The sequence below is a fragment of the Rhinoraja longicauda genome, chromosome 15, assembly GCF_053455715.1.
Source record: "Rhinoraja longicauda isolate Sanriku21f chromosome 15, sRhiLon1.1, whole genome shotgun sequence".
Classification (NCBI taxonomy): Eukaryota; Metazoa; Chordata; class Chondrichthyes; order Rajiformes; family Arhynchobatidae; genus Rhinoraja; species Rhinoraja longicauda.
In genome coordinates, this window is record NC_135967.1 from 20,977,546 (window position 1) to 21,049,634 (window position 72,089).

The 72,089-nt window shown below is 42.3% G+C and overlaps 1 protein-coding gene across 1 annotated transcript; it reads right to left on the reverse strand.

The window, feature by feature from the left end:
- Nucleotides 1–9,377: 9,377 nt before the first annotated feature.
- On the reverse strand, nt 9,378–38,882 carry LOC144600364 (protocadherin-20-like). Its single transcript, XM_078411939.1, has 2 exons — nt 38,837–38,882; nt 9,378–12,271 (listed from the first exon to the last, which is right to left on the reverse strand). Exons 1-2 carry the CDS (start codon nt 38,843–38,845, stop codon nt 9,689–9,691), a joined length of 2,592 nt encoding a protein of 863 aa, XP_078268065.1. The 5' UTR covers nt 38,846–38,882; the 3' UTR covers nt 9,378–9,688.
- Nucleotides 38,883–72,089: the final 33,207 nt, after the last annotated feature.

Here is a 72,089-nt window from a genome sequence, read left to right on the forward strand (position 1 = left end):
TATAATATACTAAAATAACTAATAAATGCAAAATGGCTCCTTACACCTATTATTAGGCATTTCTGTGAAAACATGTTTTGCCCCTCTGCTACTAAGTGAAAACATACTAATGTTGGTTGCATTAATTACCTCTTACCCAATGGACTTCCAATTCCCAGTCATTTCTTTGACTCATTGGTTTCTGCCAACAGCTCAAAAAAAGCCAACACTCTATCCCTTCCCATGTCAATTGGCCCAAGTGCCAACTACCTGAAAATTCCAATCCCTTGATCATCAGTCTCTATGGCTTCCTGATCATCCTGGTCCTGGTTCACCTTCTGAATTTCTTCCCATCAGATTGGTACCTAATAAAAATTATCCCAAGGCCTGATCATGGCCCTTTGCTCATCCTAACCTCCCAAATGAAGCCTTGGCTCTATAAAATCATTTGTACCTTGTATGCTCTGCAGAGTGCAAAATAAAACTTGCAATAGATCTTCAGTAGTATCTGAGGCTATGGACAAAACCATAATTAATATTCCGTGCAATGTCTCTCTGATGGTGAATAACAATTGATTGGCCTATGCCTTTAAAGCACAATTACTCTGAAGTGCAACTATTTATAATTTAATCAGCTCCTTTAAGGCAACAGGCTTTAATTAGTCAGGTTAATTAGAAACTATTTTTCTTGGTCAGATCCTCGGGTTAAATTAAAGTTATTCATCTTATTAATGCAAATAGGTGGTCAAGTCCTAAAGGAACCTACATCAGTTAGAACTGTCACTCTTAAACCACTTCCAATATTCAGTGAAAAGAAATACAGTTGCTTCTACAGGTTTGTGGAGACCTTGGCAAAAGGCAATGCTGAAATTGTAAGTTTGAAAGTACAGGGGAAAATGCAAGTAATTCTTCAACTCACAGCTGGATAGTAAGATGTTTAATGTAGAGGCATTTATTTCACATTTTCAGTACCACTAGCACTTATTGTTGCAACATGATGGCTTAGAATTCATTGACAGTATTGAGGATAGGATATGCACTGGCCAATGTAATTGACAATTCCCCACATGCTGTTTTTGGATAGGCATCAGCTATGGACAATCTAAGAAAAACCATCAAAAGGATTGCAATATATTTTGATGTGCATGTACCTTTTAAGAACAAAGTGCACCATGCAGTCTCATTTTTGTTATATTTTTATATTGTTGTTAGTTGAGTTTTGACTATCTGATAAAGGATGTGTTTTGCGCAGTCCCACCTTTGTTAGTTGCCTTACTCCACAGTAACACAAAAGAGCCTAAGGACCCTAATTGTCACTGACATTGGGATGTTTCTGTTTTAGGAAGCAATTAAATATTATGAGCACAGGTTTCTCTTGAGAGAACAGCAATGATGGCAGACAGTTCATGGGCTGATTATGTAACTTAGACCGTGCTGGCCTAGGGGCGGCACGGTGGCGCAATGGTAGTGTTTCTGACTTACAGCGCTTGCAACGCCGGTGACCCGGGTTCGATCCCGACTACGGGTGCTGTCTGTATAGAGTTTGTACATTCTCCCCGTAACCTCGTTGGTTTTCTCCGAGATCTTTGGTTTCCTCCCACACTCCAAAGACATACAGGTATGTAGGTTAATCAGCTTAGTGTATGTGTAAAATTGTCCCCAGTGTGTGTAGGGTAGTGTTAATGTGCTGGGATTGCTGGTCGATGCGGACTTCGTGGGCCAAAAGGCCTGTTTCCACGCTGCATCTCTAAATAAAACTAAATTGGGATTAGTATAGTTAAGTATTTGGTGATTAGCATGGACATGGTGGGAAAGATCTGTTTCTGTGCTATGGTCTCTACGACTTTATGTTAGTTAGCTGGTAAAGTGCAAGAAATCCCATCTGTTTGATATGTGCAGTGACTGAGCAGCACAGTTCCTGAGAATGAAGAAATACACTGAATAGATCCAATGGAGAGATATGCAGAAAAAAATATGACATTGTAGTCCAAGGAACAATAAATGTTGGTTTACAAAACCCCCCCACAAAATGCAGGAGTAATTCAGAGGGTCAGGCAGCATCTCTGGAGAACTTGGCTAGATGACATTTTGAGTTGGGACCCTTCTTCAGACTGATTGTAATAGGGGATAGAAAGCTGTAAAAGAGGGGGTTGGGGGTGACAAAATATGTGAAGTGACAAAGGCAAGATATGAAAGGACAAAAGGTGGTGAGATAAGGAGATAAATGATGTGAATGTGAAGCCTGAGGAAGGAATATAGGAAGAAGAGGGAGGGAGTGAGATTGATGGAGAAATGGACACACAGCTGGTGGGGGCACAGGTGACTGTTGCTGGGAGCATGTTTAGAGGCAAACAGGTTTCATATTTTGTTCTGCCATAGAAGGAGACCATTTGAAAGTTGACTTTGCCAGCTTCCAGCTCATTCCCATCGGTTCCACTGCACCGTTTATTTCCTTATAACCTCTCTCACATATCTATCGGCAATGACCCTGAATTTAATTGACTCCCACCTACACCCATGACGAATCGTGGAGAATGTGCAAACTGCAAACAATCCTCAACTGAACAGTAATATTTGTTGTCTGCATGATATCAGATAACTGAATTCCTAGTGTCATGGAGTTTTATTGTACCATTGCTGAAGTTCACTAATAGAATGGAAGGTAAGCAACGCAGTGTTGTCGCAAGGTTAATTCAATTACATTGGATGGTGATACAGTGCAAACTTTGGGGGGAAACTATGTGGCGTCTACCAGACCCGAGTTGCTCATGGGGTTACTACATGCGTTAAATCAAGCGCTGACTGAGCTGGGCACCTTAAGGGAAAAATCATGTTGCAATGGGGAGGTCACTGAAAAATTTCATGCGTCCGGAGTCCAAAAATTCCAAAGACACTGGTTCGATCCCGACTACGGGTGATGTCTGGATGGAGTTTGTATGTTCTCCCCGTGTCCTACGTGGGTTTTCTCTGAGATTGCTGCTAATTGGCTGTTGACCGCTGTTAATAAAGGATGTTTTACATGCACTCCTATTCTTGTCCTATGGTGGAGTTCTTCATTAGTATGGTGGAGTTCTTCATTAGTATGGTGGAGTTCTTCATTAGTATGGTGGAGTTCTTCATTAGTATGGTGGAGTTCTTCATTAGTATGGTGGAGTTCTTCATTAGTATGGTGGAGTTCTTCATTAGGATGGAGAGTGACAAAGTCAATTCAGAAACAAGTGTTCTGAACTTAAAGAAAGGTAACTTTGAGGGTATGAGACGTGAATTGTCCAAGATAGACTGGCAATTTATACTTAAAGGGTTGACGGTGGACATGCAATGGAAGGCATTTAAAGATTGCATGGATGAACTACAACAAGTGTTCATCCCAGTTTGGCAAAAGAACAAACCAGGAAAGGTAGTGCATCCGTGGCTAACAAGGGAAATCAAGGATAGTATTAAAACAAAAGATGAAGCATATAAATTAGCCAGAAAAAGTATCATACCAGAGGACTGGGAGAAAATCAGAGTCCAGCAGAGGAGGACAAATGGCTTAATTAGGAAAGGGAAAATAGATTGCGAGAAAACTGGCAGGGAACATAAAAACTGACTGCAAAAGCCTTTATAGATATGTGAAGAGAAAAAGACTAGTTAAGACAAATGTAGGTCCCTTGCAGTCGGAAACAGGTGAATTGATCATAGGGAACAAGGAGATGTCAGACCAATTGAACAACTACTTTGGTTCTGTCTTCACTAAGGAAGACATAAACAATCTGCCGGAAATAGCAGGGGACCGGGGGTCTAACGAGATGGAGGAACTGAGGGTATTTCAGGTTAGTCGGGAAGTGGTGTTGGGTAAATTAAATGGATTAAAGGCCAATAAATCCCCAGGGCCGGATAGGCTGCATCCCAGAGTGCTTAAGGAATTAGCCTCAGAATTAGATTCTGGAGTAGTTCCTGAGGATTGGAGGGTAGCTAATGTAACCCCACTTTTTAAAAAGGGAGGGAGAGAGAAAACGGGGAATTATAGACCAGTTAGCCTAACATCGGTAGTGGGGAAAATGCTAGAGTCAGTTATTAAAGATGTGATAGCATCACATTTGGAAAGTGGTGAAATAATCGGACAAAGTCAGCATGGATTTATGAAAGGCAAATCATGCCTGACGAATCTTATAAAAAATTTCGAGGATGTAACTAGTAGAGTGGATAAGGGAGAACCAGTCAATGTGTTATATCTGGACTTTCAGAAGGCCTTCGACAAGGTCCCACATAGGAGATTGGGGTACAAACTTAAAGCACATGGTATTGGGGGTTCAGTGTTGAGGTGGATAGAGAATTGGTTGGTGGACAGGAAGCAAAGATTAGGAATAAACGGGTCCTTTTCGGAATGGCAGGCAGTGACTAGTGGGGTACCGCAAGGCTCAGTGCTGGGACCCCAGTTATTTACAATATATATTAATGATTTGGACGAGGGAATTAAATGCAATATCTCTAAGTTTGCGGATGACACGAAGCTGGGTGGCAGTGTTAGCTGCGAGGAGGATGCTAGGAGGCTGCAGAGTGACTTGGATAGATTAGGAGAGTGGGCAAATGCATGGCAGATGCAATATAATGTGGATAAATGTGAGGTTATCCACTTTGGCGGCAAGAACAGGAAAGCAGAGTATTACCTGAATGGTGGCCAATTAGGAAAAGGGGAGATGCAACGTGACCTGGGTGTCATGGTGCACCAGTCATTGAAAGCAAGCGTGCAGGTGCAGCAGGCAGTGAAGAAAGCGAATGGTATGTTAGCATTCATAGCAAGAGGATTTGAGTATAGGAGCAGGGAGGTACTGCTGCAGTTGTACAGGGCCTTGGTGAGACCGCACCTGGAGTATTGTGTACAGTTTTGGTCTCCTAATCTGAGGAAAGACATTCTAGCCTTAGAGGGAGTACAGCGAAGGTTCACCAGATTGATCCCTGGGATGGCAGGACTTTCATATGAAGAAAGACTGGATAGACTAGGCTTATACTCGCTGGAATTTAGAAGACTGAGGGGGGATCTTATTGAAACATATAAAATTCTTAAGGGGTTGGAGAGGCTAGATGCGGGAAGATTGTTCCCGATGTTGGGGAAGTCCAGAACCAGGGGTCACAGCTTAAGGATAAGTCTTTTAGGACCGAGATGAGAAAACATTTCTTCACACAGAGAGTGGTGAGTCTGTGGAATTATCTGCCACAGAAGGTAGTTGAGGCCAGTTCATTGGCTATATTTAAGAGGGAGTTAGATGTGGCCCTTGTGGCTAAAGGGATCAGGGGGTATGGAGAGAAGGCAGGTACAGGTTACTGAGCTGGATGATCAGCCATGATCATATTGAAAGACTGGAAGGGCCGAATGGCCTACTCCTGCACCTATTTTTTATGTTTCTATGTTTCTAGGAACATAGAAAATAGGTGCAGGAGTAGGCCATTCGGCCCTTCGAGCCTTCTATGTTTGTCTTTTGCTTGATTGAAAAGCAGTACAAAAGAGCACATGGGCATTTCAGCTACTAGGATGGTTTATTTAATGGAATGTTACCAGGGCTGGAGTACTTCTGTGATGAGGACTAATTATGATAATTTGGGTATGTACTTTTTTGAAAATGGAACACATCTGCAAAAACTTTCCAGATGATGCCAGGTTTTGAAGGAGAACAAAATCTTAAGGTTTAGCCAATGTATTAGGCAAATTTGGTGAGATGGATAAACTATTCAATGTATTACTCCCTAAAAAAATCAAAAGCTGCACTGTAAAGAGACAAACCATTGATTGGATTGTAAAATGAATTTAAGATTTTCTTTCACTGCAGTTCATGTAGTTGTTGAATTTCAGATATGTTCATCTTAATCTATGAAGCTAGTTTCTGACATTACAAAAGCTTACTGAAGATCAAAAGTAAATTGTTATCTTATTTTTGACATGATTGTTGCACCTGAAGTAAGGGAAAGCAAGAAAGATAAACTTCTGCAAGCTAAAAATTAGTCAGATAAATTTCAGTGGGGAGTTATCTGCTTGTCTGCGATCATGTTAGTGGAGGAGGCAGAAACCTCTCAGAATCCCACAAATAATCTTCCATAGTCTTCAACCAAAATTTGAGTATAATCTATATGATAAAAATCCAGTAGTAGGTTTGCCTCAATTGGTTTGTGTCACACTTTGAAAATTATTCTGAAACCCAGAGTTCTTTGAATGATGATTAGGCCTATTTCATGAATGAAGGTTGTCACTGGATGCTATTAATTAGGATTTTAGAGATTAGTTTTGATCACCTAAGAGGAGTTAATTGAATTTATCAGATTTTGTTCCTCGCTAACATGTTTTTTAAAAACTATCGTTTTCTCTGGGTATTGTAGGAATTTGGTAGGAATCTGCTTATGACCTTTATTGAGGGTATGTTTATTCTGTGGTTGAGTTGAAAGATTGTGTTCCATTTCCCACTTCTCTAATTTAGCAAAGTGATAACATATTCCAGGTTTTGATATTCTACTCCATCTTGGAGTACATTGTATCCATTTCCCTCCCTGGTCCCAAATCTTCTATTCTCGAAGATGCCTTCAAAGGTCCACCACCAGAGTAAACAATCACTCAGCCCTTGAGCCTATACAGTAGAATGTAGAAATACTACCAGTTGGCCCTCCTACCTTTAATGGGAAAATTAAGAATGAATGGTAATTGGAGATACAAATGGGAAATGCTGAAGAAACGAACAAATTGGGCTTCATTTGTAAACAGAAACTTCCACCCAATGAAAAGTTCTAAAGCTGCAATGTTAATTGTTTCTCCCACTTTAGATACTGCCTAAATTGCCAAGTATTTCCAACATTATTATGTTCTTATCTCACACTTCCAGCATCTGCAAAGTTTTGCTTATGGGTTATTAAATTGAGGCTTGAGCAATAGACCAACAGAAAATTTATTCAACACAAAACACAAATAATATTCCATGCAAAATATGTGCAGAAATTTACAAGCTTTATAATTCTCTATAATGCATATCCCAAAATACAACAATTACATTTGTCCCTGGCTATTTCAATATATATTTGACCTTGGATATGGAAGTTCATATTTTATATGTACACAATTATGGAGTTAAAATGTTTTCTTGCTGGGAATAGAATGGCTGCTCAGTAAGCACAAATAAAAATGTCACCAAAGTGATGTGTAGGAGACATTTCTGGAGAACCAGCCCATGTTTAGTATAGATATCATTCGGGATTTGCTACTCTCAGTGAACTTAATTTTTGATTGGTGCCAACTCCCCTGAATTTACACATTCCAGACCTCTGAAAGCACCTGAGTGTAACATTCATGAACAAGCTAGCATTATAACGGGTATTGCCCATAGTTATCAATACTTAGTTGAGAATATCTGTGACAACAAGAACATATTGATTCTTCTCTTGGCTAACAAAGATTTATGAAGTAAGGGAAATCTCATACTTAGCATTAAAGCTAAGGGAATGTTTAGTTTTAGTTTGGCTGAAAAATAACTAGCCATACACTTACTAAAATGCTGGACTTTTCTTTATGATAAGAGTTGTTGGATAATGGATGAGGACTTCCAAAAATATTCTTGAGATATGTGACTTAGCCAGGTTGTCATGCAAATTATCTCTATTTGTGGAATATCACAATCAAAATCTAGCTTAGATCTCTGTTGCTCAAAATGCTTTCTAATATAAACAAAATACTTGGCTTTGCCAGAATGATTGTATTTTATTCCAAATGAAACAATCTAAAACTCATCTAATCTATGAGAGTGCTTTGATCCAAAGGTTTTCTGAAGTGTGGAGGCAGCTCAGTTGTAATGCTGCTTAAACCAGATCCCGACAATTCAGCTGGAGGTGTGATGAAGCACTCTTGTTAATGCAGAATTGAATCAATGTTTGTTTGTGTCCACCAAGATCAATTCATTAATTTAAACAAAGTGAAGATAGATTACAACAAAGGCTTAACATGTATCAAACCTTTTAAGCTGGTGATTTTTGCACTGACATTATGATGCAAATAATTCTTCAGGGCTGAATTGTTCCTTGCATGTTATGGATGAGAAATTCCATAACCCAGCCTGATAGCAATGATTTGCCTACTTTTGGGGTCTTTAATGTAGAAACTGAGCTCTGAGCAGAATTTTCATTGCAGAATGCGACCACCAGTGCACAATCCCAGTGCCACTTAATGAGCAGAACAGATCTGAAAACTAAGGGAGCTACTGCTGTTTAAATACATATAAATGTTTGAAATGAAAGGCCAGTGTTCCCACCAATTGAATTCTACATCGGGATAACGTTGTGTATACTCACTCTGAGTATGTAGCAATCGATATCCATTGCATGTTGTTCTCTATACATTTTACCTCTTGAATGCATGGATATACATTGTGCCCTTCATACCCACCTCTGCAGGTAGCTTGTTATGTATTGGTCCTTATGCACTTACCCATATGTCTGTCATTGGTCTTACAAACAGAATGTAGGAAGAGGTGTATGTATAGAGATGAGTAAATGTGAATTGTTTTAAATGTTATCTTTCAAAATGCATGCCAATCTTTTTGGGTGTTTAAATTGCCCCTTGGATCCCTGTTGATTCCTTCCTTGGGAATCTTGGATCTGAAGGCTTGGATAGAGTGGATGTGGAGAGGATGTTTCCACTAGTGGGAGAGTCTAGGACCAGAGGTCATAGCCTCAGAATTAAAGGACGTTCCTTTAGAAAGGAAATAGGAAGGAAATTCTTGAGTCAGAGGGTGATGAATCTGTGGAATTCTTTGCCACAGATGGCTGTGGAAGCCAAGTTAATGGATATTTTGAAAGCAGAAATAGATAGATTCTTGATTAGTATGGGTGTCAGGGGTTATGGGTGGAAGGGAGGAGAACGGGGTTAAGAGGGAGAGATAGATCAGCCATGATTGAATGGCGGGGAAGACGATGGGCCGAATGGCCTAATTCAGCTCCTATCACTTATGACCTTATAATCACTATGATTTATGCAGTGTCTGGGAGTCCAGCTAGTGACCCTTGCCTAACCCTTCGCTGATACTTCTATTCAATGAGTTGGAAATTGGAGACTACTTCTGTCCATGTGGGGTAAGGACAGTAATCAACTGTTCTCTTTGTTCTAATTTTAAAGTATCATATAAATTAAGCATTTCCAACTCTTGATTCATCCTCTGAATCTGAATGTTCAAACTATAAAATATGCTACTGATCTTGAGCGAACCAAAGAATTAGATAATCTGAAACTACTTTATTGTAATGCAAATATAGCAATATGATTTACCTTTTGATATTTAATAGAATAGATGATTTCTTTTGTTATCCTGCTAACAATGACATGTTTAATGGTACATATATTTCACAATCAAGCTACTTAATTCAATATTTCAATGATCCAAGCCGATTGTAACATTCTTGTGCCGAATTTCCATTTATTAATGGATCTATACAGTTAGAAGTTTTATTTGCAGTTCTTTTGAACTTCAAATAATCAGTGTTAATATTTTGCGCCAAAATTCTCAGTTGCATTCATTCAACATTTGTGAAGTGTTTGTAAAAATGCAACTTGTTGAGGAAAGGTTATAAATATATATACTTTTTATATATCTGAAAAATAAAAGGTTCTTGAAATGGTTCACTTCTATTCAATCTAAAAGGTCATTGAACATGTTCTTATTGCGGTTTGTCCTGTGTTTTTAAAACAAGCCATTCAGCATTATAATTGTGCATCATTCCAGTCTTTTGTGTAGTAGTCAAGGTTTATTTTTAGTGGTATTTGGGCATCTTTGTAAAGTTCTTTCCTTTTGGTTTTCTTTCTTATGCTCAGCAGCATATAAAGAGCAATGGTTAGAAATATCACCGATACAACAATCATTGCGACGGCAATGGGAATTACAGGAGGTGAGCAGGGAAGGTCCAATGTCTGCAATAAGGGGCATGCATTTGGCTCTGTCTGTTTCTCTTCTGTGAAAACGGTTTGGCTGTGTAACAAAGCCTCCAAGTAACTTTTATTGCTCACAGTCTCGTTGACAAATAAATTTACCATTATCATGGAATGGAGTGGTTGCGGTTGCCCAAGATCGCTGACTTTAACCAGCAGTTGATACAACCCATAGTCTTTGTGCAACAATTTCTCCTGCAATGTAATATTTCCCGTTGCTGTATTAATTCCAAAGATGTGTGGTGCAGGGCCATTTCTGCCAACTATATTAAATGTCATGACAGCATTAATACCAGTGTCATAGTCAACAGCATAAATCTCAGCCACAGAGGCTCCTTGAGGCGTGTTAGGGGGCACAAAAAGCCACGATGCATTAGACTGAGGAAGTAATACGATGGGAGGATTATCATTTATATCCAGGACAAACACTGTTATTTTTGCTGTTGCGGAGAGGGATGGTAGTCCACCATCAACGGCCTCCACCCAAAACACATGCATGGTATTCTTTTCTCTGTCCACTGAAGAATTGCAGCGTAAAGTTCCTCTGGTGTTGTCCATTAAAAAATCATGATTGCCATTCAGGATTGACACAATAATGTGTCCGTTGAGGCCTGCATCTAAATCTGTTACATTAATAACTCCAATTTCACCATGACTTGGGAAATTTTCTGGTATAAAGAATGTATAGTAATTCGTGAGGAAAGAGGGTACATTATCATTCTGGTCCAAGACGTGAACGATTACAATAGTGCTCTTCCTTCTGGGCGGGGTTCCATGATCACTCGCAGAAACAGTAAATGTGTACAATTTCTCTCTCTCTCTGTCCAAGGTGGTGGATACGGTTAAAATCCCGGTAAATTGTTCAATTGAAAAGATGGTTGGAGCGTCAGGTCCCAGATGGTAGGCCACTTTCCCATTTTGACCACTGTCTGCATCTGTTGCAAAAATCTTCAGCAATAGAGCCCCTGGGTCATTGTTTTCTTCAACGGAAATTTCAAAGGGACTTTGGTGAAATTGTGGAGAGTTGTCATTTTCATCAGTAATCTGAACAAGGATTGTTCTTTCATGAACATTGTGGGGATCTTCAGCCTTAATGGTGATTTCATACTGGTTTTCGAGCTCGTAATCTAAATGCTGTGATGTGACAACCAATTGTTTTTTCCCTGACCTTTCGTAGGGTTTTAGATAGAAGGGAACATTCCCAACAATATAGAGTGAACCTTTTAGATAATGGTCAGGATCAGACACCTCCAGCAGAGCAATTGGTGTGTTTACAGGTGCTGTTTCCTTCAGGAAAATCACACCATCCACCTGGTTGGCTATGTAGCTTATTTCCAACTTTGGATCATACTTGCTGTTGTGAATGATGATCACTGTTATTCGAACAATGGCTGGGGCGCAGCCTGGGCCATTAGCTAAGACAGTGAGCTTGTGCTCAGACTGTGTCGCTGGACTTTGATTTCCAGAAAACGTGATGCGCCCAGTGTCACTGTCTAAGTGAAACAATTTCTTTGATATATCCTGCACACGAGTGCCATAAGAATAGGTGATTTCTGCGTTCAGTCCTAAATCTGCATCTACAGCATGAAGCTGTGTCACCACACTATCAGCAGACATATTTTCCGGGATCTGAAGCACAAACTCTGATGTATTAAAAACAGGACAGTTGTCATTAATGTCTTGAACATTGATCAGAAATGTGGCTGTTCCAGTTAATGGAGGTGTGCCGCCATCCATTGCTATAATTTTTATCTTGTACATATTCTTTGTCTCTCGATCTAACGATTGCAGGACAACAATGGAGGATGTTTCACCAACTTTCAAGCCAAATACATTCTGGCTGCTGTCAAGATAATACTGTTGAATGCTATTTTTCCCGGCATCATTATCGGTGGCAAAATAATCTATTGCATATGATGTGCCAACAGCTGCATCCTCTGGAATATAGAGCTCCATCACTTCTTCTTCAAAATGTGGTGCATTATCATTGACGTCCAAAATGATTATCTTAACCTTCACCATTTGCAGGTACCGATTGGCACATAGAATGATCACATTGACTTCCTGGCTACAAGGACTGCCATGGAACTCCATTGGGCATAAAGTTTCTCGGTCGATCCTCTGCTTTGTTGTATATAGTTCCCCGCTCTCACTCTTCAGCATGACATATTCCATTTCCTTCAGGAATTTATAAGCCAGTAAGTCGCATTCCACGTCCATTGCTAAGTTTATATCATTGGCTATATTCCCAATAAATATTCCTTCATCTTCATTTTCTTGCACATTATATTCCAATTCTGTAGCCAGGGACCTTGGTATCTTGTGGCAGGATAGTATCAGAAGAATGCAGGTATATCTCTGTAAAACAAAGTGTCAGTTACTTGACATTATAACAAAATACTTGCACATCAATTTACCATAATAGATTTTAAACAAAATCACATTCTGCTATAGTTTTCACATTTTTTTGGCTGTGAATTTCATATTTGCTAAGGAAAGAAAATGGAACACTCTTACTCCAGAGTGTTAGAAGGTTAGATGATGACAAAGCCTCCTTACTAGCATCTTTTCTTAGTTTTGATCTTCAATGAGCAGGACATCCAAACTACACGACAACCTATATAACTGACTTGGGTTTATAACACTTTACCCATTCACTTACAATTTGATAATACAAATCCAGGTGGGGAAATATACTGTGATCAGGGCACAACGTCTGGTAAAGGACATAGATGGTTAAACAAATAAAGCTGGTGAATGGTTTATAATGAGTTTACTTATGATGATAGAGCGAATAGCAAACCTGATATATAGGCTACCTGGTAATGAACGGATTCCACTGGTGCACGTCAAGTTGATTTTGTCTATAAGTCTGAAATTGCACATAAATCACTCTGTGGGAATCACACTTCCACAGCATAGTAATCAATGGCACCAAAAGAACAATACACTGATGAGAGAGAGAGAGAGCAATTACAAAAAGTAATGGGAGAGAGAGAGAGTATGGAAACTAGTTCAGCGGTACATCGGAATGAATGGACTTTTGAAATTAACAATATTATTGGAGCTCATTCAAATGTGCAATGTGCATAAAGTCAGCAACTTTTTGTAAAATTTCTAACCCGAGGATGACTTGTATTTTAAATGGTAATAAATTGGGAAATGGTGATGCCGATAATTAAAACTGAGTTTCACTCGCAGGTGTAAGATTTGAGAAGTTTTCCCTCATTCTGCAATCAACATCAAACCAAAGAGCTGCAGTTTGGACATTTTAAACGGGAGACTGGGGCTGATAGCGGAGAAAGGCTGCGGTCAGTTTACCAAGGGATGTCACAATCTGTGGGTCCTAAGATGGCTGCAGGACCTCGTGACCAGCCACAAAAGTAAAAACCTTACAGCCCAGTCTCTAGGTTTCTGCAAAGCCACGGCCAGAACAATGGATGGGTATTGGCCATGCAGAAACCTGCGAAACCAGGTCGAAGTCCAGACACTGGGGCGCTGACATCAGCATACTCACAATGCCCCAAGCCGACCTACACAGTTAATCTCGTTAAGGGGGCACAATAGCCCATAGAAAACTACCTGGTAGGTGATGGGAAACCAGTTAAACCCATCACCTCGCAACGAAATACCAATTAACACCGTCTGGCCATCCCCGGTACCCCCGGACATAAGCGCAGATCAGAGAGAAAACTCAATACATATCTTTTAAACAAAGAGATCCCGAGATCTGGCGGGAGATAGGACGGGTCAGAATAGTATAACTGGCCACGACTTTTGGGTTTTAAACTCATGCAAGGCAGAAGTCAAACGGATGCAGGAGGAAGAAAAGACAGGCAAGAAGAAGCGAAGTGCAAGAGAGAGGAACCGGCACGCAACGCGAGAAGAAATACTGCAAGAAAACCTGCAAGGAACGCAAGAAACGGAAGGAAGAAACTCAGGGGACAAGCACGACCCTCACGGAAAGCAGCGGAGAAGCAGCACGAACAGCCAGTAACCCCAGTAATAGCCCCATGGTGAGCATGTACTCCGATCCTGCATATCCTGGACATAGTTTAGTGTAGAGGGGAGGGTGGTTTGAATAAACGTGGGTGTGTAAAGGAATATGTGTTGGTCAATTTTGCGATGTGTCGTACGTTCCCCATCTTACAGTCGTGTATATGTCTTGTAGAACTGTGCGTTTTAGAATTCAGAGTAAAAGGTATTCATGTATATGTCTTGTAGAACTGTGTTTTATGATTTATAGTCAAAAGTATTCATGTAATTCGGTATGTGTCTTATAGATATGTCTTATAGAACTGTATAAGTATTCATGGACAATAGTCCCAAGCGTTCAATAAAAGCCTTTTCCATTTAAACCCTGGTCTTCAAATCTGGTCTGGTTGAATTTTTCTGCACTATAAACGCTCCTGCATCTAAGTCCAGTGTCTAGAACCTTAAGGGGTGAGTGGGTCGAACCACTCACGGGGAACCAGTGTGCGCGGCCTGGTCAAGGGATCAGAGCAAGGCACGGGGACCTTAGGTCGGGCGAAAGCTCGGCGCAGAAACCCCTTACACAGGTAACATTAAACATTCCAATTAAATGTTATACTTTGTTGCAGTGAATTACAAAATCTGTAATGGTACAAGACTTTGAGACTTTAAGAGAATTATAAACAGTTTTGACCTCTGTACTCAAGGAAATATATAATTGATTTATAGACATTGAAATGTAGATTTATTAGATTAATTTCTGGGCTGAAGAGTTGGTTCCAACAAGAGAGATTGGAATCAGTGGACTGACGGTCAATGGAGAATGGATGAATGTGATTTCATTGAGGTACATATCTGAGAAGAGTTGTTGGTGAAGATTCAGAGAGGTTGGAGAGAGAGAACTAATTTTTTTTTTTAAAGACTATAACAATCATAACTGATATTTAAGAGTATGGAATACAAGGCATCTTGAAAAGAGAAAATAAGATGGCAGTAGAAAAAAAGTGATTTAGAAACATAAACAAAGAAAATAGGTGCAGGAGTAGGCCATTCGGCCCTTTGAGCCAGCACCGCCATTCAATATGATCAAGGCTGATCATCCAAAATCAGTACCCCGTTCCTGCTTTTTCCCCATATCCCTTGATTCCCTTAGCCACATGAGCTAAATCTAAATCCAGTAAATTGGCCTCCACAACCTTCTGTGGCAGAGAATTCCACAGATTCACAACTCTGGGTGAAAAGATTTTCCTCATCTCTGTCCTAAATGCCCCACCCCTTATTCTTAAACTGTGACCACTGGTTCGGGACTCCCTCAACATCGGGAACATTTATCCTGCATCCACCCTGACCAATCCTCTAAGAATTTTATATGTTTCTACAAGATTCCCATCCTAAATTCCAGTGAATACAAGCCCAGTCGGCCCATTCTTTCATCATATGTCAGTCCTGCCATCCCAGGAATTAACCTGGTGAACCTACACTGCACTCTCATTAGCAATAATGTCCTTCCTCAAATTAGGAGACCAAAATTGCACACAATACTCCAGGTGCAGTCTCAACAGGGCCCTGTACAACTGCAATAGGACCTCCTTGCTCCTAAATTCAAATCCTCTTGAAACGAAGGCCAACATGCCATTGGCTTTCTTCACTGCCTGCTGTACCTGCATGCTTACTTTCAGTGACTGATTTGTAAGACCGTAAAACTTAATATGGGTAGAAAATATGAACAATTGTACTAATATGGACAGTCCATAATCACCTAATACAAAGACTTAGTTTAAGAACAAATATTTGTTATTTGGGACCTCAACAGGTGTTTTATCAATTAACAAAAGAACAAGACTAAAGTTGCAAGGGATTGACATGTAAAATGTGTACCAGATTCCCAACAAGTAATTATAAATAGTTGAGATGGGTAGAAGGAGGGGAACACCCTGCGAATAATGACCTTGATATGATTTAATATTATGCTTGAGAATTATTCAAGCAGAATGAAGAATAATGGAATAGAATGGACAAAAGTTGCCAATTTTGAGTAACATGCAATAGGAAGAGGAAGAACAAGATGGATGTTTCCCAAATGTTTATATTTCTCAGCTTTGATGTATTCCTATATATCCGACTTGGTAATGATAGGACTTTTCCCTGGAGAACACCTGCAGTAATATCCTGGGGCTGAAAGGTCTTGACTCTAATGATGACATGAGCTTCCGTTTAGTTGTGTCTGATGTCAGCTGGTTCACCAAGAAATACAACAATAAACTTACAGAATATAGATGCATCTAGTTCATGGAGTACCTGGTGTTATGTTTTGTTAAATTAAGTGTGGACCACAAATCCTCTGGATAATAAAATCTAAATGGATGAGCAAAAAACAAGTCCACGAATAAAAATGCAAAAAAAACCCCCATTAATACTGGTCAATGAGTACATTAAAAAAACTAGGTTCTTTACTGTATCTCTGAATTCCAAATTAGCTATCGATTTATTGTGATTGCAATGCAATGGACCAGCTATTGTCTTTAGCATAGAGAACATTTTTTAACAAGTGTATCTGAAAGATCTGTGAAATAATTTTCCAGGCAGGATAATTATCATTTAAAAGAATGTAGCTGCGTATTGTACTGGATTTGTAGCACTTTTGAGACATTTCATCATTTTCCAGGAAAAGTTATGGATGAATTTTATTGATATATTACTTTTAATTGTACTTATGGGGAACACAGTGATCCAATGGCTGCGAAAGACAGTTTAATGAAGCCATAACAAGAGAAAACCAAGCATTCATTTTCATTTTAATAAGATAAAACTGCAAAGTTGAAATAATCTTTGCTGAGACCATGTAGAGTTATCATATAATGAAAAGGAAACAGAGGCATGGAGAATACAAAAAGCGTTACATAGGTGTAAACTCTATTACCAGTATCTATCAGAAAAGGATAAATAGGCTGGGTGGGTATCATTGACCTTGAAAAGAACTGAGGGTTTATGTAATATCTTAAGGAGAAAAGAAGAACTGAAGTAGTCAACAAGAAATCAAAAAAGAGAATTTAGAAGGGATTTTGTTCTCCACCAACAGAAAGGATTTCTGCAGCATGCAAAGTTGAGATGACTCTATTATCAACAATTTGGTTGAGGACTAAATGTTGTTTTCCAAATTTGCTGATGATACTAAACTAAGTTGGATTGTGAGGCAGGATGGAGAAGGGTGTAAACAGGGTTCAGGGGATAGAGACAAATTATGAAGAAGGCTAGAATATGAAGGCATGCAACTTGGAAAATTGTGGGTTCATCTGCTTTGTACACAAAACAAAGAAACATGGTTTTACTTTTAAATGTAGAGAGTTTGTGTGGTGCTGATGTATAAAGAACATGGGCCCCTTTTTATCCGATTCACAGAAAGCCAACATTCAAGTTCAACCTGTGTTTCGGGGGACAATTGATATCTTAACTTTTTAATTGCACGAGCATTTGAAAACAGGAGTAAGGAAGTTTTGCTGCAATTATATTGTACATTGTTTAGGCCGCACCAAGAGGACTACATATAGTTTTGTCATCTTGTGTAAGAAAGGATGTGTTGCAATAGATGGGGTGGCCTGAATATTCACCCGACTGATTCTAGGAATGGTGGGTTTACTGCCTGAGTAGACTAGGATTATATTCTTAACAATAAAATTTATAGAGAGCCTGGAAATTTTTAAAGGATTTTTTGTGCATTTAATGGGCACTGTGTCTAGCATTAATGCTCATGAATTTTTCCATCAAATAAAATCACAGCGGTGCCTGAAAATACTTTTAAAAGTGCTGGAATTATGTGCTGTCGGATCTGCATAAAACCTATTATTAAAACATCAATTCTTAAAAGGCAGTCAATTAGTTTAGAGATACAGTGTGGAAACAGGCCCTTCGGCCCACCGAGTCCACACTGACCAACAACCCCCCTACATTAACATTATTCCACCAACACTAAGGGCAATTTACATTCATACCAAGCCAATTAACCTAAAAACCTGTACGTCTTTGGAGTGTTGGAGGAAACCGAAAATCTCGGACAAAATCCACGCAGTCAAGGGGAGAATGTACGAACTCCATACGGACAGAACCCGTAGTCGGGATCAAACCCGCGTCTCTGGCGCTGTAAGCATGGTAAGGCAGCAGCTCTACTGCTGTGTCACCGTGCTACCTTACAGGCATGGCAAGCAGCAATTAGAAGACATGATGTCAAGGATCAACAGAGAGGCTGCAGGGCAAAAGGATTAAGCTCCCTGACTCATCCTGCACTATTTACTTAAATATAGGCAGTACATCTACAGTGAGATTGTTACACCAAAGGTACTGGAAGAGAGAAGGTGGGTGATGGTGAGAAAGAGAAGGAAACATGGAGTGCAAAGGTCCCCAGGTGTTGCACCTCTTGAGAACAGGTTCACCCACTTGGAAGCTGTCGGGGAAGAAGACGTTGCCACACTGAGCGGCAGACTGGCTTGCGAAGCAAAAAGTGCTGTTGAGCCAAAACCAAAGAGGCCGACGTCAGGCAACGCCGTGGTAGTAGGAGACTCCATTGTGAGAGGTTGGGACAGGGGTTTCTGCGGCAACAGATGGGATTCGAGGATGGTGTGCTGACTCCCTGGTGCCAGGATCCAGGATGTCATGGACAGAGTGCAGGAAATCCTCAAGGGCGAAGGTGAACAGCCGGAAGTGGTAGTGTATGTTGGCACAAACGATGTCGGAAAGAAGGGGATGAATATTCTGCAGCGTGACTTTAGAGAGCTCGGAAAAATGCAGGAATTTCTGAGCATAATCCGGAAGACGCAGGATCATTTCATTCCAAAAAGGAAGGGAGAGTCTAAGGGGAGTAGGAGGCAACCGTGGCTGACAAGGAAAGTTAGGGATGGAATAAAACAAAAAGAAAAGATGTATAACACATCAAAGAGTAGCCAGAAGCCAGAGGATTGGGAAACTTTCGTAGGACAACAGAAGGTAACAAAACGGGCAATACGGGCTGAAAAGTACAAGGGGAAGCTGGCCAAGAATATAAAGACGGACAGTCAAAGCTTCTTCAGATATGTTAAGAGAAAAAGAGTAGCAAAGTCAAATGTGGGTCCCTTGAAGGCAGACACGGGTGAAATTATTATGGGTAACAAGGAAATGGCAGAAGAGTTGAACAGGTACTTCGGATCTGTCTTCACTAAGGAAGACACAAACAATCTCCCAGATGTACTAGAGGACAGAGGATCTAGGGGGATAGAGGAACTGAAAGAAATTTGCATTAGGCGAGAAATAGTATTGGGTAGATTGATGGGACTGAAGGTTGATAAATCCCCAGGGCCTGATGGTCTGCATCCCAGGGTACTCAGGGAGGTGGCTCTGGAAATAGTGAAAGCATTGGTGATCATTTTCCAATGTTCAATAGATTCAGGATCAGTTTCTGTGGATTGGAGGATAGCTAATGTTATCCCACTTTTGAAGAAAGGAGCGAGAGAGAAAACGGGGAATTACAGACCAGTTAGCCTGACTTCAGAGGTGGGGAAGATGCTGGAGTCTTAAAGAGGTAATAACGGTGCATTTGGATAGCAGTAAAAGGACGAGTCCATGGATTTATGAAAGGGAAATCATGCTTGACTAAACTTCTGGAATTTTTTGAGGTTGTGACAAGTAAAATGGATAAAGGGGAGCCAGTGGATGTAGTGTATCTAGACTTTCAGAAAATCTTTGATAAGGTCTATTGTCTATTGTCTATTGTCCCACATGAGAGATTGGTGAGCAAAATTAGAGCACATGGTATTGGGGGTAGGGTGTTGACATGGATAGAAAATTGGTTGGCAGACAGGAAGCAAAGAGTAGGAGTAAACGGGTCCTTTTCAGAATGGCAGGCAGTGACGAGTGGAGTGCCGCAAGGCTCGGTGTTGGGGCCACAACTGTTTACCATATATATTAATGATTTGGAGGAGGGAATTAGAAGCAACACTAGCAAGTTTGCGGATGACACAAAGCTGGGTGCCAGTGTAAACTGTGAAGAAGATGTTAGGAGGTTGCAGGGTGACCTGGACAGGTTGAGTGAGTGGGCAGATGCGTGGCAGATGCAGTATAATATAGATAAATGTGAGGTTATCCACTTTGGCGGCAGAAACAAGGAGGCAGATTATTATCTCAATGAAGTTAGGTTAGGTAAGGGGGAGGTGCAGCGAGACCTGGGTGTCCTTGTACACCAGTCACTGAAAGTTGGCGTGCAGGTACAGCAGGCAGTGATGAAAGCTAATGGAATGTTGGCCTTCGTAACAAGAGGATTTCAATATAGGAGTAAAGAGGTTCTTCTGTAGTTGTATAGGGCCCTGGTAAGACCACATCTGGAGTATTGTGTACAGTTTTGGTCTCCTAATTTGAGGAAGGACATCCTTGTAATCTTGTAATTGAGGCAGTGCAGCGTACGTTCACAAGATTGATCCCTGGGATGGCGGGACTGACATATGAGGAAAGATTGAAAAGACTAGGCTTGTATTCACTGGAGTTTAGAATCATGAGAGGGGATCTTATAGAAACATATAAAATTATAAAAGGACTGGACAAGCTGGATGCAGGAAAAAATGTTCCCAATGTTGGGCGAGTTCAGAACCAGGGGCCACAGTCTTAGAATAAAGGGGAGGCCATTTAAAACTAGGGTGAGAAAAAACTTTTTTACCCAGAGAGTTGTGAATTTGTGGAATTCTCTGCCACAGAGGGCAGTGGAAGCCACATCACTGGATGGATTTAAGAGAGAGTTAGATACTCTAGGGGCTAGTGGAATCATGGGATATGGGGAGAAGGCAGGCACGGGGTATTGATTGGGGATGATCAGCCATGATCACAATGAATGGCGGTGCTGGCCCGAAGAGCCGAATGGCCTCCTCTTGCACCTATTTTCTATGTTTCTATGTTTCTACATTCCAGATATCATCTGTTTTCTGTGGACCAAGAAACATTGACCCTCAGATGCCCTTTAAAAATCCTTTCCCTCTAAATCTCACCCTCTTGATTTTTTTGTATACTCCCACCATTGGGGGGAAAAGATTGACTATCTATCCCATCTATATATCAGTCACACCTGAGCCTCCTTCATTTCAGGAAAAACTGCCCATCTAATATAATCTTTCCCAGTTATTAAAGTCCTCTAGTCCAGGCAGGATCCTGGTGAACCCGGCCTGCACTCTCCTGACTGCACAGATCCCTATGGGAAAGTGAGGGCATGATACTTTTTCAATAATTCCTTGGGAATATCCTTGAATTGTTTCATCTTTCCACTTGGTATCATCAGGCTGTGATAGAACTGGGAACGTTATCTGCTTTGGGAGTCTGGAATTGGGCATGAGGACAACATGGCCTGCCCATTTAAGTCAGCTGAGTGTAATTTGGGCCTCTCTGCTGGAGATGCTGACTTGGGAATGATACAGGCATTGGTTTGCTTATCCTGCCAGCAGATTCACCAGATTTTGGCGGAGCCTGCATGGTAACGCCTGAAGTAATGACCTCATGACGCCAATGTGTACAGATGCATGGAGCTCAGTGGGATGTGAGGTTTGTGCCACATTTGATGTCTTGATATCCAAACATTTTCCATTGGAAGAATAAAAATTGTTCTGACCAGTGCTTTTTTGTTTTCGGTACAGTATACCAACATCTCCACAAAGTTCTTTTGTTTACCAACCACCTGATGCATATCTTTATTAAAAATGTGTTTCAGTAACTTTTGTCGACAAAAAAAGCACTGATGCTGACACATTGAAGGCAAAGGTAAATTTTATTTCGGAGTCACGTGAGTGACTACGTGAAGACCCCGTCCAGCACGTATGCGCGACATTAGCGTTCATGCAGTGCACCCGCGACGAACGGGAGTTCAAGGTGCTCCCGCTACAAATTGAAAAGTCGGGCCGACAGGTAAGTTTTACCGTGGCCGTGAGTATTTTCTCTGTGGTCTGCTTTATGTTCCAGGAAAATGAGCAAGACCAGAGGGAAGAAATTTGCAGCTCGCCCCCGTTCGTCTTCCGTTGAGGAACGTTCTTTGGAGGGGGGGCAAGAGGCGGCAGCAATAACTACCGAGCCGAGCCCAGCACCGCTAGTGCAGCCTGAGCAGCGAGCTGTAGGTACCTGCAGCCAGAACCGGGCGGTAGTATCCGACGATTCGGATGAAGATGCCACACCGCTCGAGAGCGGCACTGGCAGCCGCCTAAGCCGAATGGAACGGCTTATGGAGCAAATGCTCCAGCGAGATCTGCTGAGAGAGCAGCAGCAGACTCGCCAAGGGAGCCCAGGCACTCCCGCAGTGCCCTTTACGGCACTGGCCATTGCCTCACCTTCTTTTGAAGGCAGCATTGGCGACCAGGTCTGGGCTGGTCAACAAGAGGGGTTGTTGGCTGAAGATGTCCGGAGTACGCAGAGTGTACAGGATCAGGAAGAGCTGCTGGGTGTGGTCAACCGCTACGTGGTCATTCCATGAGGGGGTCGGCCTTTAGAGCCGAAACTTGCAGCCAGCATTGACCACCTGTCCTCAAAACCCCTACAAGAACGGGTGGTCAATGAGGCTCTTGAACTATATACAGCCCCAGAAAATTGTACATCATTGAATGTACCAGCTGTAAACAGCCAAATTTGGGGACATTTGGGGCAGAACATCAGGAACCTGGAGTTGAAGCTCCAGAAAATCCTTAAACTCCTGACTGCAGGGATGACATCATATGCTCGGTCCATTGATGGTGTGGACATCTCCACAAATCAGCAAGATACATTAGCTCTGCTGTGCACCACTCAATATCAGATAAACAATTTACGGAAGGAAATCATCAAGCCTACCCTCAACCCTAAGTTTGCGGGACTTTGCAAAACACCGGGTTCAGAACCTCCAATTCTGCTTTTTGGAAAGGACCTTCCAAAAAAGGTGAAAGACCTAGAGGAAGAATCCAAGACCTTTGGTCTCGTGAGGGCAGGTTTGGGACCGAGCAGACCTAACAAACCCAGGCGGCAGTACCCCACGGCGTCCACCAGTCGTAGACCACCATATGGGACTGGTGAAAGCTCGGGGTCCGCAACCATTCCCCGTAAGCCTTTTTTAGGCCCGCGCCCAGAGCGGACCCCATGGAAAATGCGCCACCCCCAACAACATCAACGTCAACATCTACATCAACAGCAGCCCTCTACAGCCCAGCAGACACCTCATCGTCCAGCGAAGAGGCAGAAGTAGCACCAGTAACCATGGAGGTAGGTGGATCTGGTTCCTCTCAGCATATGAGCAGTAGGGGCTCTATACTATCAGGGGGGAGATTGCACTTGTTTTTGGATGCATGGGAAACCATCACTAATGACAAGTACATACTAAGCTGCATTCATGGCTATAAAATTGACTTTGTTCATGAAAACATTCCGCCAGTTCAGCATATACCCCAAAGGGTATTCACCCTCTCAGTCAAAGAGAAACAAGAGGGTCAAGCTGAACTTGTGAGGCTACTAGCAAAAGGTGTCATTGAAAGAACAAAACATGAACCTTTGGAATTTGTGTCTAATATTTTCACTAAAACTAAAAAAGATGGTGGATGTCGCATCATCATTGACTTAACTACGTTAAACGAGTCAGTTAAGTATACACATTTTAAGATGGAAACTTTTCAAACCGCCAGACTTTTGATTTCTAGAGGGTACTTTCTAGCAGGCATTGATTTAAAAGATGCCTACTACTCAGTACCCATACACAAGGAGCATCGTAAATACTTAAAGTTTATCTGGATGAAACAGCTATGGCAATTTAAAGCCTTACCAAATGGACTAACCTCCGCTCCAAGGTTGTTCACTAAAATCTTAAAACCCGCCTTGGCATTATTGAGGAAACAAAAGCATATAGTCATGGCGTACTTAGACGACATTTTAATAGTAGGGAAAACCTTGGAGACAGCTATTTTGGCAGTAGCAGCCACCAAACGTTTGTTTGAAACTTTGGAGTTTGTCATACATCCAGATAAATCCAATTTTACACCGTCCACTACCATGGACTATCTTGGATTTACGATTGATACTGTTCGCATGTTTGTAACTCTGCCGAAGGGGAAAGCATCAGAATTGGCACTATCATGCCACGAACTAATGCATAAACGTCAGCCAACCATACGGCAGGTAGCTAGAGTTATTGGTAAAATGGTAGCAGCTTTTCCAGCTGTACAATTTGGGCCTTTGCACTACCAAAATTTACAAAGAGCAAAAGTGCACGCACTAAAGCAAAACTCAGGTCACTTTGACCGAGCTATGGATTTAACTGCTGAATCCATTCCAGAGTTACAATGGTGGACAAGGAACATTAGGCTCAGTTCCAGTCCCATAATAATCACCAACCCAGTATTAACCATTCAAACGGATGCCAGTGCTTTGGGCTGGGGAGCAACTAACATGCAATCCAGCACAGGGGGCAGATGGACTAATTCTGAATCATCTTGCCTACAGACACGGGGTATCAACTATTTAGAAATGTTGGGTGCGTTTTATGGTTTAAAAGCATATTCATCTAATACGCATCATGCACATGTCCGGTTGCAATTAGATAATACCACGGTGGTGGCTTATATCAACCACATGGGTGGTGTAAAGTCTATATCGTGTGACAAATTGGTCAACCTAATCTGGCAATGGTGTGTCGAAAGACATACTTGGTTATCAGCAACTTACCTACCAGGTAAGCAAAATACAGTGGCAGACACCAGGTCACGCAAATTTAACGATAACATCGAATGGATGTTAAATCCCAAAGTATTTGCCGAAATTACAAAGCAATATGGCACACCAGATATCGATCTATTTGCATCCAGGCTGAATCACCAGGTACCAACGTATGTCGCTTGGGAACCAGACCCTGAGGCAGCAGCAGTTGATGCATTCACGCTGTATTGGGGGAAAATGTTCGTTTATGCTTTTCCTCCCTTCTGCCTCATCAGTCGGGTATTACGCAAGATTCAATTGGATTCCGCTTCAGGAATCTTGATAACACCCGACTGGCCTACACAGCCATGGTTCCCAGTGGCCCTCGACATGGCTGTCGAAACACCGTTGGAATTCCCCAGCAGTCCGGAATTATTAATCCACCCAGTGTCAGGCATTAGTCACCCGTGCCATGACAGAGTCAATCTCCTCGCTTGCAGATTCTAAAAAGACCTCTACTGGGCCTGGGACTGTCTGAGGACGCCATCAACATGATGACCGCATCCCACCGGGAGTCCACCAGGAGACAATACCTGACCAACATAAGGAAATGGGAACGGTATTGCTCCAAAACAGGAACTACCTACACTACAGCGACACCCACCAGTGTTGTGGAGTTCCTGGTTGGATTACATCGGGAAGGACTCAGCTACAGCGCCATAAATACAGCCAGGAGTGCGTTGTCAGCTTATTTGGTTCCAGCAGCAGGACAACTGGCTTTCGGGTCCCATCCACTATTAATCAAAATCATGAGGGGCATTTTTAATACTAACTCCCCCAGACCAAGGTACACTCAGATCTGGGATGTCAGCATTGTGCTGACGTACCTTAGGGGATGGCCACCGCCCAGGGCACTCACGCTGGAACAACTTACACTGAAATCCGTCATGCTCATGGCACTAGTGTCAGCTCAAAGGGTACAGTCCCTCCACCTTCTGAGGCTGGACAGCATGACAGAGTCATTGGACTGTTTCACATTCCATATTCAGGGACTGGTCAAACAAACTAGACCAGGTACCACGCCTCCAGTCATGGAGTTCTGGGCATATTCATCTGACCCACGGCTGTGTGCCAAGACCCATCTCGCCAATTACATAGACACAACATACAACTTAAGAGGGAGAGAAAAAGCCTTATGGATAAGCCACAAGAAGCCTCATGGTCAGGTGACGAGCCAAACCATCTCAAGGTGGCTCAAGCAGGTGCTTAAGTCCGCGGGAGTCAATACTAATATTTACAAATCTCACTCCACCAGGGCTGCATCTACGTCGGCGGCTAGTCGAATGGACGTGCCTATGGACCATATTCTGGCCAGAGCAGGATGGTCCTCGGAAAGAACTTTCCAAAGGTTTTATAATAAGCCGCTGGCGCAACCTGCTACATTTGCAGACAGAATTTTAGAGTCTGCAGATAATATTTAATTTAAGCCCTGGGGAGCTCTCTGTTTTTTGTTGTCATTAATAAACCTTTTTTGTTCACAAACAGGTTCTTGATTGCGATAACATACTTCCTCCCTCTAAGGTCTTCAGACAGTGAGTGAAGCATGAGCTGGTACACGGTTCGGAATCACAGAGCTTTGAAGTCTTCACGTAGTCACTCACGTGACTCCGAAATAAAATAGTAAGATTAAACGAGAACTTACCAGTTCGAAGTTTGATCTGTATTTTATGAGGAGTTACGATGAGGGATTACGTGCCCTCCGCTCCCACCCTCTATTATACAGATCAACTGGTAATTAAGTTCTTATTTTTTCTTTACTATATTTATTTCAATCGTTGTGTTTTTTCTGTGAATCCACACCGCTGCTTTGAAGAATGTCGCGCATACGTGCTGGACGGGGTCTTCACGTAATCCCTCATCGTAACTCCTCATAAAATACAGATCAAACTTCGAACTGGTAAGTTCTCGTTTAATCTTACTATTTTAACACATGCCTGCCTTGTTAGGTGGTGGCTGCTGAGGTATGAGAACCGGTTTATGTCTTGTCATGGAGCCTATTGTTGGGCGGGAATGATGCACAGTGGGACTGCTAGGCAAACTAGCCTTTGTTGTAAGAAACAGTCTGAAAGCACACTTTCATTTATTTTATTCTGAGGATAAACAACACTATTTTAAACGTTAAATTAATAGATTGATTTGCAGCAGTATTTAAACTGTTAAAATATCTGGACTTCAAATGCAAGCATTCATTTTGGTTGATATTATTGATTAAAACAATGACTGATTTTGATGGCTAAACTGATTAATGTTCAATGATAGCACGTTCCATATGAGCATGTGTTCTTTGTAGCAGAGATGATGACGATATGTCGGACAAGCAAATTTTAATTTGCATCAACCAGGACAAGTATATGCACAGGCACTTCAGTTTAGCCTGACATCAATGGTGGGGAAGATGCTGGAGTCAATTATAAAAGATGAAATAGTGGCACATTTGGATAGCAGTAACAGGATCGTTCCGAGTCAGCATGGATTTACTAAGGGGAAATCATGCTTGACGAATGTTCTGGAATTTTTTGAGGATGTAACTAGGAAAATGGACAAGGGAGAGCCAATGGATGTAGTGTGCCTGGACTTTCAGAAAGCCTTTGAAAAGGTCCCACATAGGAGATTAGTGGGCAAAATTAGAGCACATGGTTTTGGGGGTAGGGTACTGACATGGATAAAAAATTGGTTGGCAGACAGGAAACAAAGAGTAGGGATTAATGGGTCCCTTTCAGTTTGGCAGGCAGTGACCAGTGGGGTACCGCAAAGCTTGGTGCTGGGACTGCAGCTATTTACAATATACATTAATGATTTAGATGAAGGAATTAAAAGTAACATGAGCAAATTTGCAGATGACGCAAAGCTGGGTGGCAGTGTGAACTGTGAGGTGGATGCTATGAGGATGCAGGATGACTTGGACAGGTTGGTGAGTGGGCATATGCATGGCAGATGCAGTTTAATGTGGATAAATGTGAGGTTGGTGGCAAGAACAGGAAGGCAGATTATTATCTGAATGGTGTCAAGTTAGGAAATGGGGAAGTACAACGAGATCTGGGTGTCCTTGTTCATCAGTCACTGAAAGTAAGCATGCAGGTACAGCAGGCAGTGAATAAAGCTAATGGCATGTTGACCTTCATAACAAGAGGAGTTGAATATAGGAGCAAAGAGGTCCTTCTGCAGTTGCACATGGCCCTTGTGAGACCACACCTGCACTATTGTGTGGAGTTTTGGTCCCCAAATTTGAGGAAGGACATTTTTGCTATTGAGGGAGTGCAGCGTAGGTTCACGAGGTTAATTCCCGGGATGGCGGGACTCATATGTTGAATGAATGGAGCGACTGGAATTTAGAAGGATGAGAGGGGATCTTATTGAGACATACAGTATAAGAATATTAAGGAATTGGACACGCTAGAGGCAGGCAACATGTTCCCGATGTTGGGGGAGTCCAGAACCAAGAGCCACAGTTTTAGAATAAGGAGTAGGCCATTTAAAATGGAGATGAGGAAAAACTTTTTCACCCAGAGAGTTGTGAATCTATGGAATTCTCTGCCTCAGAAGGCAGTGGATGCCAATTCTCTGGATGCTTTCAAGAATTAGATAGAGCTCTTAAAGATAGCAGAGTCAAGGAATATGGGGAGAAGGCAGGAATGGGGTACTGATTATGGATGATCAGCCATGATCACAGTGAATGGCGGTGCTGGCTCGAGGGCCGAATGGCCTACTCCTGCACCTATTGTCTATTGTCTATTGTCTATTTATCTAGATTATGTTATCAGTGTCATTATGACATATTGAGGGCCTTGGTTTGTTTTTCTTTCTCAGTAATAAGCAGTTCTATCATTTTTATATCATGGAACCAACCAAGCTTCTGTACCATATATTGTGAAGTCCTGATATTTTTTTGAGCAAAATCACTAAGTTCTTAATCGTCTCAGTTTAATATGGAGTACACATATTTGATACCCAAGTCAAAGTATAATTTTAATATTTCAGAAAATATTTCAGATGCTGAAATCATTCCAGTTAGAATCCTTCTTGATCAAACGATGCTTTCCGGAGTAAATATTTATGTGATAAATTACTTTAGTGAGACTGGATCTTTCTTCATTAAGTACGTTGTAAATACATATTTAAAGGTGTCCGGGAGAGGAAATTGATAAGGAAATGTATTAAACTTGATTTCTGACCTTTGAACATGATTTTGTTAGGTTTGCCTCAAGTGAAGCAAAGCTTTCTCTTCTAAGATGGGTTAGGCAACACAATATATGAATTGCTTGGAAATGGATTCAAAATGGTCCAAGTTTCCTTTTGCCAAGAGTCTGACTGGTGAAGATCTACAAGGATGTACCACAAACATGGGAAACTGAATTTGTAACTAACTCCCTCAGATAAAAAAGGAACTGATAAGAGGCTATTGGTACAGCAAGGGGGTATTAATCAGGCAACAAAATATCCAGCAAGAGAGAAACTGTTTGCCTGCTCTTTTTGACAGAAATCAGAAGGTTTAGGTTTATTACTATCATGTGTACTGAGGGATAGTGAGGTATACTGAAGCTAGTAAGAATTAAGTATTTTCTATTATTTCCATCCTATGATTAGAAAAAAACGCTCCATTACGATGCTGAATGTTTCCAGAATGACATTCTTGAATGTAGACCCAAAGAGCTGGAGTCAGGCAGCATCTATGGAGAAATCTCCAGACATCCTGCCTTACCCACCATTATTCCAGCACTTTGTGAGGTTTTTTTGTAAGCCAGCATCTGCAGTATCTCATTCTTGAATCTACCTTGTCAAAGGGTTTATGATTCCATAAAACCCACACCATGTTCTTCTAAACTCGAAAGAGCAGAAAATCAGTCTATTTAATTTCTTCTCATCTGGAAAAAAAATCCCTTTCCTATAATCCATCCAGTAAAACATCATTGCATTCTCTCAATCACAAGTACACTTTTTCTTTGGAAGGAGAACAGACATGTATGCAATATTCCACAAGAGTTCTGTCATTTCAGTAAGATTTTATGCTTGTGCTCACATCATCTTTCAATAAAGGTCATAGTAATATTTGTCTTCCTAATTGGTTGATGTGCCTGCTCAATAATTTTATGATTTATGTATAAAGCTGCCCGAGTACCTCTGATCATCAATGTTTTTCGTCACTTGCTGTTCAAAGAAAAACACTAAGTACTGGAGTAACTGAGCGGGTTTGGCAGCATCTCTGGAAAACATGGATAGGTGATGTTTCTGATCAAGTCCCTTTGACAGACTCCTGTGAGTGGCTGGGGACGGTGAGGACCTGAGGCAGTGGCAGCTTCAGTGGTTCCAGCCTGTGAAAGTCTGAGTTAGTGGGCCAGACCCCTGAGCAGTCAGAGAGGTGGTGAGGGTCGGTACTGCGTCTTCCGGCAGCGATAGTGTTCTGGGTCTTGGCCTCATTTAAAATTGTTTAGAGTTTAGAGATACAGCATGGAAACAGGCTCTTTTGGCCACAAAGACTATGCTGACCATCCATCACCTGTTCAATCTAGTTCTGTTATCACACAATTTTCTTCCATTCCCCACACACTAGGGGCAATTTACAGAGGCCAATTAAACTACAAACACATGTATCTTTGGGATGTGGGAGGAAACCGGGGCACCCAGAGGGACCCCATGCGGTCACTGGATGAAAATGTATTCAAGAGAGAAGTATTCAAGAGAGAGTTAGATATAGCTCTTGGGGCTAACAGAATCAAGGGATATGGAGAGAAAGCAGGAACAGGGTACTGATTCTGGGTGATCAGCCATGATCATATTGAATGACTGAGCTGGCTCGAAGGGCCGAATGGCCTACTCCTACTCCTGCACCTGTTTTCTATTTTTCTATGTTTCTAAAATGCAAACTCCGCACAGTCTTCGCCACTGTGATGCAGCAGTTCTACCAATTGCGCCACTTTCCTATTTTCTTAACGACAATGGATGACCACACATTTGTATCATCAGCAAAATTGGATATGTAATGCTTTGTCCACGTCTTTGATACAATTTGTGACCTGCTGCATCCCCAGCATGATCGCTGCAATACCCCACTAGTTAAAGTGGAAATTTGTATAATTTGCTTATAACTTTGGTCGGTGGTAACTAGTCATGGTCTCTTGTCCCCATAGCTAATCTTTCAAGATGAGAAGCAGATTGGCCCCATAGCAGAAGCGTCCACATCGCGGGGCTGGAAACTGGAAGTGTCCTGTGCTAATTCTGCTACCACCATCGTCTACTGTACAAGTGATGGCTCCCACTGATTGTCGCTGGAGGCTTGTGTCCCTTTCAGGACGGACGATGACAGTGATGTAACATTTGAAACATGGATGACGGACACGAAAGAAGAAGTAGCAGATTATCAGGTTGAGGGGATTTGTTATTTTTCCATGCTGTTAAGATCGATTTACATTAGTGTTTTTCAGTAAGTCCTTCTCTCAAGACATGTTATTCTAAAATTTCCTAAAATTTCCTAAAAGTTTATGATTGTATTCATTCAAGAATAATTGTTTGGGACAATTTGATTGTTTAATTTCTCAGCTGTTACTTTATTCTTGAATACAACCTCTTATGAGACATTCTGTAAGGAAACCAGAGGAACTAATGCTCAAGTTATTTACATATCTAGAGAAGCTGTTGATGCCAGGTTCCTCGGTGAATAGATTAGTGAGTCACTGGACTCCGCTCACATTCCATTTTCACTTTCTTTATCAATTGCATGGTTTTCCTTTGCTGAATACTTGCACTTCTGCACATAACCTTTAATGTTTCATCTTGTACTACCTATAGTTATTTTGTTAGTCGTGGCTGGACCACTTAAAGAGAAGCTTATTTGTTGTAAGCAGACGATGAAGAGAAGATTTAAAAAATGAAATTGGATGCCAGTTAAGAACAGTGAGAAGGAATGACTGAATGGCAAAGAAAAAAAACAATAGATGTCAGTGAAGTTGACTTGTACGGAAATGATTTGAGAAAGAAACAAGGAAAAGCTCTGCATGTTGGTCTATGGAAGAAATGGCTAGATGTTCTAGAAATGGCTAGAAGTTCTTTGACTGGAGGAAGAGGAAGTTTTTTTGTTTTTTTTAAAGGAAAATGCAGATGGGATTACCAGCACAAAGAGGTAAGGAAGATTGTCAGCCTGTGGAATGGGTGAAGGCACAGTCTCAGGGATGAGAGTTTCAGGGTGCATAGTGGGATGGATACTTAATAATTGGATGAGAAGGAGCAGAACCATCTTGAGCTAGAGATGATAAGTGGTACCAAATTGAATTGGATGAGATAGAGGAAGTTTATCTTAAACTAAGTTGGGCAGAACCAAATGTAACCAGAACTGAATGAGGAAGGGAAAAACTATTAACAGGAAAGTTGTCAAGTGGATGGTGCATTTTGTCAGAGGCTGAGGAATAGTATTAATGACTTTTAATGACTATAGTGTAGGAAAATAACTGCAGATGCTGGTACAAATCGAAGGTATTTATTCACAAAATGCTGGAGTAACTCAGCAGGTCAGGCAGCTTCTCGGGAGAGAAGGATTGGGTGACGTTTCGGGTCGAGACCCTTCTTCAGAATGAACTATATATGATGGAACCCTACCCTTTTGTGATCTGGGCATCGTAAGGTCCTATGATTTTCACATCTTGTTGGAGTCCTGTGCCTTTGGGGACTGCTCGATTAAATACTTGGATATGGGATGTGTGAATGATGGGTGTGGTGGTATGGTTTGTGAATTGAAAAAAAACCCCAATTTCTGACTTGGGAATTTCCTTTTTTTTATATTATGCATTGTGAGATGAAAATTTGCTTCCAAGTAATGTGTCTTTCATGCTTTCAAAATGAGATCAGTCCACTTATTTAATTTCCTCCACTGACACTCACCCCCACACACCTCCACCCAATCTCGACCACTCATCTCCCCCACCAAGAAACTTCTTGTTTTCTTTTGTCACATGATTCTAAACAAGTCCGTTCCCCTGTAATCAGTGACAGGGCACATTGCCAATGATTTATTTTGGCGACTTGCTTAATGCTTACTGACTTTCTTGGGTGGATTATGCCTGCAGTATTCAGATAATCAGCTTTACTGAAAAAGCTGGAAGACGGGTTCAAGTCTGGTATTAGGTTTTGGAGGTTACACACTTTTTTACTTGATTTCTGTCCAGATTAGATTAAATCAGAATCTTTATTCAGGAAGCTCTCCTATTGTGTATTGTGTAACGTGCAGCGTGACTTAAAAAAAGTAGAACTATCATTCTTATCTTTTTTTTTGTTCAAGGAGCAAGAAGTCAGCATGCAGCACTTTGTTTCTGTCAAAACTTGAGGAATCATTTTCTTCCATCTTTTACACTTCAACCTTTTGGTGAACTGGGATATTAAAGGAAACTGCAATTCCCAGGCTGTGCATTCCCCCTCTTTTGAAATCTCTTTGATAACTTTTCCATTATTCCAATGACTTTTCTTTTATAAAATCGCTGCTTCCCAACATTTTGGACACCTCCTTCTTTTATATCCTGTTTCTGTTTAATCTTCATTTTTGTTTCATTATGTCTCTGTAAAATCCTTGAAAAGAATTTCTACTTTATAGATGCAAAACAAATGCAATTTTTGTTGCTAACCAGCTTTACTGCAAAATTTCAGGAATAGCTGCTGGATTTTAATCTTGCTTCATAATAACAGGACAGTGAATTGAGAGTGAGCAACACCTTCCACCCCATCAGCCAGCATATCCAACAAATCATCCTCCAACATTTCCGTCACCTACAATGGGACCCCACTACTGGCCACCTTCCCATCCCCTCCCCTTTCTGCATTCCGCAGAGACCGTTCCCTCCGTAACTCCCTGGTCCACTCGTCCCTTCCTACCCAAACCACCCCATCCCCGGGCACTTTCCCCAGCAACCGCAGGAGATGCAACACCGTCCCTTTACTTCCCCCCTCCACTCCATCCAAGGACCCAAACAGTCTTTCCAGGTGAGACAGAGGTTCATCTGCACCTCCTCCAACCTCATCTATTGTATCCGCTGTTCTAGATGTCAACTTCTTTACATCGGCAAAACCAAACGCAGGCTCAGTGACGTTTCGCTCAACACCTTCGCTCAGTCCGCCTTAACCAACCTGATCTCCCGGTGGCTGAGCACTTCAACTCCCCCTCCCACTCCCAGTCTGACCTTTCTGTCATGGGCCTCCTCCAATGCCATAGTGAGGCCCACTGGAATTTGGAGGAACAGCACCTCGTATTTCGCTTGGGCAGCTTGCAGCCCAGCGGTATGAACATTGACTTCTCCAACTTTAGATAGTTCCTCTGTCCCTCTCTTCCCCTCCCCAGTTCTCCCTCTATCTTCCTGTCTCCACCTATATCCTTCCTTTGTCCCGCCCCCCTGACATCAGTCTGAAGAAGGGTCTCAACCCGAAACGCCACCCATTCCTTCTCTCCTGAGATGCTGCCTGACCTGCTGAGTTACTCCAGCATTTTGTAAATAAATACCTTCGATTTGTACCAGCATCTGCAGTTATTTTCTTACAACACCTCAAATGTTGTCATTTCAATTTTCTTTGTTTACTGTGCAGGGGAATTGCATCAACACAGTGCCATGAATAGTCCAAGGGCTCTGAACTGTTTGATGGATGGCCAAATGAATTTGCAACATTAGAGCGGAAAGGAAACTGTGGAGTGAGTAAAAAATTGTGATTTAATTCATTTAATTTTTGACCCTGCTGTTTTGTGGCCATATTCCAACAAATGTGCATATATTGTTACCAGGAATAAAAGGTTTTTGGCTAACATTTCTAACTGTTACAAGGAATTGGATATGGTGACTTTGCAAAGCCTCTTGCTTCATTTGTGTACAGTATTGACAAACAAGCCCTTTTCCAGTCCTCCCCCCTCCATAAAGGAACTATGTTTACAAATCCTATTTTTTAATAAATGCTGTTAATGAAAAGTATAAGTTACATTTGTAATTTGGCCAGTGAGTAACTGAGGCAGCAACATGGCTTCAAACAATAGAAGGGGGAGACAAAAAAAAACTTGACTGCCATTTTTCCACCACTTTGAATTGTAGCCATCAAAAACATGGCGTCCGCTGTGTGCGTTGTTGAGGTGGGGGTGGGAAGAAGGTGCTGAAACCAGTAGATATGATTGTTACAGAGCTCTATTGGCAAGTTAAAATGTAATGCATTTGGCCACAGTCAAAATGCAGAGTTCTTTCTACATTGCACCATTCAGCCATTATTAACTAGACAAGCTATGACTTGGGCAGAGATTCTAGGGTGCACGACTATCTGTCGAGCAGCCAACAATAACTTGCTTCAGGCTTGAATAGTGGCTCATTTATGAAAAGGAACTTTTTAAATGTAATCTCCAAATTTACTGTTGTCATTCTATTTTGAAGCTGTTCAGTTTCACTGAGAGCTGGTTTAAGGACCAGCTTATTAAAAAATGTGACAAACAAAAGTCTATGGAGGCTGTTTCTTTCTTAGAATTTAACAGCAACAATGCATATGCATATGAATTAAGGGCAGAAATAGGCCATTCGATACTTGAGGCTCATCTACCATTGAATACAAAGTGACTTGATCTGATTGTAACTTTATAATCCCCTCTTTCTGTGCTAACATTCACCCTACTAATCTAGAATCCTGCACCATTAAAACTCTGCAAAATAAGAGCCCACATTAATTGGTTCTAAAGATTTCTAACCCTTTGAGATTTATAAAAAACTTATCTCTGGCTTAAATGGGCAACAATTATAGAAAACAGGCATATGATCGATGGGAGACTATAGGTCAGCTGAAATCAATAGCCTTTATTTTTCACAATATTAAACATTCTTGTTGTTGGCCTCCATCTTAAGCATAGCCAGAGACTGGTGAATATTAGTTGTGGAATTTTGGTGGGTTAAATGACTTGTGAACAAAACCCCCTGACTTTCCTTTCATTTACACCTTTATCCACTAAATATTTGTACCTCTGAAATGCTAAGGTGCCTCAGCATAAATGGGAATACAATTGGTGGTGATATTTATTTTGGATTGCTACAATTTCTTATGGAAGTTGAAAAGGAGTTTTCAATCTAAGAAGTGTTAATTTACATTGGAGGAATTTGAAATTTTGAAGCAGAATTAGGGTTATCATGAGCACCACCTCATGTGGAAGCAGAGTATGTTACTCAGTTTTTTATACAATTGAAATTTGTTATTTCTGGAAAATCTGAGTCCTATTGCATCAGTCTGAAATTCAACCAGTTTCTGTCTTCGGTTACTCTTATGATCCTGGCTCTATCCATGTCATGGTGCATATGATGATGGAATCACATTTGTTGGATACGCCTCAGACAACATGGTCTTCAAACTCCAAACTGGGAGAGCTAAAATGAGTCCATCAACATCCCAAATCTCCAAGCATCCCTCCCCCACTATCTCCCCCTGACTCTGCAATACCCTTTACTTCGCTACTTGTTCTAATATCTTCAGTTCCAACAAACCATTAATCACATTGCCACCTCCACTGCCAGTTATCTGCCAGTCTACAATTATCATCCCACTCCCCTTGCCTACAGTTATCGACCAATTCCAAACTTTTGCTGCTTCTGATCCAAACACTGAGAACACATGTTTCTCCCCCTCATCAAATATTAAGCTCCATTGTTTGTGGTACAATTTTTCCACCATTGTCTAGGTCTTGGGAACAACTGAAGTTTACCCCATGAACCAACAACAAATCTCCAAGTTGTTGATCCCCCACATCATTGTCATTCCAAGCCTGACTAATAGATGCACTAAACTTTTGTCTACCTCTTCAGCCTGGAATATGTTGTGACAACATTTGGATTAGTACTGCATTTGGAGGTAGGGACTGGCTGCTGGCACCCACAATTTATATTAGATGAACCTCCAACACAACCAAATTACCTGCATAAGCTAAAATAGTTTATTACACAGTTATCAATATTAAGAATAAATAAATGCCCTCAACCTGGGCAATGTGAAGAATCAATCAGTAAACAGTTGAAAGTTATGATGTGTTACTTACAGGCCAGCAGTCTGTAAGGGTTATCAGCCCAGCATACCCCTCTATTCTCAAACCAGTTGACTTTAATTAGCTGAAAGTTAAACCTCAATGTCACATCTTTCTCAACATTTTCTTTGTGCATTTCTTTTTTGCACTGAGTACAGTTCTATGAGCACCTGTGAGCAAGGAACATGAGCACCTGTGAGCAAGGAACATGAGCACCTGTGCAGATTAGCTGGGCTGCAATGTCCGTTTCTGTTTTCCATTCCCTAAAATGAACAAGTGAAAGGCCCACTTCACAAGTGCAAAATTAAACAATAAAGGCTACTTGATTTTGGTCAGATATCTGCTTGATAAGGCTATCATAATCAGAATGAGCAAACTCTGGACAACCGAAGTAATTAGAATTTCCGTTTGTCACCAGCAAAAGTGCATAAAATGACACAGATGATGCTTGGTTCCCAAAGTAGCAACACTCTATATATTGATAGAGCATCTATGATGAACAATGATTAACATAGAATATATCTGTTATCTTCCTTGAGTGCTATCTGAGCTAACCCTCCATTTTCTATTTTTGCAGTAGGAATCTTCCCATGTTAATGTTCTTACCAAGGTGTACATTTCCCTTCCTGACCAAAACATAACACAGGAGATGTTGGAAGCAATTTTGCAAACTTCCAATTGCTTCCCATCTCTGATTTGAAGGTTATCATTGCTGATCTTCAGCTTCACGGGTATTTCGATCCCAGAAATTGGGTCATCTGTGATGACGGATGCACATTAGTTCCAACATCTGAATTTGGGATGTGATTCTGTTCCACTGCGTTTAATTTGCACCTTTTTTTGACCAATGAGAACGTTGATGGCATGGCTATTTAGTCCAGGGTGGATGATGGCAGGGGTAAGTTGATGGTGGGAATGGTGTTGGCATGTTGTCAGATGAGAAATAGCAAATTCCCATGTTGAGAAGTTTTGCTCAGGATTGTTCTGGGCTGTTCGGTTCCACTCCATAAGACTTTTGAAAGTTTTGAAAATGATTAATGTGACATAGAAACATTTTGTTGGCTGTCTAATCTCTGATGGCAGGAAATAATGGAACCTTTGGATGCAACGGGCATTTACCAAAAAAATGGTATTAATATCATCATGAAATTGGAAGAAAATCTTGGGTTCCAGTTCATTTTTAATGATTAATCAGTTTACATGATATAACAATGATATTTTACAAATAATAATACAAAAACCTGTCCTGCTAAGCATTTTTAGAATGTCTTGGTTTAAAAGAATAAAATAATGAAACTTCATTGCAGGAATCCTGGCAGGCAATTTAGCAAACATAACACATTGCAAAATGTTTAGTTGTACATTGTGAATATGAAATAAATGCTTCATGCGTGAATATTTAGTGAACTTAATGTAGAAAACGTGAGATAAAATAAAAAGTACAAAGGAACATCATTGCTGTTAACAATTAATAATGGACATAACCTAGCAGTTAAAAGTTGGGACATAAATAATGAGTCCATTAAAAAAATAATCTGTAGACATTGAGCTTTTCTCTTGCATATTGCCCATGTTATGCCTATATTACCAGATAGGAATATCTGTTTGGAGACTGTTAGCTAACTGCTTCAAAATGTAATCCCAGTTACCAATTGTGTATCTCCTTTTCATATATTTTGAGCATACCTGATGCAATCCTCTGCAAATGCCTGAAAGTACATATTCATTTTTAAGTAGCACAGTGTTCATATTCAGATTTTATTTAATTCTGTGATGACTAATCCATGAAAGTGTTAAACACTTTAACCTGTAGGTAAAATTAAAAAGAAAACTGTACTAAATTTGATATTGATATTTAACTCATTCTTAGTATTCCATTTAACTCGTTCTTAGTATTCCAATGGAGAATAGCAGTATGCAAGAACACATGGAATAGAGAGCTAAGCATTCTGTCTGCTTTTCCAAACTTATCCATTAGAGAGAGCCGGCATCTGAGACATAAAAGTAGCAAATCAGCAATTGATCAATGTCGACAAAACATCTGCTCTTCTATAATATATTACATGTGCTGAAGTGCTGGTGATGAAATACAACAAAGCTAAGCTCTTCAGTACTGAAAATCTGAGGTATTAAGTTGGGTACAGGCTTTCTAGATGCACTATTCTCATACTTCTTAAAGTGATCAGAAATGGATGAATCCTGAAGACAAGTGAAAAGCAGAAAACAATTACAATTACCTGCAGCATTGATCCTGTAAAATCCACACGGAAGATACTTTTAAGGTCCATAGTTCCGACTAATAAGATCTTTAGTCTGCTAAAAAGGAGTAGTGTGCTTGCTTCAGCTGCGTCTGAAAGTGTCAATGCTGCAGTGTAGCAGAAATTCCTGCTTTTGATGCTAGCAGCTGTAGGTGGGGCTACCAGCATTTTAGCCTTTTGTTTTTAAGGGAGGCACACAATCCAGGAAACTGGCAGCAATAGCTCCCTGTCTAGTTTGTCTTCATTATTCATTGCACTTGAACTTTTACAAACTTCACTGATGTTTCAATCATCATTTGAACATAATCAATATGTGTAAAATACCACTTGTGTTTGGGTGGTATTGCAAAATTTCATGAAATATTCATGCAAAAAACTATTTAATAAACTAAATAAATTTGGACCCTGTAATTATGCTGTGTGCTACCAGTATGTGAATTTGACTGATCTTTCCGTCAGTATTACTTCACCAGTGGCAATTATAAGTTGAGTCATGTCAGGTTTATTCTCATGTGCACAGGTACACTGAGGTACAGGTACTATGGAAATCACAGGCAGATAGAATCAGGTAACACACAAAAATCATAAATTATACACAAATTGCAACAAAATCTTACAAAACAGTGAAAATATAGACAAATACTGTGCAAAAACTGAGGCAAAAAATAATAAGAAAAATATCATAGTCTTGAAAGAGGAGGTCCATAATGTTTCGCTGTTGGGGTAGGATCAGGGTTGCACAGGTTGGTTCAAGTACCTGATAGTTGTAGGAAAGTAGCTGTTCCTGAACCTGGTAATGTGGAACTTTGGGCGTCTGTATCTCTTGCCCAATGGTAACAGCGAAAGAGGACATGGACGAATGGCTCTTTGATGATAGATGCCAACTTTTAGAGGCAGTGCCTCATGTAAATGCTTTTGATGGTGGAGAGGGCTGTGCCCATGATCCGAGTCCAACATTCTCTGCAACCTGACACAAAATGTTGGAGTAACGCAGCATCTCTGGGGCTCATGTTGTCGACCTCCCTGTGGTGAGCTCTGCCAACTGACCTCTGTCAGGCGAACGACAACAAACAGAGACAGCAGAAGCAGGTTCATAAATTCTGCTGCCTCAAACGCAAGAAGAAGTCTGGAGAGAAGGAATGGGAATCTCTCCAGAGATGCTGCCTGGCCCATTGAGTTACTCCAGCATTTTGTGTCTACCTTCGATTTAAACCAGCATCTGCAGTTCTTGCTGGGTATTTATGTTTGTTTGCTTCTGCTTGTCATATTAAGCCGAGAAAAGTGCAAATCACAAAGAAACTGACTGGGACTATCATTGGCTGGGAGGCACACAAATGAAGAAAAATGAAAACTGAATTAAAATAGAAGCATTGGGATACAGCTGTCAAGAAAAAAAAGTGGAATGTGTAAATGGATTCAGAATTGGAAATAAAAAGCATGAAATCAATTTGGACAGAAGATGGACACTGTACGGGGATCACTGGGCGGCACGGACTTGGAGGGCCGAAAAGGCCTGTTTCCGGCTGTAGATATATGATGATGATGATGATGGACAGCAGCTTGTTTACATTCATTAGCAAAGGATGCACCAATTTGCACTATGGCCTGACATAAAGGCCAGCCTAATATTTGGCCAAACAAGGTAGTAAACAAACAAAGTTAATCCCTTGCAGTAAAAAAAATTTTAAAGATACGTTTAATACCTAAATGATTCAGGAAGAATCCGACAACTGATGGATTATGAAGGAACACAAATCAACATCAATCAACTTCCAACAATTGTTTTGTGCAATCTGAAGCATATCCTTCATTTAAAAAAATACAATGCTGAGTGAACTATAAAACATCTTAAATTATGTCCTAAGATGCAAAAGATGCCACTTTGTTAGTACTATATTAATGTTATCTATCTAGTTAAATGTGTAGAATCAACCTTCACTATTTTATTCTCCTCCTTTGTCCTCTTTTCTAAATGATTATTTGTCAAAACTTTTTAAAATATGTTCTGCCATAATTTCATCAAAGCCCATCTGTCTGATTGTTCTCCAGCACTTAATTCAGTGATCAAGTAATTTTCTCATTTACTTCATTGTCGATCTTTGGAGTGAGATAATTTCCTTTCAAAAGTATAACTAAAGTTTAAAATATAATTTATTCACATTTGTTTCATATTGCACATGAAGAAATTGTTTTAGAAAAACTATTTGCGGCACGGCCTCTTTGATTCTGTCATCCTATGTGGCTGATTCACACTGTTCTTCACTGATGGACTCCAACTTGAGCACTGTGAAATAGGTTGGTTGCTCACTAGAGCAGTTCCTAAATGCCTAATCAATTCAACCAATAATTCTTTTTATTTCCATGCCAGCAAAGATGTGTTTCCACAACACAGAATAAAACCAATTAGCTCATGACAGATCAGTATAGATGAAAGATCTGCATTGTGATGTGCATATACTGTATTTCAAAACACCTTCCTCCTTGTTCTCTATGCCCAGGTCCTTTCCAAACCTGATTGGACTTTTACAGTTGTAAACTACAATAGGATCAGGTAGGAGGTTGGCAATTTCCACAGCTGGGGTGCTCAATGAACCAACTAGTGGAAACAATAGTTCTTATGGGGTAAAATGTAAAGTGACATTGGATACTGAACTAAACCCTCAATGAAGTGAGTAAAAAAAATCAGGTGAGGCATATTTTAACAACATCCATGAACACAGAAGCTGTATGTAAATATTAGTTGGTGTAATTCTACAAATCAGACAGAATAACAAAGCAATCGGCATGCAATTGTTCACTATAGGCAGCAGGGGAAATGCTTCATAGCATTTTATGGGATGCTATCAATGTTCACTTAAAGATAGGCTTACAGGGAATGGGTTCTGCCTCACAAATCTATTGCAATTCATCCAGGAAAGCCTCAATCAGCAGATGAGAGCTATGTAGTATCATTTATTTAAAATTGCAGCATGCATTGCAGAGCAGTCAGAATGTGTATTTTCAATATAATTGTTTTTGAAATTAATGTAGATTTGAAATGAATATGAAACTATCAGGGGAGGGGGGAGTGAAAAGCTGGAGATAAGCACTGGTTGAATATCAGAAAAGTTAGGAAAATGACAGTATGAGATATTATGGGAGAAACAATTAGTGCATTCGACATACCATGACCTTTCTTGTCACCGACCAATTCAATTTACGACAAAATATGTGCTTACACCAATCAGTTTCCAGAGGATTTTTTTCATTGTTCCACGCATTTTCATTTATTAAACCAGTGGGCTGTTTTCAAAACATGATACTTCTGGTCACAATGGACAAAGGTCTATTGTCTCCAAGAAGTATTAGATTACTTCTGTCTGTACGGATCCTCAGCCTGAGTAACAGTTATCTAACATTTTTGGAAAAAAGTCAACCAATATTCAATTGACCATGATATACCAATGTATGTATAGCATATATTAAAGTCCTCATTATGACACTTTTCAAATGTCGAACCGACAAGGCTAAAATGTTTGAAATTGAGGTATGGCTGTGTGTTAGGTTTACTGCTGCTATAGTGAGCTAGAGGCCTGGACTAATAATTCAGCTAATTTGAATTCAAATCCAACCTTGGCAATTAAAAATAAATGAATTCAGCTTAATTGCGCAATGTTATTGGAAAAAGTGAACATGAGATAGGAAGATAGTTATTAAAACCCGATTAGTCCAAGAGACCATCAAATCTTTTTTGATCTAATGAGCACATATGAGTCTCTAGATCGATAGAAGTGTGGTTGATTCTTAACAATCCTCTGAATGATAAAGGGTTTTTCAACTGTATATAAACTATTGGAATTAAAGTCAGAATAAACACAAAGGAACACTGAGCTGTGACTTTGGCTTTGCATCAGTATATAACAAAGCAAAGCCATAAATATCTCAGATAACTAAATTAAGAAATGGGTGAGGTTAATGGACTGGATTTTCATTATTTTAAGACACAAGGGATTGCAGATGCTGGTTTACAACAAAGAAACAAAAAAGTGCTGGAGTAAACCAATGGGTTAGGCAGCAGCTCTGAAGGATATATATAAGTGATGTTTTGGATCGGGAGTTTGAAGAAGGATCCCGACCTGAAATGTCACCTATCCATGTTCTCCATTGATGCTGCCTGACCCGCTCAGACACTCCAGTCCTTCATGTTTTTTTCCATTATTTTAACTTCTTTTAACACATTCAAATGATGTAACAAACTCCAAAGCAACCTGAAGATAGACACAAAAAGCTGGAGTAACTCAGCGGGTTAGGCAGCATGTCTGGAGAAAAGGGATAGGTGACGTTTCGGGTCAAGACCCTTCTTCAGACTGAGAGTCAGAGGAAAGGGAAACAAGAGATATAGTTGGTGATGTAGAGAGATATAGAACAAATGAATGAAAGATATGCAAAAATTGTTAGCTATTTTTTAGGTGAGAGTAAAGACAATGAGACTGAACGAGATGACATTGAAGCTGGCACGACTTGGGTGGGGGAGGGATGGAGAGAGATGGAGCTGAATGGTTTAGGGACTGGGTCTGTTTGTGGTAGTTGGCTCTCCATTTTGGTGTTTGCTTTCTTTTTTTTAAAGCTATTGTTTTAACCATCACTGTTTTCCATCTTGCACATATCCAATGTAGACATGCTACTTTAAAATGTGAACGTTCATAAAACAAAAGCAGTATCCAAATATTCATGGCATGATTCTGCCATTGAAAAAAATTACAATTAGAATTGAATGACAGTTTAACACAGACACCAGGGGAATTGACTTTATAAAGTTGTTCTCACTGCAGCAGGATCCGTCTCACAAAAGAGCGAAGCAACAGGTTGATATTATATTCATCAAGTCAAGTTGAGTTTATTGTCCTATGTACTGTACAAGTACAATGAGGTACAGATACAATGAAAATCTCACTTGCAACAGCATCACAGGCACACAGTCTCAGGCAAACACATAAACATGTAAATGATACATAAATTCTACACACATCTCACAAAATGCTGCAAAACAAGAGGAAAAGAAAAGAATGCATAAAAAGACATCAGTGCAAAACACAATTTAAAAAAAACCAAGTATATGTTAGTACAATAAATGGTCCATGGTATTTTATTATTGAGGGAGCATTAGGGATGTGTGGGTTCGTTCAAGAACCTGGATTATTGTAGGAAAGTAGCTGTCCCTCAATCTGATGGTGTGGGACTTCAGGCTCCTGTCCAAGGGGTTTGGCACAGATGATGACGATTCTTGATGGTTAATGCCACCTCCTGGATACTTTTGATGGTGATGATGACTGTGTCTGTGATGGACCAAGCTGAGTCCATCCCTCTCTGCAGCCTCTTGTATCCTCTGCATTCAAATTGCAGCATCAGGTCATGATGCAATTAGTCAGGATATTATGACATTGTATTATGACTTAGGATACTGGGTACAATATACCCAGTCATGTTGCCATCCAGTAAGAAAGATAAACCATGGTGTGCATTCAAGCATATCTGGCCTTGGACATCTTCAATCTTAACTTAAGATCAAATGAAGGCAAGCATGCGCTCGTAGCCCTCTGATATTACAATCTACTCTCCTCCCTTAAGATGATGAATAAATCTGCCACTTTAAGTACCATTTGGAGGAAACGGAAGGTACAAAAACAGGGGACGAAATGTTCTCTGTGTGAACATAATTAATCAATTTGTATTTCACCTTGGCCACTTCACATCAAAATAAAACCAAACTGTGTAGGTAATATTTTGTGGATAATCAGGAGCTATTGATGGAGAAACAAAGTTAATATTCAGATACATCAGGACTTAAAACAAAGGGTATTAGGGAGTAGTCATGTTTGCCCAGGTGACATGTTGGTTTCAGAGGTGGCTGGTTAATAGATGAATGAGGGCAGTTAAAGGCCTGTCCTACTTAGGCGATTTTTTAGGCGACTGCTGTCGACTGCCATAGTCGTAGCAGGTCGCCGAAAAAATGGTGACTGGACCCCCCCCCCCATGACAATGTCTGCGACAAGCTACAACAACCTACCATGTAATCGACGTCAAGATACGGCAAGCTACCGACAACTGGTGACGCAATCATCATGACTTAGGACGTCCACCAACGACCGCGCCTACGACAACCTACGACCACACTAGCGACAACCTCCGACAACTGAAGTCAACCTACGCCTACCCACGACAAGCTGCGACCCTATCGGCAACAACTGAAGACAATTCATGTAATTTTGGCCTCCGGTTTTGACGCCGGTACCTGTCTTCGGTTGACATAGGTAGACGTAGGTAGTCAGGAATGGAATTCACCAAAGTCAGCACCGGCAATAACCTACGTCACCTGGCGACAACCTACGACAGCACCTATGTCAGGAGACGTCAAGCTTCGATCATTGGCGTCAAACCAACAGTCGCCGAAATTTTTTTAACATTTCAAAATCCAGCGGCGACCAGACAAACGCTACGACTCTTTGGGAAATCAAATGCTGCAATGGCACCGGGTGAAAGGATTTTTGAAAGGCAAAAAAACTGCAGATGCTGTACATCTGAAATTAAAACAGTATTTAAATATTAAGCAAAAATTATTCCAGCATTTCCTACTTTTTTTCCAAAGATGTAAACTTGTAAAGTTGTATTTTTCACTTCTTGTCCCTCTTAATCTGCCTGCAGCCTCTGAAATGAATGATAGCACCAAATTCATCTAATGCCTCTCCCCATTACTTAGTGGGTACTCATTCTTTGGCTTCGTTCTTACCTTGGAGAAACAAGGAAGTGCAGGTGCTGGTTTTCAAAAAAAGACACAATGTGTTGGAGTAACTCAGCAGGTCAGGCACCATCTCTGGACAACATGAATAGCTGACGTTTCAGGTCAGAAGAATCCCAACCCAATATGTTACCTCTCCATGTGTAAGATTTGAGAAGTTTTCCCTCATTCTGAAAGCAACACCAAACCAAAAAGCTGCAGTTTGGACATTTTAAAGGGGAGACTGGGGCTGATAGCGGAGAAAGGCTGCGGTCAGTTTACCAAGGGATGTCACAATCTGTGGGTCCTAAAATGGCCGCAGGACCTTGTGACCAGCCACAAGAGCAAAAACCTTACAGCCCAGTCTCTAGGTTTCTGCAAAGCCACGGCCAGAACAATGGATGGGTATTGGCCATGCAGAAACCTGCGAAACCAGGTCGAAGTCCAGACACAGGGGCGCTGACATCAGCATACTCACAATGCCCCAAGCCGACCTACACAGTTAATCTCGTTAAGGGGGCACAATAGCCCATAGAAAACTACCTGGTAGGTGATGGGAAACCAGTTAAACCCATCACCTCACAACGAAATACCAATTAACACCGTCTGGCCATCCCCGGTACACCCGGACATAAGCGCAGATCAGAGAGAAAACTCATACATATCTTTTAAACAAAGAGATCCCAAGATCTGGCGGGAGATAGGACGGGCCAGAATTAGTATAACTGGCCACGACTTTTGGGTTTTAAACTCATGCAAAAACGAATGCAAGAAAGAAGTCAAACGGATGCAGGAGGAAGAAAAGACAGGCAAGAAGAAGCGAAGTGCAAGAGAGAGGAACCGGCACACAACTCGAGAAGAAATACTGCAAGAAAACCTACAAGGAACGCAAGAAATAGAAGGAAGAAACTCAGGGGACAAGCACGACCCTCACGGAAAGCAGCGGAGAAGCAGCACGAACAGCCAGTAACCCCAGTAATAGCCCCATGGTGAGCATGTACCCCAATCCTGCATATCCTGGACATAGTTTAGTGTAGAGGGGAGGGTGGTTTGAATAAACGTGGGTGTGTAAAGGAATATGTGTTGGTCAATTTTGCGATGTGTCGTACGTTCCCCATCTTACAGTCGTGTATATGTCTTGTAGAACTGTGCGTTTTAGAATTCAGAGTAAAAGGTATTCATGTATATGTCTTGTAGAACTGTGTGTTTTATGATTCATAGTCAAAAGTATTCATGTAATTCGGTATGTGTCTTATAGAACTGTATAAGTATTCATGGACAATTGTCCCAAGCGCTCAATAAAAGCCTTTTCCATTTAAACCCTGGTCTTCAAATCTGGTCTGGTTGAATTTTTCTGCACTATAAATGCTCCTGCATCTAAGTCCAGTGTCTAGAACCGTAGGGGGTGAGTGGGTCGAACCACTCACGGGGAACCAGCGGCCTGGTCAAGGGATCAGAGCAAGGCACGGGGACCTTAGGTCGGGCGAAAGCTCGGCGCAGAAACCCCTTACACATGTTCTACAGAGATGCTGTCTGACCCATTGAGTTTCTCAAACTCTCTATGTTTTTTTTCTTTTTTACCCACAGTGGTACCTTGGGCATTTCCTAAGGATCTATTCTTGGTCCCACTTACATGAGTTTCTTTCACATCATTATTCCAAAACATGTTGATGTTTACACTTGTGCACCAACACACATTTTAATCTCATCAGCACCTATCTTGTTCATCCACTATCAATACATTGTAAGAGCATGACAAATGAGAAGAAATTGTCTCCAATTACGTATTGGAAGCTCATAGACAGTGTCTTCAATCTCTGTCACAAACTCCATTCCCAAGGTACTAACTATATCCCTTTCCTTGGCAACTTAAGCAGACCTTTTACAATCTTGTGTTATGTTTGATCCTCAGTTGAGTCCCAAACCTAATTTCTCTGACGTTACTAAGGGCACTGATTTCCAACTTCATAACATCACCTGATTCCAGTCTTCTTTCCCTTTGTAAGTGGAGATTGTCGGGCGAAAGCTCGGCGCAGAAACCCCTTACAGATAATGGCGACCATGAAGGGACACTGGCAGCAGGACGATATTGTACCAGAAAAAGATTTTAAAACTAGGGATGTAATGGACGAGCGCATTGCATACTTTGTTTTTAGCAAGGTGAATATCACCAACCAATGGATGTGTGGTTTATTAGAGGACAAGCGCCCACTGGATGCAGCGATCCGGTGGACGGCCAGTAAAGCCCACAAGAAATCTGTAGAAAAGGCGGTCTGGCTGACCTGCTATAAAAAGCAGGTCCAGCTTTTGGACCGCGTGGTTGTGGCACAGGCAGCCCAGATCAGGGACCTTCAGGAGGAGGTAGAGGAGAAGGCTGCGGGTGGGCACCAGTTGATTGAGGCTCTGGACTCTTTAAACAAGGAGCGCCGGGTCGTGACCAACCGCCACAAGGCCAGGGTAGAGCTGATGGAGTGCCAGATCACTGAGGCTATGCGCAGTGAGGGCAAGCTCAGGGAGCAGTGCGCTTCCCTGAGCCACCAGCTGGAGACCCAGGAAGAGAACCTCAAGGGGGTTAGTGCAGCCTACAAAATGGTTTTGGAGGACAGGTCGGAAGGGGCCGACCACGGGGCCTGCCTGCAGGAGATAGAGGGTCTGCGGAGTGCTTTAAATAATGTAAAAGGGCTGGTCTATCTAATGAACCCCCCCAGCGAGCCAGTCGCTGGCGGTTGCGAAGGTCCAGGTTCCGGTCCCCAGGAAGACCGTGATGGCTTCGGCCCCCAGACTCCGCGATCCCCCTAGCTATGAGGCATCCTGGGAAAGGGGTAGTGTAGGAGAGAGAGAGAGAGGGGAGCTCCCGGTCGAGGACTCGGCACCGGCGCCCATGTGCCCGGTCCTGGAAACCAGACGGGGACCCACCGCGCTGAATGGGGACGCCGGACCCATTCAGAGCGAGATCGTGGTGCCCCACAGCTCCCAGCAGTTAAGAGCCATGATTGGGCATGTAGCAAAATTGTCCGAATCAGGGGACCCTTCACTGCATTTCAGAGAGATAGAGCAAACCGCCGCAATCAACGGTTGCGACGAGGGAGAACGGGCAAAATTGTTGCTGTTCTCCCTGGACAGCTCGATCCTCCAATGCCTCTCAGATGAGAGTAAAAGAGGGACCAGGACCTACGATCTCCTACGGGACGAGGTCCTGGAAGTTTTGTGGATGGGCGATGAGGGTCCATTTGCCCGATTAGGGAAGACCCTCCAGATGGAGGGAGAACCCCCAAGGGTTTTTGCGGCGTGACTGTGGTCAGTGTATCAGAGCAGCTGCCCGCACGTCCCTGCGCGGGATGACCTGGTCGGGAATGGGAGAGCCCAGTGGCTCCGATGTTTGGTGTCAAACAGCCTGGCGGCCGTCAGGGAGCAGGCAAAAGCCTGGTTTGATCCCACAAATAGCACGGAGGAGATGGTTTTGGACCGTCTCACGGTAGGGTATAGAAACACCCGGAGCACGTCTACCCGACTCGTAAAAGGGAAGGTGCACGTGGCGGAGGCTACTGCACTGGCCCAAAAGGAGTGGCGACAGGAGGGTAACCCTACCGCACAGTCCAAGTGTTTCAGGTGCGGTAAGGTGGGGCACTGGCAGAAGGATTGCAGGGCCCACACCAAGGAAGGTAGGGTTGGCACCACCCTGCGCGCCGATGTCCCAGTTAAGCCCGAGATTATTGAAACAATGATCGAGGTGATGCGGTCCCTCATGGCCGCACAGGGGAAGGTGGCAGTCGCTACCGGCTCCCCGGGTGCAGGGGGGGCACTGGACATTCCCCAATGACATCAGCCCGCGCAGCCCGCCTATCTGTGTCCTCTCCACTACGATGCGTGGAAGAGGCCACTTGTGGAGATGGTAGTGGAGAGGCAAAGGGGCTTCATGCACCGTGGTCCACACAGAGGAACCCTTTGACTCTCCCCTGTCCATGGGGGTCCCTTTCACACTGGCGGGGTTCACAGGGAAGGAACAGGCTGGCGCGCGTTCCATCCCGCTGTCCATTCATTTGGGAGCACTCCGCACCACATGGGAGTGTATCCTGATGAAATGGACAGCAAGGGGTGGGAAGGGGATTAGGGGAAAAGAGGGAAAGGGACTCTGTGCAACATGAAGCCGCCCGAGGGTTACGACCTCGAGCGCATGGTGGCGGAGGTCCCGGCCGAACTGCAAGAGTGTGTGGGGAACAACCTGAACGCGTTTGTGACCCACAAACACGATTGTGGTAGGGTAGGTAGTTATAAGCCTGGAGCACAGGGGTCAACCACAGGGGCCAGCCCTGTGAGTGGGGACTCACAGCCAAGGATGAGGCAGGTCACGCAGACAGGCAAGGTTGCCTGCGTGAGAGGGGAGGACATTCTCCAGGAATGGAGGGTCTCGCGTTTTGGGTGGGATTCAGATGAGGAAGAGCCTAATCAGCTCGACCAGGGGCTGGATCCCATTACGGAGGAAGAGGAGTCGGAGGGGGACGACAGTAACGTCCCCGACTCAAGCACCAGGAAGGCGGGGGTAGCGAGCGGAGGCTCACCACCTGTAGGTACAGGCAGGGTGAGGCCGGATGCCGCGGGTATACCCAGCACCAAGGGGTCAGAGCTGGATGAGGCGGGGCCAGGGTCGGCAGCTGCGGGGGGTACCCGAGCTGCGACACGGCAGGAACCGGTCCTCAGCCAGGCTGTCCAGGGGGCAGTGCCTAAGGTGACTCTCCGTAGGTCTAGCAGGGGACCCCAACATAGAAAGTTTTGGCCAGAGGTCAATCAAGCCCCGAGGTACGGGAGCCAAGTGAGAGGAGGGAGCTAACGTTTCAGAGGAGGTTTAGCCCCCGCCAGGCAGCGACAGGCTGTGGAGGATCAAAGGTGGGAGACAGCGTGGTGCAGCCGCAGGAGACGACCCGCTGCAGCCCTGACAGGGATTAGCTGAGCCGCCCGGGGAAGGCAGCACTGTATTATATTTTAGATAGATAAGGATTAGGTAATATAGATAAGTTTTGTGGGGATAGTTGTAAATAAAGTTGATGCGTCCAGGATGCAGGTGTGGGGTGCAGGCTGGGGGTCAAGAGACCCGCCCGCAGAGGCGTTAACAAAGCCAAGCGCTCCCCAAGAGGTTGGCTATACCATATTTTATCTGTTTTTCTGGAGTGGAAGGAGGCACTCGTATGGTGGATCGTTGCCACGGCAATCGGATGTGGGTGGGCCTATCGGGGCCGCACCAAGGACATCATCATTTACGGCTGCTCCGGGGACACGGCTCCCATCGCGACCGATGGGACTGGAAGGAGAGAAGCGGAGGAGACCGCAGTTCACTTCCATGAAGGCCGGTGGCCGGGGTGGCTGGGATCGAACACTTCAGAGTATTCCAGCGCCTCAGGCTTTGCTTATCGGGACACTTTGTTATTGTGCCCGAGAGTCAAGATCATCGCCCATAAGATCAGCGCCACCGTTGGCAAAAGGATCTGCCTGGTATGCACGGGGAAGGTCCCCGCGAGCAGGCGGTGGTGGCTGAGGAAAACGAGCAGGACAATGGCCAACTCCACTGTTGAGTGGGAGAGACTTGACAACGACACTCACAGGACTATTTCTGGGACTAAAGAACAGTTGAGTGTGTGTTGGGACAAATGGTGGGAACCGGATGAGGGGATCTATATGTGTATGTGGGGTTCGAGGTATCGCTGACGTGCGGGTGGGCGAGCAGGACCCAGCCGCAAGCTGCTAGGAGGACGGGCCCCCTCCGCACCGTGTGAACTGTGATTTGCATTGTTTTTTTTCTCCAAAATTGTATAAAGTGTGATTATGAAGGAATATACAAAATGTAAACGTTGTAATATAGTTTTGCCCGGGACACGGGCAGTAAAGGTCAGCCTAAAAGATGGGGACTGTACGTTCGCAATGGAACACTAGTTAGTTAAAACCTCAGGGGTCTGGATGTGGAGAATCGGGAAAACATTGCTCAACCACATTATTTAATTGATTCGATAAGCTGGGGTTATGCAAATCAACAGGAGGGACTGTAAGATTTGAGAAGTTTTCCCTCATTCTGAAAGCAACACCAAACCAAAAAGCTGCAGTTTGGACATTTTAAAGGGGAGACTGGGGCTGATAGCGGAGAAAGGCTGCAGTCAGTTTACCAAGGGATGTCACAATCTGTGGGTCCTAAAATGGCCGCAGGATCTCGTGACCAGCCACAAGAGCAAAAACCTTACAGCCCAGTCTCTAGGTTTCTGCAAAGCCACGGCCAGAACAATGGATGGGTATTGGCCATGCAGAAACCTGCGAAACCAGGTCGAAGTCCAGACACTGGGGCGCTGACATTAGCATACTCACAATGCCCCAAGCCGACCTGCACAGTTAATCTCGTTAAGGGGGCACAATAGCCCATAGAAAACTACCTGGTAGGTGATGGGAAACCAGTTAAACCCATCACCTCGCAACGAAATACCAATTAACACCATCTGGCCATCCCCGGTACCCCCGGACATAAGCGCAGATCAGAGAGAAAACTCATACATATCTTTTAAACAAAGAGATCCCAAGATCTGGCGGGAGATAGGACGGGCCAGAATTAGTATAACTGGCCACGACTTTTGGGTTTTAAACATGCAAAAACGAATGCAAGAAAGAAGTCAAACGGATGCAGGAGGAAGAAAAGACAGGCAAGAAGAAGCGAAGTGCAAGAGAGAGGAACCGGCACGCAACTCGAGAAGAAATACTGCAAGAAAACCTGCAAGGAACGCAAGAAACGGAAGGAAGAAACTCAGGGGACAAGCACGACCCTCACGGAAAGCAGCGGAGAAGCAGCACGAACAGCCAGTAACCCCAGTAATAGCCCCATGGTGAGCATATACCCCAATCCTGCATATCCTGGACATAGTTTAATGTAGAGGGGAGGGTGGTTTGAATAAACGTGGGTGTGTAAAGGAATATGTGTTGGTCAATTTTGCGATGTGTCGTACGTTCCCCATCTTACAGTCGTGTATATGTCTTGTAGAACTGTGCGTTTTAGAATTCAGAGTAAAAGGTATTCATGTATATGTCTTGTAGAACTGTGCGTTTTATGATTCATAGTCAAAAGTATTCATGTAATTCGGTATGTGTCTTATAGAACTGTATAAGTATTCATGGACAATAGTCCCAAACGCTCAATAAAAGCCTTTTCCATTTAAACCCTGGTCTTCAAATCTGGTCTGGTTGAATTTTTCTGCACTATAAACGCTCCTGCATCTAAGTCCAGTGTCTAGAACCGTAGGGGGTGAGTGGGTCGAACCACTCACGGGGAACCAGTGTGCGCGGCCTGGTCAAGGGATCAGAGCAAGGCACGGGGACCTTAGGTCGGGCGAAAGCTCGGCGCAGAAACCCCTTACACATGTTCTACAGAGATGCTGTCTGACCCATTGAGTTTCTGAAACTCTCTATGTTTTTTTTCTTTTTTACCCACAGTGGTACCTTGGGCATTTCCTAAGGATCTATTCTTGGTCCCACTTACATGAGTTTCTTTCACATCATTATTCCAAAACATGTTGATGTTTACACTTGTGCACCAACACACATTTTAATCTCATCAGCACCTATCTTGTTCATCCACTATCAATACATTGTAAGAGCATGACAAATGAGAAGAAATTGTCTCCAATTACGTATTGGAAGTTCATAGACAGTGTCTTCAATCTCTGTCACAAACTCCATTCCCAAGGTACTAACTATATCCCTTTCCTTGGCAACTTAAGCAGGCCTTTTACAATCTTGTGTTATGTTTGATCCTCAGTTGAGTCCCAAACCTAATTTCTCTGTCGTTACTAAGGGCACTGATTTCCAACTTCATAACATCACCTGATTCCAGTCTTCTTTCCCTTTGTAAGTGGAGATTGTTGCTGTTGTTTTTAACTGTTTCAAGGAAAGAGCAAGATTTGACAGAAATAAATTTATGGCTGAGTGCTTCTTGCTGTTTAATTTTGGTAGTTTTGCATGTAAAGCAAAACATCACGTTAAAATGTATCCAGCGCTGTAATGGACTTGATCTTTCTTGACTATAAGTTATTATTAAGAGTGTTTGCAAAGGGTGCTCAGGCAGCGCAAATATCAACAAGGTAAACAATGCATCATGGTTGGACAGAATCAGGCAGTTCGGCCCAAAATGCCAATGCTGTTCATTAAATACCCATCTATACCAATCCCATTAATTCTGGATAGACACAAAATGCTGGAGTAACTCAATGGGTCAGGCAGCATCTCTGGAGAGAAGGAATGGGTGATGTTTCGGGTCGAGACCCTTCATCAAACTGTCCCCCTCTGTGATTCCTCCTTCCCTCCGACTAAGACGTTGTCCATTGATTCCTGATGCGGTTAATATCATCACTAATAGTCCACTTTTCTTGAAGAGATTTTGGAACTGCATATGCATTTTGACACTAGTTGCTCATTTAACATGGGCAGTGCAATGGTGCAGTTGGTAGAACTGCTGCCTCACAGCACCAGAGATGTGGGGTTGTGGGTTAATTGACCACTGTAAAGTGCTCCAAGTGTGTACGGAGTGAAAGTGGAAGTGGGATACCAAAGATCAGATGTGAACAGGTGATTGATGGTCAGCGTGGACTCAGTGGGCTAAAGGGTCTGTTTCCATTTCAATCAATTCAACAACGAAATAATACGATTTGTCATGAAGATTATTCTGTGCCACTACAAGGCCAGACCTACCGAATTACACCATCAGGCCGGATGCAATGCCAGCATGCACAACTTCTCCGGCTACTTCCAGGCCGTACCTGCTCCGCCACTGCCACCGCCACGCTGACCCTTACCTGCACTCTGGCTGTTTATGGGCTGCAACCAATGACTCCGCCGATCCTCACCTCTTCCCTGGTGGACAGCAACTCACCTAGAATCCAGGCCCTGTTCCAGACCGAGAGTCTGAAGAATGGTTTCAACCCGAAATGTCACCTATCCATGTTCTCTAGAGATGCTACCTGACCTGCCGAGTTATTCCAGCACTTTGCATCCTTTTGTATATTAACCAGTATCTGCAGTTCTTTCTTTCTACTACTTGTGCAATGATACTCTTCTTAATCAGTTTAAGCAGACAATTGGCAATAATGGAGACCATTCCTCCCCTCCGGGTCCCATGGTCCGTTAAAACGAGGGTTTACTGTATTCTATTCAATTTTTAAAACTTTATTTTGCAACTGTGCACTAAATGTTTGTGTAATCTAAACCCGATTTCATAACTACCTCCTGTGCATTGTCGATAAATATTTAAAATTTTCTCCATCAGATCTAAAATGGAAATATTTTGCATATTTTCATATATTTATCTCCATGTGCAATTGAAAAACTGAAAGAGTATTTGCAATTTAATGTTCTGTTTGACGCTGAGTTGAGGGTAGAGTTGCTGCTTTACAGCGAATGCAGCGCCGGAGACTCAGGTTCGATCCTGACTACGGGTGCTGCACTGTAAGGAGTTTGTACGTTCTCCCCGTGACCTGCTTGGGTTTACTCCGAGATCTTCGGTTTCCTCCCACACTCCAAAGACGTACAGTTTTGTAGGTTAATTGGCTGGGTAAATGTAAAAATTATCCCTAGTGGGTGTAGGATAGTGTTAATGTACGGGGATCACTGGGCGGCACGGACTTGGAGGGCCGAAAAGGCCTGTTTCCGGCTGTATGTATATGATATGATATGATATACACCTAACACTGATATATGGTAGGCATTATAACTTACTGCTTCTGTGTACACAAATTACCCTGGCTCATCTACAAACATAGAAACGTAGCTGCCTATTCCTTTATGCAAAACATTGATTTGTGTGATGAGAGCTAAGGTTTCATCTACTTATTGTACCTCACCAATGTAAATGCATTTCCTCTGCTGGGACCTTCTAACTCCTACCTCTCAAAAAATACCACTCAACCGATGATGATATACTATATTTTGAAGGCATTGAATTGGTCAGTACATTTTTCCCATCTAAGCCGTTTACATAGAAAGAAAGAAAAACAGCCTTCTTGTCACTCAACACCTGATGCATTGCCTCCTGCAATATATTGCAGACTTAAATTAATAAGCATTGACTGTTTCTAGTACATTTTGTTGATCAAGATCATATGATGTATGTTTAGTTATGGGAAATTATCCCACTTTTGTCATTGCCACTCATGTCAATGGTCTTCTTCGTGCGTATGGCTGGCACAGCTTAAAGTTGTAGGTCAAGGGTAGACATCCAGGCCAGGGCAGCATCAGTTGCTGGGTGGATGGCCTTGATGCCACCAGGGAAAAGCCTCAGTGAGCAGTCATTCATGATATGTGGGATGGTCTGGTCTGGATATCCGCAGTCGCAAGCAGGGCTGTCTGCCATCCCCCACTTGTGCAGGTGATGGACTGTTCTTGCATGGAGGGTACGGATCCTGTTCAGGATTAGCCATTGCTTGCGCCCGAGGTCAAATCCCGGTGGTTTCACTGTGGGGTCTGTCAGGACCTCTCCGTTGTTGGTGTTGGCATCTTTCCAGTCTTGGGGTCAAAGTCTTCCAGGGATTTGGCTGAAGACCAGAAGGTTTTGCAGGGCTTCAGGTGCATGTGGAAAATTGTTCAAGTCAGCATGGATGGGAAGGTCAGGGTTAGCCTCGATGGTGCACCAATCTTTCAACATCTTCTCCCTTCTGCGTATGCTGGGAGGGACGTTGTGAGAGAGGATAGGGAGCCACTGCAAAGGTGTTGACTTAAGCGTCTCTGTGATGACCCGCATTGCAGAGTTTAGGACAGTGTCAACTCGTTTGGTGTGGCAGCTATTAGCCCAAGCTGTTGAGCAAAACTCGGCTGTTGAGTAGACTAGGCCTAAGCTTGCAGTACAGAGGGTGTGTGCATTGGATCCCCAGCTGTTGCCTGCATGTTTCCTGATGTTGTTGATCCATGCTTTCAGTTTATCAGCCATCCTCTTCAGGTGTTCACGATAGGTGAGGGTGCGGTCCAGGGTGACTCCGAGGTACTTGGGGAATTCCTCATTCTTCACCGGCTTACCACAAAAGGACACTCGGAGCTTTGCATTGGCGAGCTGATTGCTGAGGTGAAAGGCAGTGACAGTGGTCTTAAATGGGTTGGGGCGAAGTCGCCAGAAGATGACGTACTCCTCCATCCCTTTCAAGTCTTGGGTTAGCACTCAGCTGATATCCTCAAGGGCGACTCCCTGGTAGGCAAGGGCAAGGTCAACTGCATATGCAAATTTCCTGGACGAGGTAGTTGGTATGTCATTCACATAGATGTTGAAGAGTAGGGGAGCTAGGACAGAGCTCTGGGGGAGACCATCATTCAGGGTCCTGACAGAGCTGCTCTGGTCCCCAAGCGAGATTCTAAATCTACAGTTGCTGAGGATGGATGAGAGGGCACGCATGGTGGTTTGGCACTTCAAGATTCTGGAAGTTTTCAGCAACAGACCATGTCACCACACAGTGTCATAAGCTGATGACAGATCGATGAGAGCAACACCAGTTTTCAGGGCACATTGGAAGCCAGCCTCTATATTGGTAGTGAGGGCAAGGACTTGATCTGTGCAGCTTCTACCAGGTCTAAAGCCAGCTTGCTCTCTGGGCAAAACAGCTTCTACCAATGGAGAAATCCTAGCAAACAGGAGGCGCTCAAACAGCTTGTAGGATGTGCACAAGAGGGAGATGGGTCGGTAACTAGGTGGATCATCAGCAGATTTCCCAGGCTTGAGGATGGCGATGTTCTTCGACTCTCTCCAGGCCTTAGCGATAATTCCTCTACAATGGACATGGGTGAAAAAAGCAGCCAGCCAGGTGCGTCGTTGGGGGCCAAGATTCTTCAAAAATTGTGGGTTAATCCCATCAACTCCTGCTGCTTTCCCAGCTTTAGTAGAGATCAGACCTTTGTCTACATCAACTGGAGTATATGGATTAGAAAGGCGGCTAGAGGATGGTGTAGAAGAGATGGGCTTTGTCAAGCTCTGTCTCACTTCTTGTCGGGCTTCTTTGGATGTGGCGACCTTCGAGTTTGCCAGCAGGCGAGAAGCTACAGCATTTGCTGACACCTTGGGGGGGTTGTACCGGGCAGGGGCAGCTGAACCAAGATGGCGAAGGAGAGTCCATGCCTTCCTGCTGGAGTGCGTGAAGTTCAAGTCATCTACAGTCTCTTGCCAGCGCTGTCGTCTTGCTGCATCCAGGGAATCTAGCAGTTCTGTGGCAGTATCTGGGTCACCTGTGGCCTCATACTGCTTCAAGAGGTCTTCAGATTCAGGGAGCCAGCAAGGAGTGAAGTTTTTGCGGAAGCCTCTAGGGACGTACTTCTTTGCTGCAGCCTTCAGGATCGTACAGAAGGACTTGTAGTTCTTGGGGACAGGTTCAAGATGTGATCCTTTCCTCCACTTCTGGTGCAAAACCTTTCCAATTTGCTTTCCTGAAGTTCCAGCGTGGGAGAGGCTTGGATGAGAACACAGGGATCTGTACGCCGATGTGGATCAGAGCAGGTCTGTGTTGGCTGTGAGGGAAGTGCGAAAGGATCTTACGTGACACATGGAGGGGGTGGCCAACATCGCTTTTCGATGTGAAGCAGAGGTCTGGGTTGCACTCTCTCCTCCATCTGCTTGAGTGGAATGTGCCTGGTTGCTTGGCATCATGGAGGAGGTAGTGGTCATTGTTGGATGCCCACGTATCCAGTAATTCCCCATTCTCCTCATTGGTTGAGTAGCCCCAGGTTGAGTGGTGGCTGTTAAAGTCTCCAGCATGTGCTTCTGGGTGGTGGAAAGTGGGTAGCATAGAGGCAGGCCACATGATTCTAGGGGGTTTATATACATTTGTGGCAGTGATATCCCCAATCCTTCGTAGCAATGAAGATGTTATTGGAGCAAGATTCCTCAAGAACACAGAAATCATGTAGGTCATAACAAATAAGTAACAATGCCGTATTTTTTGTGGCAAACAGCAGCAACAAGCTTGAAGCCGTAGATACGGAGCTTGGAAGTACTTGAGGTATCTAATCTAATAGATGTCAAAAGTAATATCAAAACACAGAGCTAACATTTCCATGACTATAATGTGAGATAGTGAATTATCAATCTGTTGCAAATCATTAAAAGAGATGCTGCTGAGGTGTTATTTACAAAGGGTTAGCAGTACACTTTAGTTTGAAGAATTGATTTCTTTCTATCCAATACTAAGCATATATATGGTGAAAACCAGGATAGGTCCCAAAATAACATCTAGTGATATTAACTAAATAACTAAATACTACTTCAGGGTCAGTTTTCTGAGATCAGAGGATAAACCACATCCTTCAAAATATTACATGTCTTTGTCTGAATTCGGATTAGATTGGAACAGCTTTTGTGTCGAATACATAGGTTAGGAAATTCAAAAGAATGGTCTAGATCATGCTGGTAAGTGTTAACAGTTCTACGCTGAAGTTTCAAACTTATTGAAAAAAGACACCCAGGCTTGTATCCACCTATTGTGTAAGAAGGAACTGCAGATGCTGGTTTAAACCGAAGATAGACACAAAACGTTGGAGTAACTCAGCGGGACAGGCAGCATCTCTGGAGAGAAGAAATGGGTGATGTTTCGGGTCGAGACCCTTCAAACTGAGAGTCAGGGAAAAGGGAGCCTAGAGATTTAGAAGGGTAAGGTGTGAAAACAACAGATCAAAGCAAACTATGATAAGGAAATGTAGAATGGTTCATTGTTAGTCGAGGGGAAGTTGACAAGGAGGCATACAATCAGAAAAATTAATCAGAAGGACAGTGATGGAGAGAGAGGGAGAGGGATGGAGAGAGAGATAAATCAATATTCATTCAACTGGGTTCAGTCTACTATTGGTCTAATATATTTTTTATTCTCCTCTACCACTTGAATTTAAGGAAGATGATCTGATAACATGTGTGCCTGGAATTTCACCCCTCAGTCAGAGGAGCTAAAAGCACCATTGAGTAGTGACAGCAAGTTATTCCATTGAAGTATTCGGAGAATGTGGTGATGCTACTGACACGTGGATCTAGCGCTGTCAGCCGACAATGAAATTCTAAGCAATTATATCAGCAGTAAACAGAATAATAATGGATTAAATACAAGAGTGCAATGATTATATGAGAAATCCTGACCCCAAGAAAAATAATAAGAGGAAAGGACATCATAGTCTGAATAATTCTCTTGATTGACAAACACCAGATGTGCACCATTAAGTTTGGTCTCTTCTAATTTCATATCTATCTTCAAACCAGCCAATTTCCTTTCTTTTTTCTATGTCCATCTGTTCAGTAGCACTTTGTTATTAATTGAAATTAAAACCAATTTACTTTTGTGTGCACATTAAGGGGAGAGATTTTAATTTCAGGGAGTGCTTACTTTGAAACTGGAGGTCAGCCTTTTGGAAGCCACCCCTTTGGGTGCTGCAGGTAACTGCAATCTTGAGCAAAACACAAAGTGCTGGAGGAACTCAGCAGGTCGGGAACATCTCGGTTGATCTGCTGCAGTTTCCTTATTGTTTCTTGGTGAGTTATAAATCCTCATGTATTTCTCCTTCCTCCTACTCACTATGCCCTCTCTGCTTCGATACTTTCCTTCATTCTCCCACCCTCTTTCTCGGAACAACCCCTGCCCTTTGCTCATTTTCCACTAATTCATTCTCCCTCTTTTCCTCCCTCACTCGTGTCCTATGTTCTCCTCCATTTCCAGACCTTATCTGAGAGTGTTCTGCAGCCACTCTGAGACGTTCAGGACCCTGGCATCAAGAAGACAACTTGGAATCCAGTTTGTGGTCACAGAATCTCTTGCCTCTACCTCTAAGGATTATGGTTTCACATCCTTGCTTTCATTCAGTCCACGGCCATTCCTCGTCCCCTCAATCTCTTCCAGCTGTGCAATCCTTTTAAAAACTCTGTGCTCTCCCAACTTTGGCCTCTTGTGCATGCTCAAATATAATTATTCCACAAAACACGAGGGTTCTTGAATTCTGAGCTATGGAAGTCCCTCCCTAAATTTTAGCCTCTCCATTTGTTTATTCTTTCAAATTCACTTCAAAGCAAAAGCTTTTGGTAAATGTTTTTATAACCTGTGGTAATATCTTGTCATGTGCTACTGTGTCTGGTTTGTTTGATTGTGCTTCATCGAAGCATCTTAGGATGTTCTACTGCATTAATGGTGCTATATTTAGCACAAGACTGTTGTTGATGATGGAAAGGAGAAAATTCCTTTGGTTTGCTGTGCTCCAAATATGTTGTGTGAACAATTACAAAAAAAATCTTCAGCTGAAATAGCCATCAATTCAAAATTTGGGGCAGCCATCAAATTGACAGAAATCTCCCCATTGCGAGCTGAGAGCTATTTATCATCACAGGCATTGGCAGGGAATGCGGTGCAGGTAATGTCGAGGGGGGCAAGGAGAGGACAATAAATTGAGTTGGACATTTTTATTGAGTTGGGAAAAGCATTCTGTTAACAGATGCATGTTTTATTTTCTCCTTTGTAATGCATGCACATAAATATGACAATGTTACTGCTGAGATTGCTTTACTGAGAGCCAGTCAAGCAAATCTTTTTATTCCAGTCAACCTAACGTGCCAATTTATAATCTGATCATGATTAAATTCTTGTCAAAATGACAGATTTAATAGGCACTTTTAAATGCATGTACTAAGTGTCCATGATGCCATTTGAAAATAGATTGTACTGATTGACTTGGAGATTCTTAAGGACTAAACTTATGCTATGAAGTCAAAGTTTGAACAGGACAAAAGTTATGGGTAATGGCTGAGCATCTCTTTAAAAAAAATCCACTTTAATCAATGCTAGAAAGCCCGTGATTTAAAGTGTTGTCTCAACCCAACACCTCATTTGAACTTCTGCGATATTAAATTTTAGTTAGGAGAATAACAAGATCATAAAAATTGTCAAAGAAGAGAGGAGGTCATTCATCCACTGAGATTCACTATCCTCTTCCCATCACCACCCCCTCATCAGTATGTAAAGACATGCAAAACAAAAGCAATCAAAGTTAAGAAAGTAATATATAAAAATCCATTCTGCATCTTGTCTAAACTACTAACAGTAGAAATAACGTCAAAATAAAACTTGAAAAAAGCAAATTTTCAGTTGTTTTTGGATCAAATTTTCTGTTTGCATTGGAGTAAGTATCATTATTTATGTGATGGACTATATTTATGCAGCAATTTGTTGTTGAAAGTAGAAAGCTCAGATATCAACCCATGTTATTATATGGCATGGATTTATATCTTAAACATTGGGCTACAATTTTGTCTGCAATTTTTTTTCATTAAAAAGCAGTTGCAATCTCCCTAATGCTGTTTTCAAAGCTCTGAAGTAGCATGTAAAAGTTGGCAAACACCATTTCCAAAAGAACTTTGGTGGGCTTCTTCTAGTAATATAACTCAGATACTGAATTAATTGTCTGATTTTCCCTTGTGCTGACATCTTTCCTCACAGCTCAGGGAGTAATCCCTACCAAGCCACACCACAATAGAAACAGCATTCTTCAACTTCTGAGAACTGGAAACTAAGGAATGTGTGCATGCGATATTGGTGGGAAAAGGGTGTCAAAGTCTGCTAATGCGGGTAGAGGACAGGTTTGTGAAGAACAGAGTTCACGGAAGATAACTTTCTAAAAAGGAACCCATGGCAGAAATTCCAGGAATGTGCCCAAAAGGAAATAAGTGCTCTTTATTAATCCCTGCACTTTTGAATCTTCTGCCATGCCCTTCGAGAGATAACAAACATGATCAATAATCAAAGGGTGCCAGTCATGATGGTTAAACATTTTTACCTTCTGCAATGTAGTACTGACCAACAGAATGTCTTGTTTCGCATATTTTGGAGAGTTACCCTGCAAGATATCTGGGAGCGCCTTTGACTTTGAGAGTGGTGCAGGTCTTTACGTGAGTTTGTACTCAAGTTCGGTGGAGTCCAAACGCAAACCTCAAGTCAGAGACAGAGTCAAGTGCTTGCTTTCAAAGTCAAAGTCAGGGTCACATTTGCCTCAAGGTGCTTGCAGACTGCTTCATTGCAGATGTCAAAAGAGATCTCCATTGTCATGATGGAGATCCTTCAGTAATTGGTCAAGATGAGTTCTGCATTCAGATTGCATTTGTCTGCTTTTCCATTATATAGTGTGGGCATTCATAAAGACAAACTTGCTGTCGCGAGTTCATCAGTTCATAAGGAGCAGAATTAGGCCATTCGGCCCATTAAGTCTGCTCTGCCATTCAATCATGGTTGATCTATCTTTCGTTCCCAACCCCATTCTCCTGCCTTCCCCTCATAACCCCTGACCCCCTTTCTAATCAGGAATCTGTCAATGTTCACCTTAAAAATATCCATTGACGGCCCACATGGCCATCTGTGGCAATGAATTCCACAGATTAACCACCCTATTATTAAAGAATTTCCTCCTCATCTCCCTTCTAAAGGTACGTCCTATTATTCTGAAGCTATGGCCTCTGGTCCTAGACTCTCCCACTCATGAAAGCATCCTCTCCATGTCCACTCTATCCAGGCCTTGAACTATTCGGTAAGTTTCAATGAAGTCCCACCTCATCCTTCTAAACTCCAGCGAGAAAAAGGCACAGTGCCATCAAATGCTCATCATATGTTAACCAAATCATTCTTGGGATCATTCTCGTAAACCTCCTCTGGACCCTTTCCAACGCCAGCACATCCTTTCTCAGATATGGGGCCCAATACCGGCAACAGCGAAACTTATAAACACCTCCCAAACAATGTTCCACGAAGAACACCATTAGATAAGTAAACACCTTCCTGCACACATTATTCTTCAAAGCTGGTGCAGGTTCCATTGCCCCTTCATAGGACCCTGCCGTTACACTCATCCATTCCCACTGTTCCTGGCAGTTGAATGGGTGCTAGTTAGATTGTAATGTTAAGGTCTAATTTCCAAGGTCAAAGATGGAGGAGAATATTTTCAGTTCTTTAGTTTTCTCCTGTTTATTATTCATTTCTGACCTGATGAACAAGGAACCACTTGCCTTTGGCAGGATTTCATAGAGGTAACCTGCCAAAACTAATTGGGGATGTGACTTAGTTCCTATGATAGAGATGGAGGTCACTCAGCCCATCAAGTCCACACCTGCCCTAAGAGTCTTGCATCACAGAGTCCCATGTTCGATCCTGACTATGGGAGCAGTCTATATGGATTGCATGGGCTTTGTCTGGGTGCTCCGGTTTCCTCCCACACACCAAATCCATCCAGGTTTATAGGTTAATTGACTTTGGTAAAGATTGTTAATTGTTCCTAGTGTTAGTGTACAATGGGGACTCAGACCGAAGGGTCTATTTCTGCACTGAACTAAACTAAACTAAACTAAACTAAAAAGTACCAAAATTAAGTCTTTGAAGCAGCTTCCCTAAACAACCACACCAATTAATGTGAAATATAGTACGCAAAATGTATCCTCATTTTGCGTTAATGATAAAACTGAACTACTTCTTCAATGAAAAATATTATTGTATTTTCTAAAATTGCACATTTTAATTTTTGTGAATGGAATACTGTTTGTGACATTTTAAGGAAAGTATCTCAGAGAAATTCAAACCAATTGTGCACATTGTGGTAGAATTTACCTAAAGGCAAATTGATGAACTTCAAGCAAGTTCACCAGTAATACACATCTGAATGTTTAGCTCCAGGGACTCCATACATATGGTATAGATATGCTTGGTGGCTTGTGGACTTGCACATTGCTGACAAATGGAGTATGATACTGAATTTCACTTCACTTGCGCAAAATATCCCAGTGCATGGAAAGACCACAAATGGTAACTTAACCAAATGCTTGTTTGGGCATTACATCTGGAAAGCCCAACCTTATCCAGGCCATGGTGATGAAGCATCCATGTTCCTTCAGCAAGGACTCTTAGATAGTGCTCAAGATTCAATTTCCACTGATAACTGACGTTTCAAAATTAAGAGTAAGGATAGTCTGCTACTCATAATTAGAAAAGGAATGGATATTAGAGAAATAAGGGTCACTTCAGGAATTGATAGACACTTGTTATTCCTTCTGCCTCTCAATGACACACAGAAGGATGAGTGGAACTCTGCATGTACTTTACACAAATAACTTTTTATGTCAATAGTCCTTTCCTATCTTTCATGCAAGCAATATGTAGAAATGTTTCATTAATTTTCTGACCCCTGTGCAAGTTTATAAATGAAAACACACAGAAGATAGATATATTTTCTTAATTTGTGATAGTTATGCTTTTGGTTTTATAATCTATCTCGGTTCCATGGACTGAATTTTGCAGGCAAATGTCGGCAGTTCCACAGTTTCCCCCATTCTAAGTCTCGTCATACATATACGTATATAATAATCCTGAACTAACTAATCCTAATGTTGGAGATTATACATCAATAAACCACTATGTAATAAGCAAAATATTGATGCACCAATGTATCAAAATTATTTTATTGAATGAGAAGAAACACTAACAAAGTAGCCTTTGGATTTGTATTGACATAATGTTTGAATGCATTCAACAAATGGTTTAATTGATTGAAGGACACTCAATATGGCAGTGAATTGAGGAAACATCTGATCAATCTTGATTGCTATAGCATATTAAATTTCTCTGACCTCCAGTCCCTGAATAGTTTACGTCGCTTCACCTTTAACATCTCAAACAAGAAATGAACTGCATCCATTCCTCCACCTATGACAGTCCATATAATGAATATACAAAGTTGCAGCAATCGAGATGTCATTTAACTCTGACAAGTGTGAGATGTTGGTATGTCAAACTAGGGCAGTAAATGGTAGAGTCTTCATTGGGAAGGCTATTGAGTACAAAGGTTGGGGCATCATAAAACAGCTGTACAAGTCGTTGGTGAGACCACACTTGGAATACAATGCACAATTCTGGTTGCCCAGATATACAAAAGATTTCATAAAAAGGAAAAAGGAAAAATCAGGATATTGCCTTGACTTGTGAGCTTTACTAATATAAAGAGGTTGGATAGGCAGTGACCTTTTCCTTTGGAGTATAGGAAGTTGAAGGATGACTTTATTGAGCTGCACAACATCATGAAAGACACGGATAAACTGAACACCCACAGTATTTCCCCTGAGTAGAGGATTCTAAAAGTAGTGGACATAGGCTTGAGGAAAGAGGTGGGAGATTAAAGAGGGACCTCAGGGGTAGCTTTATCTCTCTGTGGTAGTCCATGTCTGGAACGAGCTACCAGTGTGAGGCAAATACAATTATGACTGTGAAGAAACATTTGGTCAAATATATGAAAAGAAAGGGTTTGGTGGGTTTTGGGCAAAAGGTTTCGTTAAATAGGTTTCTGTCAAAGCAACTTGGTCTGCGTGGACGTATTGGGCTGAAGGGCCTGTTTCCATGCTATGTGGCTCTATGACTATGACTGTACAATTTTATCTATCATGTCATATCTTGATAGAGAAGTAAAGTGCTAAAACTAAAATCAAATTCGCTCAGCATATTTTTTAGTGTAATAAATGTTTGCTATTACCAGATTCACACACATTAACCCAACAGTAATAATGAAGCTAAATTAATTTACTCTGTAGTCGCTGGCTTTACTCAGCACATGGCTTCCATCATCTGGATCCTGTCCAGTGATAAATCACTCTTGATAATGTCAACCCAGCACATACTTGGTCTTCCCAAGTTTCTGCTTCCATAGACATCCATATGCAGGGGGATCATTTAATGCTCTTGTGCCATTAGATATTGCAATCTTTTGCCCAACTGATATTCTTAACACGTCATTTTTGATTATTTGAATATTCTCAGCATTCCTCTTAAACAATATTATTATTATTTTGTCATCAATCTTTCTCATGTGCTAATCCTTGGATCCACCTATTAATGTTGTGATAGCCTTTGCTTCTTGAATTATTAAGATAGCTTTGATCAAAAATCATGTGCTAATATTGGATAGAATATGTTTAAAGCTATTACATATGTTAGAAGACGATAAATCATTTGGGTTTCTGTTCCCAAATTTAGAGTGTCCTTTCAATGCTTTTATCCACTTTTGCAGAACTTTCAATTTTCTTGCATTATCAATTCCCACTCTGTAATCGATGAGTTTGGGAGTTCAGGTTTTGTATTATCTCATCTTAAAGCAAATGAACTGGAAGTTCTGGGGACATAAAAGTATAAATGAAAAAGTTAGATTAAATACTGAACTTTAATTTTAATTGTAATTTCTTCATATTCGTGATGGCATGACTCAATGTTGTTTTTCTTATTTATCAGGACATCATGTTTTTGATAGACTCCTTGCACATTTAATAGTGGTATGCAGAGAAGTAACTTAGACATTTTACACTGTACCAAATGCATTATTCAATTTGTATCCGTACACTTCAAGTTTTATCAGGACATTTATTTGAAGCTTAATGGCTATAGTTGTCCAAAAAATGTCTACCCTGTTAGAGCTGATTCAAGATTCAAGATTCAAGATTCAAGATAGCTTTATTTGTTGTTAAATATTCTTTGGCTTGGAGGGAGGAGTTGGCTGCGCCTAACGGCTGCGGCTCTCTGGCAGTCTGTTGTCTTTTTTTCTTTTTTTTTTGTTTGTGTCGGTGTTGGGATGGTTTTTGTTTCTGTTTTTGGCTGTGTATGTGTGGTGGGGGTGGGGGGTTGTGGGGTGGGGGGGGCGGGGGGAAACCTTTCTTTTATTGGGTCTCTTCCCCGGGGCGCGGCTCGGCTGTGGGCCTTAACATCGCAGGCGCGGCTCGGCCGCGGGACATTTCAGTGCCCGGTGCGGCTCGGCCGCTGGACTTAACATCGCCCGGTGTGGCTGCGGGACGTTTCAGTGCCCGGTGCGGCTCGGGTGCGGGACGTTTCAGTGCCCGGTGTGGCTTGGCCGCTGGACTTAACATCGCCCGGTGTGGCTGCGGGACGTTTCAGTGCCCGGTGCGGCTGCGGGACGTTTCAGTGCCCGGTGCGGCTCGGCAGCGGGACGTTTCAGTGCCCGGTGTGGCTGCGGGACGTTTCAGTGCCCGGTGCGGCTGCGGGACGTTTCAGTGCCCGGTGCGGCTCGGCAGCGGGACGTTTCAGTGCCCGGTGTGGCTGCGGGACGTTTCAGTGCCCGGTGCGGCTGCGGGACGTTTCAGTGCCCGGTGCGGCTCGGCAGCGGGACGTTTCAGTGCCCGGTGTGGCTGCGGGACGTTTCAGTGCCCGGTGCGGCTCGGCTGCGGGACGTTTCAGTGCCCGGTGTGGCTCGGCCGCTGGACTTAACATCGCCCGGTGCGGCCGCGGGACGTATCAGTGCCCGGTGTGGCTCGGCTGTTGGACTTAACATCGCCCGGTGTGGCTGCGGGACGTTTCGGTGCCCGGGGCGGCTCGGCCGGGGGGCCTTCCATCCCCTTGCGGGGGCTGTGCGTGTCGTTTGCCTCGGTAGGGGTCGAGCTGCCTGTCCGTGGGTGCGGGGGGAAGAGAGGGGAAGTTTTGTTGCCTCCATCACAGTGAGGGGGCGTTTGGAGTCACTGTGATGGATGTTTGTGTTGGGGTCGGGTGTCCTGTGTTCTTTTCTTTTTTGCTGTGTTTTGTGTGACTGCTGAAATTTCGCTCGGTGTTGTGCCGAGTGACAATAAAGTGTTGTTATGTTATATGTTATGTTATTAGGCAAGAATAATTTACCAGTTCAGAAAGTCTAAGCTCCTCTTGGTCACTTCCATATGTGTGCAATAACAAATTGAATTACTGGTCAGAATAGGTGCTGATTAAAACTGGCAAATTCTTATAATTTCAGATCAAATCAAAAGATAAGGATGGAATTACTAACATTCATAAAGAGAAGAGATAAAGAGAATGCTAAGTTATCTTTCTGACATTTTCTAGTTCGATGCAATTAGAATCTTGTGTTGACTAGCCACCTGAACAACCTCAGTTGCTGTTGCTGACAAGTCTACACACGCTATGCCTTGCAGTATGAGTGTAGTCACCAGGTTTTAAGGGGATTTTGATTGTACAAAAAATTTAAGAGATAGCCAGCCAAACCTGGATAATTACGGATAATTACTTATATCACTCCACCATAAACGTGTACTTTTGTATAAAAGAAAACATACTGAGGTAATAAATTGTGTAATTGCCTGAAAAACCAGAATAACTGCATCTGTCCAAATTCTGAAAACCACATTGTCAACCCTGTCATAACTGTCAAGCCCTGATGGTGAGAACTGCCTTTGCAACACAGTCGATGGGCAATAGAGAGTCAGATTCGTAACCTTGTTATCTATTAAGAGCAAACTTGCAGCTAATGTGCAACATAGCACTGGGTACAGAAAACCAGGCCGACCATCAAGTCTTGTGTCCATACTGCTGTGATGCACAATGGGACTAGTGCCAAATAGGAACAAATACAGAGACTCTCATAACCAATGGCTTCCACAGCTGAGATGAGCTGAGAGCAACAAAGCAATGAACAACAGAATGAGATAAGTTTAAAGAGGCATTTTTTAAATGGAAGGTCAAGCACACAACTAGAAATCAGGCACAAAACCAGGAAATACTGGAGGTTCTATTCACCTATGCAGGAAATGGGCAAAACCCATCCTTAAAGAAATTAACCCCTCTACCTTCCACTCCCCACCTCTCCAAATCTGATTCACTCCAACTTCACCGCAGGATTGAAGCATTAATATGGATTTCAGTGAATATAGTTGAACAATTATTATTTCACAACTATGTAGATCACTGAGAAGTAGAAATAGTTTTAGTATTTTTAGTTTTAGAGATACAGTGTGGAAACAGGCCCTTTGGCCCACCGAGTCCCCGCCAACCATGGATCACCTGCACACCCTTGGAACAATTTGCAGAAGCCAATTAACCTAAAAAATCTGCATGTCCTTGGAACCGTGGGAGGAAATCAGAGCACCTGGAGAAAACCCACCTGGTTACAGGGGGAATGTTCAAACAACGTACAGACAGGATCAAACTCAGGTCTCCGGCACTGTAAGGCAGTGAATTTATCAATAAACAAAGCTGGTAATAGCAAAGTGGTGGTCATTTGTTGGGTAACTTGCAGACACATAACCATAAAAGGCTCCCAGAGGGGCTTAAACATTTTGAAAAGCATTAAAGGGTTAAACAGGAAAGAAACTGCTGGAGAAACTCAGCGAGTTGAGGGGCATCTATGGATGAAAAAAAAGGTGAACATTCGGGTCAGCACCTTACATCAGGAAAATTACATGTTTCTGATAATTCAATGCTGAAATAGAATTATTGCATAATTTAAATCAAGCTCCATCAATAACATCATCAAACTGAGAATGCCGCATCAAACCTTAAATGATCTGATCAAGAGCAGTGAAGATAATGGCAGTCACTTGACTGAGTGATCAGTAAGAGATTTTGTACTTGAGTAGGAAAAGAAAAAGAGTAAAATTGATGTATTGTTAAGGCAGGAGTCCATACAATTCAGCAAACATAGGCAAGTGAGATGAACAAGACGGTGTTAGTTAAAATATGGGAGATACATATTTATAAAGTTAGATGAGAGCCAGACTGGTGACAATTTGAGTAATTATCCAAAGACAACAAAGGCAAGTATTTTGGTTCAGAAGTATATGAGTTGAAGTGATAGCCACTATTAATATAGTAGGGAAGAGAACAGGTAGTTTTAGTGATGAAATTCCAGACATGGGAACTGCTTGACAGTTTCAGGAGGAGAGGGTGGGACGGGAGGGGGGAGGGGGGAGAGGGGAGGGGGGGAGGGAGGAGGGGCGAGGATGGGGTGCTGCACCAATGCAGGAGAGGTTTGGGCCCAATGGGTCCTCTTGATCTAGTATTTATTAAATTTGACTTATGGATGACAAGGAGTTGTGGATAAGGAGTCCAAAGGTTTGGTTCTAGGGGACTTCCAGATTTAACAGGGTAGGGAACAAAGCCAACATCAGACAGACCATGTAAGAAAAAATACTTTTTGGAAGCCATGAGTGAAGATTATGGTCACAGGAATAATAAATATTTCCAGAAGAATTTGTTCAGACTGATGTTTATGGAACTTATGCGGTAAATATATATATATACCATTCATTATATGAGACAAATAATTATTCCAAGAATATAAATTACACCAGGGGAGCAAAAACAAGACCTTTACAAATGACGAATTCTTTGGGATGTGGAGTTGTTTAAAAAAAATAAAACCGTGATAATCCTGACACAGACAAAGGAAAGGGAGTCACAATGATCACTGTGCTATTAGTGTTTACATGGGAACAGGGTGTGGAGAAGTACATGCCTTGACAAGTAATAGTAATGGGGAAATACCTGCCCATTAGGGAGGTTGAGAAGTATTAGTAATGAGGAATTACATAAATATATGTAAATAAAGAGGTTTAATTTCCATAATCTGTTGCAGCTTCAAGTGGACTGCAGCCTCCCTGGTGAGTTTTACAGGCGTTGGTTGCTCAGAATAAAAAATAGAATCAAAGAAACATTAATTGGATAGCAGATCAAATCCACATTGATTGATAGTAATGAATGTAGGAGGGCTAATTCACAGGACAACTGTGTGAACTAAAGGTAAGTTTGAGTAAGAACGACAATGTACAAGTCAGTGTGTTGGATTGTGCTCATTATGGCTTGGCACCCGACCTTGCACCCCACGCTAAAATGAGGTGCAATAAGGCGACGGTCACCAAAGTACATTTGAGTGAAAGTTGAGTGGGATGCAGTGGAAGATTGAGGATGAAGAATAATGGAGAAGGTGCTGAGGAGACAACTGGGAGAGCTTTGAACATGATCTGGGAGATGAGTAGAGAGGGATGTGTTTGATGACATGGAACTTGTTAAGAGTTGATAAATAACCACGTCTGAATGTCATCTAACCTTGATGTTATGAGAAGTAAGGGAAGAGAAAACTGGGGTCCTGAAAGAGATGCTTGTATCTACGTTAATCACAAACAGCGCACTAAAAGACTGGAGGATAGCTAATATTGTTCCTTTATTTAGGAAGGGCAACATGGATAAACCAGGTCATCATCATTGTGATCACTCGAAATAGAGTATGACGATCCTCCTAAGTTGAGTTTAGTTTATTGTCATGTGTACTGAGGTACAGCGAAAAGCTTTTGTTTCGTTCTAACCAGTCAGCGGAAAGACAATTAATGATTACAATCGAGCCATTTACAGTGTATAGATACATGATAAGGGAATAGCGTTAGTACAAGGCAAAGATAGTAAAGTCCAATCAAAGATAGTCCAAGGGTCTCCAATGATGTAGATAATAGTTCAATACTGCTCTCTAGTTGTGGTAGGATTATTTAATTTCCTGATAACAGCTGGGAAGAAACTGTCCCTGAATCTGGAAGTGTGCGTTTTCACAGATCTATACCTTTTGCTCGATGGGTGAGGGGAGAAGAGGGAGTGGCAAGGGTGTGACTCATCCTTGATTATGCTGCTGGTCTTGCCAAGACAGCGTGAGGTATACAGTGCATTCAGAAAG